General features: G+C 42.0%; 1 protein-coding gene across 2 annotated transcripts; it reads right to left on the bottom strand.

The window, feature by feature from the left end:
* Positions 1-23,072: 23,072 nt before the first annotated feature.
* On the bottom strand, positions 23,073-30,543 carry RGS4 (regulator of G protein signaling 4). 2 transcript variants are annotated; one of them, XM_038586239.1, is made up of 5 exons: positions 30,394-30,543; positions 27,175-27,279; positions 26,797-26,858; positions 26,024-26,190; positions 23,073-25,583 (listed from the first exon to the last, which is right to left on the bottom strand). In XM_038586239.1, exons 1-5 carry the CDS (start codon positions 30,435-30,437, stop codon positions 25,344-25,346), a joined length of 618 nt encoding a protein of 205 aa, XP_038442167.1. In that variant the 5' UTR covers positions 30,438-30,543; the 3' UTR covers positions 23,073-25,343. The 2 variants fall into 2 exon arrangements, with proteins under 2 accessions (XP_038442167.1, XP_038442168.1); XM_038586240.1 differs by lacking the exon at positions 26,024-26,190 and having other exon boundaries at positions 25,370-25,583.
* Positions 30,544-72,089: the final 41,546 nt, after the last annotated feature.

Below are 72,089 nucleotides of genomic sequence, written 5' to 3' on the forward strand. Positions count from 1 at the left end.
CACAAACAAAGCAATTCATCTGAAGGCAAGAAAAATGGTCTAATTTCAGACTAGATGAAAGAAATTCAATGAGTGACTGGTATGACTAATTAATCCATTATGTAGATTATCATTAAGATATCGTTTCTTACCTTAGAGTGGCCATGCTTTATTTTTCTTGATGGCACGTAAATAGTGGTGCCCCTTCCAACTATCATTTTAGATTTGATGAAATAAGATAATCAGTATTGATATCTGGTAGAGCAGATTCCCATTCTTCATTGTTTCCTTAGAACTGTATTGACCATTCTTGGCTGTTAATTCTTTGAAACACAGTTTAGAAACAGTCTATTGAGTTTCACTAAACAAAAACAAAACAATATAAAATCCTTGATTGATAAGAATTGCATTGAATCAATTACTTCATGAGATTGAGTTACACCATTTTAATATTATAGTCTATTACCCATGACTGGTATATTTCTTTGCTTTGAAGATCTTTCTTAATACATTTCAATAGACTGTTATAAAATTCTACATAAAGTCCATATGTACACAGATTATGGATTGAATTGCATACCCCAGTACCTGTGAATGTGACCTTATTGGTAATGGGATGTTTGCAGATCATAGTACTTTAAGATATGTCAAACTCAATTAGGATAGGCCCTAATCCAATACAGCTAGTGTCTTTATAAGAAGAGTAGAGAAACTCATAGGCAGAAGACAACAATGTAAAGATGCAGAGATCGGAGTTAAGTGCAACCAGACAGGAATGCCTAACGGCCACCAGAAGGTGAAAGAATGTACAACATGGTATGGTGAACCGTATATACGATGCTGTGCTTTAGATTTCTAGGAAGTGTTTATCTTACATAACAGAAATTCTCTACTCTTTGACTAACATTCCTCATTTCCTCCTCTCTCCAGCCCATGGCAGCCACATTCTATTGTCTGATTCTATTAGTTTGTGTATTTTAGATTCCTCAAATAAGTAGTATCATGCACTACTTGTGTTTCTATGTCTGGTTTATTTCATTTAGCCTGATGTTCTCAGGAATGGAAGGATCTCCTTCTTTGTCTGAAGCTGAATATGCCATTGTATGTATATATCATATTTTCTTTATCCTTTTATCTGCAGTGGACATTTAGATTGCTTCAATGTCTTGACTATTGTGGATAATGTTTCAGTGAACCTGAAATAATCTCTTTTCTGAGATACTGATTTCATTTCCTTTAGACATAGACCCATTAACTATATTTGATAACACTATGTAGTTTTCATAAAAATAATTTATTGAAATTTGTTGGGATTCACTTTATATCCTATCACATAATAAATTTTTGCAAGTTTTCCAAGATAGCTTAAAAAGACTGTGTACTCCTCCATTTTTGGCCTTGATATTCTAAGCTTTTAAGGGTTCCTATGTTTAAAGTGTGTTTTTTAAATCACCAAATCTTTATGTTTATTTGTTATTTTTATGATCTATTAATTAATTGGAGAAGGGTCATTTATACAGGAGAGCGTAATTTGTATCATACTAACCCTCCTTCTGAAAACAACTATAAAATGTGGGAGAAGTGAAAATACATATGAAATCATCAAAGAGCATCCAGAACAGTCAGAAATTGAAGGACAAAATTCTAGAGTCAAAGAAAATGTGTTGAGATAAGGCCCACCTTCATCCATTGCTTTCTACCTCCTCCTTGTTAGAATCTACTGGTTCCTGGCATGGCACATATATTCTGAGAAGAGAGTGGCAGCCTAGAGCTTTTAGCAGCATCACTGGGCTGAGAGATAAGAACTAGAGGCATGAGAGGAGAAAGAACTTCAAAAGATGAGCCTAAAATTCAGGATGCAATTTTCCCTGTGTCAGTGGTGGATTCTCATGCTGCATATGCATGAAATGGAGGCTAAAAAGCCCAGCTAAATGCACCTGCCAAAGCAGAGATTTTGGCAGTGTTGGGAATTTAAATAAAGTGCATCACGTTTAGACAGACTTTCTAACTTAAAATTATGATTTAATGGTCCAGCGGTATCTTCTCGATTACTTCATGAGATTACTTCATGAGTTCCATTCTCTACCATTAAAACTCTGATTCATTTGGATTTTATCCTGGCATAAGGTTCAAGATAGACTTTATTTTTTTGCCATATGGCTATCCATTTGTTCCCAAACCAATTATTTAATAATTGCTTCTCTTATACTGATTGGAGATGCCGCTTTTCCATATACGAAATTAATGTCTTAAAATAAATAAAACCAAAACCAGAGTCAGATATATTTTCTCAAATTCAACTCTCCTCTCACGTTTCCATTTTAGTCACTATCACTACTCACTCATTAACTTACACCAAAACCTTAGACTCATCTTTTGCTCCTTGTTTGTCTACATCTTGTAACCACTTCTTCTACTATCTCATTGTGTCACCTTCAAAAATATATACAGATTCTGGCCACTTTTCATCACTTCTATCCTTTTGGGTCCAGGCCATCAGAGTCTTCTTGTGAGCTCCTAAAATAGCATTTCAGTGACTCCTGTACTTTCATTCTGGCCTTGCTTTCTTCACTTATCCTCTTCTATTCTCCACACTGCACCCAAAGTGATCCTATAAAACACAAATCATCTCAGAGCCTTCTGGCGGCTTCCCATCACATCTGGGATGATATCCAAAGTCTTTATCATGACCTTATATGACCTAATGTCCACTCTCCAAACTCTCTTCCACCTCTTCTATTCATTCTTCACTAACCATCACACTCTTCCTCAAACTGCTCACAATATTTTCTCTAGGCTTTTGTACTTGCTATACCTTGCTTTGCTTGTTTGTTTATTTGATTTTTCCTTCCAGATACTCACTTGGCTCACATCCTCAAGTCAATCCATCAGCTATTTCTCAGATACTCTATCTAAAAGATTCCCATTGTCACTTTCTGTTCACTTACTCTGCTTTACTTTTCTTCACTACTATAGGAAGTTATATTATTATCAAAGTGTTTTGTCTTTCTGAGCCTTGGTTTCAATTTCTACAAAGCAGAGATAATAACAGCCTCATTAGCAGCAGTAATTAAATTATATTATACTTGCCAAAGTACTCAGCATTTCTGTAGGTAGGTAAGAAATGCTTCAAGTCATTCTCAGCTTATCTTATTACTTAAGAATTTTGATGAATTTAATCACCAACTAGTTCTTTCTCTCTTGGCTTCAGGGTAGCATTTTCCTCTGCAGTGGGATTGCTTTCAAGGCAAAGTGAGAAGTTACTAATCCTGCTGCTTCTCGTCAAATGACACTCCTCTGCCAATTTCTCCTCTGCCTTTATGATTCCTGGCTCAAATCACAGGTCGGTTCTCCACAAAAATCTCATCATTTATTAATTGCTTTAGTGGGAATTATAAGTATTCTACAGGGAAAAATTACATCCTCTCCATTTCACAATTTGTAAAGGATGAGGCTATGGAAAGTGATTGGCTGACATTCATACAAGGCAGCAGGTGGCAGCAATCCAGAGGGGCAAGAGAAAATAGAACCATTAGTTTTGGAGAAACATCTTCTTGATTTCTAGATATTACGAAGGGTTGAAGCTGTGTAATTATGCCAGATTTGCATTATAAATGCCACTGTATGGAGTATTTTAAAATTTAGTCATTCCTTCCTAAAAAAAACCTGTCATCTGTCCTATTATTAAACTTCCACATCACTGGCATTCAGTTGTTTTAGACCTTCCCTTTTCTTTTGAGTCATTTTCACTTTCAAAAGTTTGGGCCCTTTGACCATGCCTAGCTTTTCCTCCAGTCTTCCACAACCTGTTCTCTTAAAATCTAACTATGACCAGAGTTCCACTCTTGCCAGCTGACGCTGTGTGTAATACCACCGCATAAATAAAATCTGTTGCTAAAATAATAGAGGTCTGAAAACCGACACTTAAAGTCAGTGAAAAATTTAGATGCAAAATCATGCTCTATAATGCCTAAGTGCAGTGTTCTCGAAGAGGATTATACTACATGTTAGACAAATAATCTCTCTGAACCTGTTTTCTTTAAAAAAAAAAAAAAGTAGGATAATTACTATCTGACCTACTAACCTTCCAGAGAGAAGCCTACACAAATATGAGTTATATTACATTAGCAATCATCTGGCTCCCTTCAGACTCTTGGTTCGGGTTAGTTGAAATAAAGGGCAGAGCCGACAAAAACAACAAAATTTGAAAAAAAAAAAAAAAAAAGAAAAGAAAATCGTACTTCCGTGGAAATGATTTCCATTACATTTGCCAAAATATCAAATAATGAGATAAACCAGGACTCAATTTCTCAAAAGGCAAATCAGTTCCCTCAAATCAATGTTTTATTTGAATAAGGATAAGTTAAAAAAAAAAAAAAAAAAAAAACCTCCTGCTTCTCATGAAGAAAACAAGCAGATCTGCTCTTCATTTCCATCATAGCCTGAGGTCGGGCAGGGTGAATTAAGAATGTTAAGATTTTCCAAAGCAAATATTACTTCTTATTGAAAAGTTGATTCCTATCAAGAATTTTCTAAGACTTCAACGAGAATCTTATCATCACCAAAATGTCCATTTATATTTATAGTTTTCTGGGGATTTTATGTTTTTCTTAAATGTTACATATAGTCTGTCTTTTTCAAAAATGGCATCCAACAAAGGAAATAAAAATAATTTCCCCTTCCTGTCTTCCCTCCCTTTCTCTCCTTCCCTCCTTCCTTCCCTCTTTCCTTCCTTCCCTCCCTCCTTCCTTCCCTCTTTCCTTCCCTCCTTCCCTCCCTCTTTCCTCCCTCCTTCCGTTCCCTCCCTCCTTCCTTCCCTCCTTCCTTCCCTCCCTCCTTCCTTCCATCCTTCCTTCTCTCCTTCCTTTCCTCCTTCCTTCTTTCCTTCCTTCCCTCCCTCCCTCCTTCCTTCCTTCCTTCCTTCCTTCCTTCCTTCCTTCCTTCTCTCCTTCCTTCCCTCCTTCCTTCTCTCCTTCTTTCCCTCCTTCCTTCCCTCCTTCCTTCCCTCCCTCCTTCCTTCCCTCTTCCTTCCTTCCCTCCTTCCTTCCCTCCCTCCTTCCTTCCCTCCCTCCTTCCTTCCTTCCTTCCCTCCCTTCCTTCCCTCTTTCCTTCCCTCTTTCTGTCCCTCCCTCCTTCCTTCCCTCCCTCCCTCCTTCCTTCCCTACTTCCTTCCCTCCCTCCTTCTTTCCCTCTTTCCTTTCTTCCCTCCTTCCTTCCCTCCTTCCTTCCATCCCTCCCTCCTTCCTTCCCTCCTTCCTACCCTCCCTCCTTCCTTCCCTCCCTCCTTCTTTCTCTCCTTCCTTCCCTCCCTCCTTCCCTCTTTCCTTCCTCCCCTCCCTCCTTCCTTCCCTTCTTCCTTCCCTCCTTCCCTCCTTCCTTCCCTCCCTCCTTCCTTCCCTCCTTCCTTCCCTCCTTCCTTCCCTCCCTCCTTCTTTCTCTCCTTCCTTCCCTCTTTCCTTTCTCCCCTCCCTCCTTCCTTCCCTTCTTCCTTCCCTCCTTCCCTCCTTCCTTCCCTCCCTCCCTCCTTCCTTCCCTCTTCCCTTTCTTCCTTCTTTCCTTCCCTCCCTCCCTCCTTCCTTCCCTCCTTCCTCCCTCCCTCCTTCCTCCTCCTTCCTTCCCTCCCTCCTTCTTTCCTTCCTTCCTATCTTCCCTCCTTCCTCCCATTAACAAACACTTGTGTCAAGGCCTGGACTGAAAGACGAAGAAGTGCACAAGTATGAGACATGAACATATCATGAGGAGCTCACAGCCGAGGGTGAGAGACAGGAGAAACTATGAAGGGTTTCAATAAAGATATGAAGGAAATGCTGTCAAGACAGAAAGAAAAATTACCAACCCTTCCATGGGGAGTCCAAAGAGGCTTCACAGAGAAGGTGGCACTAAAGCTAGACCTTAATTATTTAAAAAATAAAATAAGATAAACTTTGCTAGGTCAAACGGGGCAGGGTAGATCCTGGTAGAAGGAGCACCGTGGGCAAAGAATGGTTTCAGAGGAAGGTCCAGCGGGAGAGGGAACACAAGGCAGCAGCTGAGTGTGCTGTGTGTCAGAGGCGTAGTGCAGAGAAGTCAGCTGACTTCGGTGGAGGGGCTGATAAACACTGTTGGCTGCAAACACTTGTCTAAGCTCTTCTCCTGTGAAGTGTCCGCCACTTGCTGTGAGCCTCGAGGTGGACATCAACTTCTTTTTTTTTTTTTTAATTTATTTTTATTTTTATTTTTTATTTTTTATTTTTTATTTTTTGGACATCAACTTCTTTTGTTGACTTTCTGCAGGGTTATTTCTTCTACTTTTATTTCTCTTTACGTGACCTCTTACTTATTGAGTTATTAAAGATTGGCGGATTCCAAAGACAGTGGATTGATGATGAAATGCAGATGAAATTTTGTCTACTTTTCTGGAGTGGAGAAAAATACAAATGCGGGGGGGAAAAAAACCTGCCAGCATACCTGGAAGCCCTGCTCCTTTGGCCTTACATCATAGAGATTAAACTTACTTTGTAGAAGGAAGAAAAGGGAACTCCTACATGCCAGGTTAGGAGAAGTACATATTATATCTGAAGTACATATTTAATCCTGGTAAAATATGAAGACTTTTCAGGGGCCTGGGAACCACAATTTGATCCTCTGCGACCCTCTTTCCTTCATTACCAGTCATTCATCGCATCCCTCTTTGCACTCCCATCATGCTGACCTTCTGGGCTGGTCCTTAAGTGTACAAAGCACACTTTCCCTCTGCCCAGAACTCTCTTACTTTAGGTAGTTGTGGATCTCTCTCCCTCACATGCTTCAGGTTTCCACACAAAGAGGCTTTCTGTGATCACACAATGTAAAACAAGACACCTGCTCCTTCCCCCCATATTCTAACCCTCTCCCTGACTTACGTTTCTTCTGTAAGTGCTTATTCCCACTTGGCATATCACATATATTTATTTGCCAGATTTCGTATTGCCTCTCTCCTCTCACTGGAGTTTAAGCACTGTGAGAGCAAGCATCAGTCTTATCTTGTGTCTAGAAATAAAGTGTCTGGAAGAATTAACACTTAGTCAATGGTTAATAAATATATCTTAAATAAATGGAAAATCCTTTATATTGATAGTATTAGCAACATTTTACAGATGTGTAAATTGAATTTCAGACAAGTGAAATAATTTGATGTTTTATGACTCATAGGGCATCTGGATTTGAATATATAATGTCTCCAAAAGCTATGATTTTTTTCCATTAGGCCAAACTTTATTTCCTAAAAAAAAAAAATGCTTTCTATGAGACATATCTTCAGATGAATCTAACACATTAATGTGTACTATATTCACCATGGTTCTGAAACGTAGAAACCAAATCCACTGTAGCAGGCTTAGGCAAAAAAAAAAAAATGGATTTATTAGTGGTTACAAGGAGTGCACAGACTCATGGGCAGAGCTTCCAGAAATGACTACCAAAACCACATCAAAGAACTGACCTGCCAGGAAGATACTGCTCCCTCTCCCACTTTAAAGGAACTGCGGAATCAGAAAAGTATTTGTCATGGCTTCTGGCTTCAGGGCAAGGCCAGGTACGCCATGAACAGGATGCTGCTGAATCAGGAAAGTCACCACTATGTTCTAGATCCAGAACCACCATTTGCCACCATCATACCAGCAACATGACTGCCCTATATCCTGGTTCTCTCTTCGTGGAACTCTATTCTGTATCGAAGACTCATACAAGACCATCTAATTCGTGGAGGTCAAATCACATTCGGAAATTTTGCTGCAAAAGGAAATGATAAATATAGTTCTTTAGCTTTCCAAGCTAGCAGGACTGGAGCAGGACCGAGTTATTAGGGGATCAGTGCTATTGTTGACTGAGCTAGTCCACTGTCCTACATTGGGCATCCTAGAGCATGAACTTACTCACATGTCGTCACAGCAACTCTGTAAGGCAGCCACCATTGTGTTCATGGAGCTGATGACGAGATGAAGGCTCAGAAAAGGATTTGCCTAGGGTCACTGATGAGGTCATCTAGTGAGAGATCCTTGTGCCTTCTTCCTGGAGTTTATCAGTGTCCCTTTTCAGTTGTGCAGAAAGCAGCAGCCATTGTTCTGTTCAGAGCTGAACACTTTAGGGTTAAGTATAGCCCAAGAATATTATTCTCCAAATGGAAGACCAGAGTAGGTACAAAAATGCAAATCAATGAAACTTCTCCATAAATGTCTTGCTGACTATTAGAAGTGTTTTTTACTGTATGGGAGGGGTGGTTTGGGTCTTTCCTCATGGAAAGGTAGCATCTTGGTACACTTGCATAATAGTGGCCTAGTTCCCAACTCTGCAGGTATAAAATTTTAATTTTTATAAATTCTCTTGGAGTGATGACTCAATGTTTTACTTGGGGGCATATTGGTTAACACTGAACCAAATTAATAAGAGATAGAGTTAAAACCAGATGAATAAATAATAGGCTGCCAAGTAATATTTATGGAGCATCAGTGTGTGACATGCACTGTAGATATTTACTTATGAATTTTTATTACTTCCCCCCAAAATCTAGCAACTAGGCTTCCATCATTGAAAAGAAGGGGTGCTAGAAAGCTTAACAACATGGTGCCACACCAGTGTGATGTCCCTAAAATGTGATGTATCATTAATTAAGTCTAGAAATGGGGCATATCTAAAAAGAAGTTGTGAGTGTGCTTTTGGCTCATGAAATTGACAAGAATCAAGTACATAAAAAACCCATAAAGTTTTGATCGAGTTGTATTGATAAAAGTGCTGTTCACTTTTATCAAGAGATGAAAAGTGGTTTGTGTAGACTAAAAAGTGGTTTGTATTGCTTAATATATAAAATAGTCCCCATGTTCCCAACTATCTACAGGCAGAAAGCAAGCACAGAAAGCTTCTCAGGGCAAGGAGGGCAGAATTATTGATGCCTTCTGCAAAAATGGCCAAGGAGTGTGATGGAAAAGGAAGAACCTTCCAGAAGCTGGACTCAACAGCTACTGGAAACAGTGAGCTAATATCTAATAATGGAACTATTCCACCCTCAACGGAGAGAGACTTGGTAACATTTGCTCGGCATGTTTTTGGAGTTTCTCTGGACCAGTGATTATTATGGGTATTCCATTTTTTCTTTTTCCAAATAATTGCAATTATTAAGTCCATATCCCATTGCAAATTGACTGTGTGAAGGGCAGATTTCGTATAAGTTTATCAATGTATGAAATAAGACAAACTTCACCTGAACACAAAGTACATCAAGGGATTCTGAACTTTGAGCTTGAGGCTGGGATTGGATAAGACTTTTGAGTGTCTTAGAATACAGCGAGTATATTTTATGTGGAAGAGATATTAAAATGTGAATGTGAGGTGGAATGTAATACTGTAGATTACTTTATAGCAAACATTCACTCCTTCCATTCTACTATAGGCAGAGTATACTTCCCAGAATGGCTTCCCAGCGTGGCTTTGGTTATGTGACTTTTTAGCCAATGCGATGTTAGTGGATGACTTGATGTTAGGAAAGACTTGAAATATATTTACACAATAGGTCTTGCTGTCTTGCACGTCTGCCATCTCCAAGTGAAGAACAGGATGTGGATTGCCTACTGGCCAAGAAAGATACGAGGTAGGTATGTGGAAAAGACCTAGATACAACCTGCTACCTGAGGACAAGCCCAGATGTGCCTGACTTAAGTCAATGGACCCTCAGTCATTCCACAAGTATCCAGAAGAGAAAAAAAGTAACTCTTGTCCTAAGTAACTGGGTTTCAAGTTTTGGAGTGATTTGTTATGCAGCAAAAGCTAACTGATACAGAAATAAATGGAAATTTTTAATGTCTTGGGAAGCTGTCTCCACGGGTCAAGAAACAAAACTGCATCATCAGAAAGGAGGCTTGAAGGACATATATGAAATCTAAATAAAGAGAGTTGGGAATTTTATATAATATTTCCACCTGCCAAAACACATTTCTGCCTGTGACAGTGTTATCAACAGTGACCTGTGGCTTTAAACAATGGAAATCAACTTTGGGAATTTAAGAAGACTCAAAAAGAATATATCAGAAATACTATACAGGTTAGAGAATTGCCAGAAGAGCTGAATAATCAAGCTTTGAGAAGTTCAGGACCAGGGAAGATCTCAGCAGTGCGAATTCATGGACATTTTTGTTCTTCAGATTCACACGATCAGAGTCTGATTAGCCTTGCTCATTTCACGTGTCCAGTTGCATGGAGGGAAGGAGGGGCCATGCTCTCCTGATGGGTAGCTCCCCCCACAGAGAATGAGGGGAAGGACAATTGATCATTAATAGTCCTCTTACACCCAAATGGCCTAGATAACTTCTTACTCTCAATATTTTCCATCAGTCAATTACCCAAAGATCTCAGTATTAAAATATTACATCATGTTCCAGCTTGCATCAAAGTTGCATCCAATCAGAAGATGTCTGATCTTTTTTTAGAAACTATCTCATAACCATAATGAAGGATGACCTATGACTATATAAAGTCATTGTGCACTGAAGGTTATTAGTGTCTCCTTTAGAAATAACACTTTGAGTTTTATACTTAGACTTCAAAATATTACCTGAAGTCACCCAGAGCTGTATTCATTCCTTATAGGACTATCTAACACCTTGCCCCAGTATATCACTTAGTGCTTTTTATGGATTTCACAGCCAATAAATACTTTCTCAGGGCACTTCATTAAGTTCCAGCTCACCTTCTGTGATTCCAGTATAGATGGCTACTTTTGAAAATTCCTTAAAATGCCTTTCCCACCCATCTCTAAATCTTTCTCTCAATAAATTGCGACCAGTCTCTGGGAAATAAGGATTATGTTATCTATTATTTGTTCTTGTTTTCTCAGGCTGCAAGTAAGGAGCTCTTTATATTTCGGGCAGTGGAGGTGAGGGAGGGGAAAGAATATAAATATCCATGTTGGGCCTTTATAATGTTGTCTTCACTTTAATTATTATTTTATGGATATGAACCTCAAGAACTCTCTGTTCCTATTTAAAGCACTGAAGGTGAAATTGAGAAATGTTGCTAACAAGAAAGGATAATTTTCTCATGGCTAAATGACCCGGGTGGCAGGCATTTTTCATAAGTATGACTCATTGGAGATTAAACAAGTTCTGCTTATCTTCATTCCATCACTGGCCTCATCCCTTTCCAAATTAAAACCGATGAACTATAAGCCATAAAAGGGATTTATTAGAGCATAGTTACAATTTTTAGCTTGTAAAGGTAATAAACTCCCTTTCCCTCCTCACTCTGTTTTTCTGGCTCTCATTTCCTCTTGAATGCTGATGGATGGAAAGGAAAGCTTCATTTTAATGCTTCAAGGTCTTAAAGAGAACAGTCTTGGATGACAGATATACCTAAGTCTTTGTGGTAACAATATTGGTTTCATCATTGTCATCTGCCATTGGGAGGATGAAAAGTCATGAGAGTGAATTTGGCAGTTTCTTTTGCAAATAAGGACAATGTTATTGAGTGGGTTTCTTTCCTCTTGGAGTCAGCAGACTGCATCGAGAAAAAGAACTGATTAAACAACAACCTGTCACCTGAAAGAATCAAGGTAACTGCCCAATGTTGCCTAAAATTTATCTGAAACAGTCCAGTTCCTGGCAGAAGCTAATCCAAGTAAAGAATGGCTAAACACAAGGGACCGAGGTACATCTGCTTTATTGGAACCACTAGAACAGCTTTCCCCCCAGTGATCTGTGAAAGAGAAATTCAGCTGACCAAGTTACCTTTTCCAGTAAAGCCGGCTATCGGACAACACCTCTTAATTGAACTGTGTCTAATGTTCACTGAACTGACTGGGCAATCAGTGTGTTCATCTGGTTGCCAAGCACGTTATGTTTCTGACTTAAATACACCCCCTCCTCATATATCCTTATTTTCTTATGCTGGCTTCCTTATTCCCTGATTTGCCAGTCTTTTCTCTGAAATTCTATTTTCACAAACCTATAAAGGATTAAATCAATGGATATTTCTGCCTTTGTTCCATCCCTCCTTCCTTTCCTCCTCTTTCTTTTTCTCTTCTATTTGTTTTTTCCTTTCTCTCTCATCCTCTTCTATTATTTTCTCTTTCTCTTTCTTTCTTTCTTTCTTTCTTTCTTTCTTTCTTTCTTTCTTTCTTTCTCTTCTTTCTTTCTTTCTCTTGGCATTCAATTCCCTTTATTCAGCAAGGAAACATTACTGGACATCTACTCTGATCATATGTTAGATATTCCAGCAAAGATTATGACAGAGCTCCATCCTGTAGTGGGACAGATAAGTCCCAGATGAGTTCCAGTATTTGCATGAGAAACACCCTAATTAATACTACACTTTCAACTTATCTATTTGTGAATAAATGACATATATAAAACGTGCTGATAGTCTCAGTGCCTACCACTGTTCTAGGGCAGGACTGTTTTAGGGCAGACCTCTATGCCTTCCATGTGAGGTCTGTCTTCAAAAGCCTTACTCCTTTTTTAGAGAAAATAAACAAGAATTTAAGAAAATATGGAAGAATGGCATAAGGCAGGAGAGAACTGATTTTTGTTGAAGTTGTGCATACTGGGGATAAAGAAGGGAATCATTGAGAACAGTTGGGGTCATTTATATTTTTCTAGAAGGGCAAGACTTCACTTGGACTAGAAAATGCAGATAGGGATTTGAAACAGGAAGGTGACAGAGGTGTAACCAGGTTAAGAAGCGGGAACAGAATGTCAAAGATAATAAGAAGAAAATGAGTTGACTTCCAGTTATTATCTCCTCCTACCTCTGGGTCTTTCTGTATGTGAAATTTTAGAGCAATTTTCCAACATCTTCACTGTAGTAAGTAGCATTCACTAATCTTCATTCAGACCAGAGATTCTTTTACATATTCCAGATGTATGGTCACAACTTTCCTCATTTGATAGGCTGAGCATATTCAACTGGTGTCACCCTGCTCACAGTCTACAGCCATCTTTAGCTCACTATTTGTTCTAATAGAATCAATTACATAAAGTTTGATTTTAAAAAAAGGCCTCAACCCTGCATTTCTACTGCACTAATGCTCTTTGCTGCAAATGCAGTTTGTTTTATGTCAGCTTTTAAAACTGTTTGCCTCATTCCCCCATAAGCCCACAAGCCCCTGTAAAAATCCACATGTGTAGTCTCCAGTGGTGGACCAGATACCCCAAATGAATCTGCCATAGGAACAAGATCAAGTACCAGATAACATATGAAATAAGCTTTACAAAATACATTAGTAGAGTTGGCATGAAAGAAAGGAATCTTCAAAAGCCAAGAAGTGTAGATGTGAATCCAGAGAAATATCAGCAAGTATTTAAACTGACTTTCTTCTCGAGAACATGTCTAAACTCTCGAGACCTTGTGGTTCCCTTTGGGCTATAAAGTGGATTGCAGAATGAGTAGGCTATTGTGGCTTCACTATATATTAAAATAATTTTTCTTTTTCCTGCAGAAATGAAATATAAACTCTATAAATTTTTTGTATAAATGAACTAGATATTGGGGTATAATTCAACATTTTGTGTTATGTTCTTTTGCTCTATTTTTACATTCTTAAAATTAGATTCATGTTTAATACTATGAATGCAGTCACATCATATCAGGTATTTGGTAGGACAAATCTGTTCTCACTGTTCTTGTGTTTCATACTTTTTCTTGGCTGCTTTTTTGACATTATTCCTTCCATATGACAGGAACATTTTTTTCAGTTCCAAAAACATTTTATGGGATTGTAATTTGGATTGCATTACATGTATAGATTAATTTAGGGAAAATTTATTTTCAAAATGGCATTGAGTCTTGGCTTGTTTTATAAGCTTATTAAGGTGTTCATGGTTTTATTCAGATATGAGTATTTTCATATTAAGAGTATTCTTATTAAGTATATTTTTAAATATGATATAGTAAACGGGATATTTTTTATTTCCATCTATAGGAATTCATTGGTAGAGGAAAGTAAAGTTTATCAATATTTGAAATATAAAGCAAGTTACTTGACCACATTTTATTAATTTTAATATGTTATTGCCTCTTTGGAATCATGGGCTTTCAGTTTAATCATAGATAAAAAATAAAAAACATCTTTTCCTTATTTTTCTTTCAATACACTATATACAAAAATAAATTTTGTTAAATGTAAATGCAAAAATATTAAAATAATAAAATTTTAAAGGAAAGTTGAACAAATTGGCTTAAACAGATTGTTGGACCATTCCAGAAACAGAAATAATTAGCAAACTGGAGGATAGGTCTAAAGAAATTATTTAAAATGCCAGAGGGAGAGATGAGACGTAGAAGATAATAAATAAAGATCAAGATGTCTAAGGAATGCCTGAAGAATATAAGAGGGATAATAAGGAAATCCTCAATGATCGAACACATTGTGTTTGAGCATTTTCCAAAACAAAGATTTTCATAGTTGAGCATGTCCAAGTAGTTTCTTATAAAATGAATAGATCTATAGCTAGGAAAAAATTGAAGACAAAGAGAAATCTAAAGGCAAATAGAAAAAAAAAGGCAGATTATCTACAAAGGAAAAAGTTCTTATACTTACAGCTGACTTTTAACCATAGCATTGGACTCAAAGGTAATGGAATATTACCTTTCATGGGTTAGGGTGAAATAAGTATCCAATTAAAATTATATTTCCAGTGAAATTTTCTCTGAAGAATGAGAGTAAAATAAACACAATTTTAGGCCAAAAAATTTTTTTTTGGTTAAAGTATAACTTTCAGAGATTTTCCCTAAAGGAAATCCAAGGGCTTTATACTAAGCAGAGGAAAATAAGCCTCAAAGAAAGGAGTGGTGAAGAAAAATCCTGGTATGCAATAAATATTGATTGTGCAGGAAAACAATAATATTCAATTTTGGGTATTTGAAAAAACAAAGTTAAAGTAATGGACAGCAACGCCATATAAGTTGAGATAGAGATCATCAAAGTCAAAGTAATCTAAGGTCTTTGAAATAATCAATTAAGGGGTAAAATATTGATTAATGTTTGACTTAGTTATGTATGCATGTTAAAGTATACAGAGTAGCCTCTAAAATAATAGGATAGAAAATTTGACTTATAAAATAATAAATGGGATTATAGGGGAAAGGAGAGATAATGAGTGGGAAAAATCAGAGAGGGTGACAAAACATGAGAGACTCCTAACTCTGGGAACCGAACAAGGGGTAGTGGAAGGGGAGGCGGGTGGAGGGATGGGGTGACTGGGTGACGGGCACTGAAGAGGGCACTTGATGGGATGAGCACTGGATGTTATACTGTATGTTGATAAATTGAACTCCAACAAAAAAATACACAAAAAATTGTTTGTAAATATAATAAGAATAAATGGGAAAGAATTTAAATGAGAAATAAATAGGGAGAAAATAGTGCAACAAAAAACTCTAAAAAAGTGGTAAAATGAATCCAAACATATCAGCAATAAATCAGTGCATATTCTGCTAAAATACTTATTAAACTAGATATAAAAATTCTATTTAAATTATATTTTAAAACAAATCTATTGTATATGGATAAGAAAAGGCAAATAAGAAAACATAAATATAGTTTAATATCTTAATATATATGCATTACATTTAACATACAAAAATTATTTTTGTATATAGTGAGAGAAAAAAACAAAAAAGATTTCAAATTTTTAAATTTTATAATGATATGTACCTCCCACGTAGTTATGAATGTCAAAGGAGCCAGCATGGTTTATGTTTAAAATGCTATGTTCGGTTGCCATTATCGGTGTAAAATCCTGAGTCCTTTGCCCTCATCGTTCAAGGACTCAATGCAAGTCACTCCGTCTGCATAGCCTCTGTGCCCAGGTCATATGATGGGGTTGTTAGTAAGTTTATTTTGCCAATGAAGAATTTAAGATACAGAGATTTGTAGGAACTGACCCCTTTGATCCACAACCTCAGATTCCTGGTCCTGGGCTGGGTCCCCTAGATCAATGGTTTCCAAACTGAGTATTTGTCAAGATTACTTGATCTTGGGGTTTCCTTCCCCCAAACACCAAATCTTTAGAGTTGGAGCCTGGAATCTGTCGTTTATATACAACTTCCTCAATTTCTGCTTCAGAGAAGAGTTTTCTTTTGTCCTAGATCAGTTATCTATAACTGAGTAAAAGTTCACATGCAATCACCCCCAAATGCTGGTATCCCTTTATGAGAGAGCCATTTTGAGGTGATTATTGAAAGCAGTACAGTTTGGGGGAATGGTCATTATGAGTCATTAAGACCCGAAGAGCTCCGGTTCAAAATGACCTTACCTTAGTCCCAAGTTTGTTGTTTATTGATGATGAGATCATGAGCGAATGAGTTGAGTGCATTCAACCCTGAATAGCTTTATTAACTGGCAAAGTGGAAATATTGGAAGAATTGAATGGGGTAACACATGCAAAGCACAAATCCCAGTGCCAGTTTAAGCATCAGCCCTCAATACGTGAAAACTGTAACTATTATTATTACTTAAAAATATAGATTTAAACATTTACCTTTACTTACTGTCCCATTTGCTTTGTATGGGTTTCTCTATCTCTACTTAAGATTATTCACTGGACTCAAATTTCCTATAGTATTTCATCCTGAAAAATAAATAGTGCTGGGAGCCTATTTTAAGTGCTTATTTTTAGTGTTGAAGTCATACAATTCTCAACTTCTCAATTATCAGTGTGCTGGAGAGCCAGAAATCAGGGAACAGCACGGGGGGCAGGTGTGCAGACCGTCCCACCTGCCATCTATAATTATTCCATGGACAGAGTCCAGACATCAACAGGGATATAGAAATTAAAGAGGCAGCTGAGCAAGCTAGGTGTGGATGCCAGTGCAGTATTGGTCTAGACTTAGTTTGACCTTGGAAGTCCTGACTATCACTCCAAGGACAAGATTATCTGGTGTAGGTCAGTGGAGAAGGGTCTGAAGGAAACATGGAGTGAAGTGTCAGAGGGTTGGAAGTGAGCTATTAACATTTTACAAGAGGGGCACCTGGATGGCTCAGTCGCTTAAGCATCTGCCTTCGGGTCAGGTCATTATCCCGGGTCCTGGGATTGAGTCCCGCATCAGGCTCCCTGCTCAGCCAGGAGCCTACTTCTCTCTCTCCCTCTGCTGCTCTTCCTGCTTGTGCTCTCTCCTCTCTCTCTCTCAAATAAATAAATAAATAAATAAAGCCTTTAAAAGTAAAATAAAATTTTATAAGAAATAGACTAGGCAAGCAGAAATAGGAGCTTACCAAGAAATAAGTGGGATTAGCAGAAGAAACTTCAGAGAAACATTTTTGTGAGGGAAGAGTGGTCAACTAATCTACTTTTTCTGAGTGAGCACCCAGTAGACAGAGTTCTAAGCTGGTGTGAGAAACAGTGTGGCATTGAAAGGGATTATAAGGGAAATGAGTGGAAAAAATTAGAGAGGGTGACAAACCATGAAAGACTCCTAACTCTGGGAAATGAACAAAGGGTTGCAGAAGGGGAGGTGGCGGGGGAATGGGATGATGGGCACTAAGGAGGGCACTTAAAGGGATGAGCCCTGGGTGTTGTACTATATGTTGGCAAGTTGAACTTCAATAAAAATAATAATAAAAAAAAAACAGAAAAAAAAAAGAGTGAAGCAAAGAGCATGGGTTCTGGGGTCCCATTGCCCTGGGACCAACTCCGGCGCTTCCGCTTATGAGCTGTGTGATCTTGGGCAAGACACTTGCCTTTCTGTGTCTTGGTTCATCACCTCTAAAAGGAAAGTGATAAATTTTAGTGCCCTTTCACCACAGGGTTGTTATATACAATAAGTCAGTTTATACACATAGAGAGGTAATATTAGCAGACAGTAAACAATAAGTGTTAGCTGTTTTCTGCTGTGGATATAAATGAGAATGTTATATAGGTCAAGGAGCATACAAATTTTAGGGGCACCTGGATGGCTCAGTGGTTGAGCCTCTGCCTTGGGCTCAGGTCATGACCCCGTGATCCTGGGATCAAATCCTGCGTCAGGCTCCCTGCATGGAGCCTGCTTCTTCCTCTATGTCTCTGCCTCTCTCTCTCATGAATAAATCAATAAAATATTTTTTTTTAAAAAGGAGCATACAAATTCTAATTGTATATAACCTCATATAAAATACATGTAAATTTTCACTATATGTATAGAATAGGTACAGAAACAACTGTTCACACTGTCTCAGCTTCTTTTTTAAAATCTTCTTTTCTCTGCAAGGTGGCTCCAACCAGCTCCTTCTTACTCTGGTTATTCCACTGCAAACCCTCACCTTTTTTTTTTTTTTTTTCTTTTCGGCCAAGGTTGGAAGAAACACCCCTGCATTTTCCAAGAGGGAAGTATCGAGATTACAGTCAAGCCCGAGAGGGTTGTGTGAACACTCAGTACAGTAAGTGTGCAGGACAAGGGAGGGGCCTGACGGATCATTCTCCTATTTGCATCCAGGAGGATGTAAAACTGTCACCCAGTCCACAGACAGTCCCCTTCCATGTGTTAGGCTCATTACTCATGCAGGGGCTGTAAAATCGAATGACACCTGGTCGGTAACCTGGAGGTCTTGGCCGTGTAGTTTGGGAGACACCCTCCTAAATCGGTGGTTCCAGGACACGGCGCTGGTAGCAATGAAAGCAAAACAGTATCAAGGGAAGCCTTGACATCAGAGGAATGTTGATGTCCTGGCAAAGGGGGAAGAGGGCTTCTCGCCCTGGACAGGTCTTGAGTCGAGTTAAAAATGAACAATAGGAGGTGGCTGGGTGGAGGGGAAGGATGGAAAACTGGCTTGAACACTGATAAGGAGCAATTAACAACCTGCGGGGTCAGGAGGCACAAATCATTCCAGCTGGATGGTGGGGGTGAGCCAGCAGAGAGGAGGCCAGCAGGCTAAAGAGTTCAAAGTCATAAAGGGTCTCGAAACTCGCCTGGAGAGCTGAGAGTATTGCGGATTTTCAGCAGGAGAGTGGGAGGTCAGGTGTGCCCCTCGGAATCAGAGGGTGTCAGAGACCAGAAGGAAGGCCGAGGCAATGGGCCTGCCCACGTGTGGTGGTGGCCCGGAGGAAGGGCCTGCCATGGTCATGAGGGTGGAGAGGCAGGAACAGACTCTGAGTGATTTTACCCAAGGGGAGACTACTAGGTATGAGAGAGGGATCGAGAAGGAACTGGCAGTGATTCTGTACTCTCCAGTTGGAAGGGCCCTGTGTCAGGGAAGGGGTCTCCAAGAGGGAAATTGGAAGAAGAATCCATCTAGGACTTGCAAAGTGCTCTAGCAGTTGTCCTTTCTGGCACCCCAAAGCATGGAATTATTAGCAGCAAGGCCCAAGGGTAGCAGAAGGTACCAAGTCCTACAGAGGAGAGTTGGGAAGAGAAGTGGGGAGGCAGAGGAGAAATGAGCGGGCCTTGTCTGTGACACGACTTAGCTGGAACTGGTTTCCATCACTGCCGTCGCTGTAGAGGGGACATCGTGGGGCTATATTTGCCCGGACAGGAGACGGCTACTCAAAAGCCCGATAGGTTGGTGGAATAATCTGGGAATGTGACAAATCATACTTCTGGAAGATCCACAAAACGGTTGCATTACTTTCTTCAAAAGCAATGCCTCCTCCCCCTCCCTCCCCAGTCAACCCTGGAGAGTCACTCTCAAGAGGCCACCACCCCCTAATTCCCACGATCTAACTCACGCTGATCTGCACATGCTGTGGCCTTGACCAGACTCAAGTAGGGGGCAAGTTCCTTTAGCCTAGACCCTGCGGTCATGGTCGCTGGCTTGCCTCCCAGTGGGGAGCAGGAGCAAGGCAACCCGGACCATGTGCCAAATGACGGCTTCCCTCTGGGATCCCATTGGTGTGTGACCCCTGCAAGTGGCTGAGTGACTTGCGCAATGTCCCTCGCAATGTCACTCCAAAGCAGTGGCGCGCTGGAACCAAGGGAAAGTTGACCTGTTCCTCTATCCTTTTTCATTCTTCCTTCAGGGTTTTTTCTCGGGGATGGGCGGGCATTGTTAAGACTTGCTCTGGATCTGGGAAATTTAGAGAGAGAAAGAGGAACCAGAAAAGTGATTCTTAGAGAGGACGCTGACCTGGTATTTATCTCCTGCTTCCCAAACTCCCTTTTCCCTAGACCCAGAGAACCTTCCACCTGCCCCAGCTCAGGCAAGCGGCTGGTAATCTGTCCTTCCTCATAACACGCATCTTATTTCCGTTTCTTCTGCTCCATCTTTCATGGTCCTTCCTTTCACATTTTCTAACCCATCTGGTCTTCTTTTCCTTCTTTTCATCTTTTTATCTCTTTTCTCCCTTCTACTTCCATTGCTTCCTTTTAGGCTCCTCTCACTTACCATGATTTTTTTCTTCCTTCTCTTCGCTCCCTTCCCCTTCTCCTTGCCTAGAGTAATTAAACGTGTTTAGTCTAGACGCAGATTTCTGGGTTCGCTCCATGCTCTGCCACTTCTTTGATGTTGGTCTTGGGGAAATTTCTGAACTTGCCTGGGTCACATTTCCTCTACCAGTAATGGAAAGCCACTGATCGCATCTACCTCAGAGTTCAGGCCTAACGGTTAGATGAGGTCATGGGAAGCACCCACCCTAGGCTGGTGATTAATAAGCATGCCATAGATGTAAGATGTGACCATCAAGTTTTAACTTTCCTTTGGAAACCCAGTTGTCTCTTCACGCATTGCCGACCTCCACCAATGTGCTTCAGAAATTCAGTCATCCTTGGCCTCGGCTCGGTCATTATCACTTTGCGTGCAAAATCTAAGACATTGGATGCTATTTCTCAGTGAACACTTCTTCAGTCACCTCACTCAACTCTGCCTCTATTCTATACCACAAAAAAAGTCAAAACCCAGTATTTTCCTTTCTCATGCCATATTTCTGTGTGACATCTAGAAAGCAATGCGTAGTAACACAATAGTTTTTTTTTTAATTTTTTTTAACACAATAGTTTTTAATGATGAGCAATTTAGTGGCTCGCATGCAGGCTAATGGCCTGAGAAAACTCACAGATTGAATTCAGTCTCTGAATTCAGTGAAAGGAGTCTTTTTGTTTTTATATTATGCTTTTGGGTCTTGGCAGTCATATGAGCCAATTTATCTGGATACCTTGCTACACTGAATTTTTTGTTTTGTTTTGTTTGTTGTTTTCTGTCCACGTGTTGGGCCTACGCTGATGGGTAGTGAATTTTCCTTGGAGGTAGATTTTTTGAATTTTTCTTTCTTCTTTTCCCCTTCTATCATCTCATTTCTAACTCTAAACATCTAAGCTCTGTTGACATGGTGTGCCGAGACACAGCTTGGGGCACCCTGGGTCATGGAGTTTCTCCAAAGTCAAGTTTTGTCTGCAACCTGCTATAACGTAAAGGAGTCCCCTGGTCCACACCCTTGTGTGCCCCCACACAATAAAATGGCAACCACATGGTGGAACAGTGAAGAGCGCAGTCTCTGATTTTCTCAGGATAAACAATGCTCTGCTGCAGTAACAAACAGCCTCATAAACAGATGATTCAAATCAATGATTTATTCCTTATCCACTTGATATTCTGAAGTGAATCAAGGGGTCCTTCATCTCACTGCTACACAATCTGAAACATATACTCTCCATGGTTGCCACAGAAGGAGAAGAGAGAGATGGAAATGCATTTGGCTCTAATCCCAAGCATATAGGTTTGAAAGTGACAGTCTGCTCCTTGTCTGTTGGCATGTGGGTATTTGGTGTTTCATGTCTCTGCCCTGCTCTCTGGGGCAAAGATGGCTCAGTTCATATCCCAGCTTTGCTCTTGAGGGCAGATTGACCTTGACAAGTTTAACTTCTCTGTGTCTCAGTTTCCTCAGCTGTAAAAATCGGCAGATGTTTTGCAGAGGCCGTGTTGACAACTGGCAATGTATCTCGGGGTTGCCGTGCGAATTAAGTTTATTATGTATATGAAATGCTTAGGACAATACCTGGCACATGATAAGCAATAATAATTGTTTTTCAACACATGGTCCTTGATCGAAGTCCAAACGAGTTTGCATATATGTGTTATTTATTTCATGGCCAACCATCAAGAAGAAAGGATGGGCAAGGTGGAGATTGGAGACAAGCACACTTGCTTATAGCAGTGATTTTAATTCCTCTGTGATACTTGGAAGATGGTACTACATGCAAAGAGCAGTGACTACACACTCCTGGGGACTCTGACACATCTACTTGGGAGAGGGGAAGGGCATCCCTGTGTGTTTGGGGAGGGGGTGGGGAGTTGCAAAACTTCCTTCTAAATATTTCTCTTTTTGTTTTAAGGTTTTATTTAGTTATTCATGAGAGACACAGAGAGAGAGAGGTAGAGTAGAGACACAGGCAGAGGGAGAAGCAGGCTCCATGCAAGGAGCCTGACGTGGGACTCGATCCTGCGTCTCTGGGATCACACCCTGGGCCAAAGGCAGATGCTCAACCACTGAGCCACCCAGGTGCCCCACCCCTTCTAAATTTTTCTGATGAATCTGGATCCCTTTGTGTATTTTTCTCAGAAGATGGTCCATGATTTTTGTCAGATCCCTGAAGGGGTCTCTTCCTCCAAATAGCCTGAATTCTGTGGTCCTGAACACCCTGTAAGCTGACTTCCACAATGGGGAAGTAGAATTCAGGAAATGGAGGTCTCACAGGTATAACAGACCTTGTATCCGTGACTGTGATTGGGAACATTCTATACCTCTTTTCTAGGGGAGAGAATCTGTAAGGGGGAGGGAGGGCTTTTGAGCAGTTGGGCCAGGAGTCTGTCCTGCAGGGATCTATGGCTCTCATCTACCTTCTGAGTCTCCTCTGTTCCCACCTTCTCATTGGACAGATAAGTGGAAGAGGAACGGCTCTGAAGGGTAAACTCTATCTCTTGAACAATTCTTGAGGACCTGCAAGTACACCCCAAGTCTGTTGAGCAAAGTCTTTGGAGCCCAGATTGCCTCGGCTCTGTGATGAGAGGTAGTCAGAGCAGTGGCAGGAACAGGAAAATATACAACATTTATTTTCTGCTGCTTTCTCCAGAGTTGGCATGGGACAGATCGAAGCCTGGACATGAGCCATTTTCTATCATCGTCCTACATCTTGCTGTTTCTCATCGCACATCCTTGTGGATCATTAATGTGTTTACAAGCAGATAGTTTCGTATGAAGCATTTATTTACCCTTATTATTAAGATGCATGTGTTTCCCTGGAAGCATCAGCTTTGAGGCCTTTAAAGCGCATGATAAAAGCAGGCATGCAAAGAGAAGAAGAGTTCTGCCCACAGGCCATGAGCAGGTTGGCTCAGCATCTCAAATGGTGGCAAAATAAGAGGTAAATACAATTGAAAAACACACTTGAAAATTGTATTACATAAAATAATTTACTTCTCATTCAGAATGACCTTCCAGATCTCTTTGTAAGACAGCAGCCCGTGAGCACAGGTACAATCTGAGAATAATGACAGTTATAATAGGGCAAGATCAACAGAGTTACACGTCTGGATCCTGGAGTCAACTAGAGACAAAACTGTGGAACCATGTATAATAAAAGGGACAGAGGGGAGGAATTCTGGGAACATGGAAAATAAGACTGCCAGAGACAAGAAGGGCATAACTGAAAGAACCTACATCTTTAATAGGGTGAGATTGGTCTATGCACACTCTGGTTTTCATTGTGCAACCCCATCTGTTGGTTTACAAGCCACAAGGTGCTCACGTATGCAATTTATGCTGGAGGAACTAGTGCAATGTGCATGCATATGTGTGTGTGTGTGTGTGTGTGTGTGCACTTCAAAGGCTGGAGTTTTAGAAGAATGAGAAGAAAATTACTTCCTGGCCATTCATTAATAATTCAGGTGATATCCTGCACCCTCCATTTAAAAAACAATACAATAATAAAAACATTGTAGAAAACAACATCATAAATAACATATATGAGAAATTTTCAAGTATTTCACGTGCCTTGAAAAGTTCCAAACAGTAGTTCTATCGACTGGTTTTTGTTTCTTGTTTTCTTTTTTCCTTTCCTCTCTCATTTAGTCTCAGAGGCTGGAAAGGTATACCTGCAGACTCTAGTAGCCCTGATGTTCAGGGTGGAATGAACAAGGTCCTCCTTTCAAAAGAGAAACTTAGGAGGGCTTTTCAGTTTGCGAAAACATGTTTCCCGCTTATAAAATACAATCCTTCCCTTGCTGCTGGTTTCTAACTGAAGGCATAGAGCCCGGAGCCATTATAGGGAACCAACCAACCAACCGAGTGAAGGGAGGAGCCTCATCTGATGTCTGAAGTCCTCGGGGCGGTGGGGCCGGGGGGGACAAGATGAGGAGAGCACCCTTGATCAGGAGAGAGAAAAAGAGTAGAGGATAAAACTATTAACCTTGAAGTTCCATGCCCTCGCTCAGCCAGTATCTTACAGCAGGTAGAGCTGGCGAGGCCCTCCCTGCGTGTCTTCATTCGGTTCGAGCATTTTCTCTCCCAATTCCATAGCAACCTGGCTTCTGACAATCATGGCCAAGCACCCAGGCTAAGAAGGGAAGGCCAGCAGCTGAGGGACTGCAAAATGCTGTAAGAAATAACCAGCTCAAGACAGAACTGTGTCAGCCGGGCTTAAGATTCTTTAGGATATCTGCTCCTTAGAATACTGTTCAACGTGGAAGCTATCAGTGGTTACGCTACGCATGGAGTCCCTCGGATGTGTGGCCGACAGGACCTATAGTGTTTTACAGAACCAACTTTCCACAGGTTAGTATTCCTTTCTTGGCCTGCATGGGAATGGGCTCTGCTTGCCTGTTTGATTGCAGGATGAAAGACCAGGGATCAGAACATGCATTAGGTATGTACGCACACTCTAGTTATGAGCACCTAGGGTCTTTCCTATCTATTCTTGCAGAAATATATATGTATATATACATATAGACACATATACATAGAATGTGTATATATATGTGTGTGTAAATATATGTATACACGTGTATACATATATTTACACACACACATATGTACACACGATAGATCAACCCCATCTAAACATGTAGAGTTTAGAGAAAGTGCCAACAGAATACATGTGCTTGTAGATGTCACATGAAATGTTACCAACCAACCAACCTGAGGTCAAGCCATTGGGAGGAGAAGACTGCAACAGTCTTTGAAAAGCCACCCCTACAAAACCATTATTTGGATACTTGCTCACATGGCACCCAAAAGGAAATCTGGGAAAGCTGGACTGGAATGAGGTCCTGCCCTGATGGACACCAAACATCAAAACTAAATCTATTTCTTACATGGGAGTGACTCACGCACGTCAGGCAGCATGAACACTAAGCTACGATGTGGATAAAGCCCTGGTGCTTAATACAGATCAATATTTGGCCTCAGGTTTTCCAGGCATAGAGTCTTGGCATTTCAGCCCTCCGGTGTGTGTGAGAATCAGGCATACTGGGGGACCAGGGAAGGACAGTCTGCAGAGCTCTTGGCCCCTTTCTGTTTCTCTGACCCGGCGATGGAAGAGTTGGCCAAGTCAAGATAGAATCGAGACTTGAGGAAGCGGCGGTAGGAATCCTTTTCCATGAGGTTGAAAATCCTCTTCTGGGCCTCATCAAAGCAGGTTATCGTGGGCTCTAGCATGTTCCGGCTTGTCTCCTCCCTGGTGCAAGAATCCAGGTTTACCTATATGGCAAAGACCAAGATGTATTGGACACATGGCCTTGTTGACAAGGGAAGACTGCATGCTTTGTGGGGAGGCATCACATGCACCCTTCATTCATACCCCAGAAACAAAAAAAAAAAAAAAAAAAGAAAGAATATTTAGCTCCACCCTGGCACATGTGAGAGAGGTTCATCTGCTTCTGGGTGGGCAGGACAATCTCTTCGTTCTTTCTCACAAATTGGGAAGATTTATCAAAAAACTCATTAAGGGAGATCATCTAAGTCATCTGGATGAAAGCTTTCTTCTTAACTGACTTATTTGGGGTGGTCAAGGTTTTAATAATCTCCTCCACTGTTACATCATTTCCTTTAACTCAGATGATCTAAAGATCCACACCACTAAATATCACTTGCAGGAAATTTCACTAAGACTCAGAGAGTTCTGTGCCGTGAAGACCTACCTCTTTGGTTGCCTGGACGGAGATGAATTCATTATAGATCTTTTTGGCCTTGGGACTTAGTTTAGAGGGTGATTTGATTTTCTTGTACTCTTCGCAGCTAATCCAGAAGTCAATGTTCTCCTCACTGTATTCAGACTTCAAGAAAGCTTTGAAAGCCGCCAGCCCACCTGTGATGGAGGAGAAAGAGCCACCCTTGTCACCACACTGGCAGACCTCTTGGACAGTGTATTTCAGGGAAATTCAACATGCTTGAGAGAATAAAGCGTGGGCTCAAACGCCTCACCCTTTCTTTCCTTTCTGAGGGTCACTTGGGGTCAGGTGACCCTAATCTGTTTGACATCTATTGGATCCCAGTTATATCTAGTGCTTCTTGCTCAAGGTTTGAAGTCTCAGTGTTTCTGAAATACCCATGAAGCCAAAAGTAAGTTTGGCTTACTTTTGGCTTCAAAGTCGATTGCCAAAGTAAGTTTGAGAAAGAGAAACTAAGGCTGGTTCTGCAAGAAGTCTCAATATTTTGAAGTTTTCCCCTCAACCTGTTTCCCATGTGGTGAGAGAGATGATTTTCCACATGGTTTTGTATGAACTTTCCATTGTCTATCACAAAGCCCAGGGCATGGTAAAATTTTAAATAGACTGATTCTCTTGAGTCTGGAAGCCAGAAGAAACCCAATTCTGTCTGCAATTCTTATTAGATCAAATATAATATGAGATAACTTGTCTATCTAGAGAGCTTTTGTCCTTCTCCTAGCAGGGAAGAAAGCCGTCAGACTTACATTCATGGCTAATCAGGTTTTCCAGTGATTCAGCCCATTTTTTGACTTCCTCTTGGCTCACCCTAGAGACGTGACAAAGAGAAAGAAAAACTTGAATGCCATGATACAAACTTAGGGCGAGAAATTTAAGATCCTGAAAAAAATGCAGACACTTATTTTCTATCCTCATGATGAGACCTATTCTTGATTAGGACAGTCTTTCCACAAAATGGGTGGAAATTTCAAATGCAAATATGGTCTTCATGAAAATGGCCACCATTTGGATCAAAATCCAAATCTAGCTTAGCTAGGAACACCACTTCCTTTCCTCCTCATAGAACATCTCTGACATTAAATAGTTAACACTCAATGGGTCCTCACCGAGGCCTTTTCTCTTACCTCTGACAAACCACCACTCTGTCCTTCTTGCTGTGGGAAGAATTGTGTTCGCAGGAATCAGACTTCTGCAGCAGGAAACCAAGCCGATGCTTCATATCCTTTGCACTGCACAGAAGAAGAAAAAGAATAATCCTAATTAGCCCTTTTAAAAGATACCCTGGTGGCAGAGCTCAAAGAGTCCATTACTAGTAAAGGGGCCGGGGCAGTTTATTTACAAAATGGGAGCTGAAGTTGGCGTGAACAGTCAGGAAAAGGAGATCCCACTTCTGTGTTTGCCTGTGACTCACTATGAAACCCGGGGCCAGAGTCACAGCACAGCCTGCTCTGTCTGCAACAGAATTCTTTAAAAAAAAAAAAAAAAAATTGTATTTATTTTATATGAGAGAAAGAGTATGAATGGAGAAGGGGCAGAGAGAAAAAGAGGGAGAAGCAGACTCTGCTGAGCAGGGAGCCCAATGTGGGGCTCAACCCCAGGACCCCGGGATCAAGACCTGAGCAGAAGGCAGACGCTTCACCGATTGAGCCCCCAGGGGCCCCAAACCTGCGACACAATGCTGGCCCTCAGTTGGCCTCAGGAGGCTCTTCTGTAAACCTATCATTTTGACCAATGGAATGCTTTGGGGTCTTTAACAGACACACATTGAAAAGGGGACCGCTCTTTGGGTAATTTGTAGGAATTGGAGGGCAAGCAGTAATTGAGAGGGAAATGTGGCACCTTTCCTGTTGCACGCCACCTTCTGGACAGACGGTGGTGGCTGTTTCCACCTGCCTCCCTGTTAGCAGAGGGACCTGCAGAAGCACCTAAGAGCAAGGGGAAGGGCTGGGTGGTCCCAGCGTCCCAGGAGGTGGGCCAGGCGATTGACCTTCGGGTATTTATGGAGGTGGGGATGCAGCTCCAGCAGAGGGAAGTGGAGGAGGCCACAAAGGCAAATGCTCTGGCCAAAAGCTGAGCAACTTCAGGCTTGCTTCTAGAGAAATCTGCTTCTGCTGTTGCTACTGCTCTCCTGTGTAATATCTACATTCTAAGGGCATTTGCACTATAAAGGGCATCTGAGCCTTAAAAACAATCGAGAAGCAAGCAAGAGTCATCACCGCAGCTAGTGACTGTTTAATTAGAGCAGAGCTTATTTGCACTGTTTAATGGATAGAGAGGGAGCAGCGGGGTGCGTGACTTAGAAAGAAGGACCTTTTAGTAAGCTTTTAAGCTCAACTTTCTCTCTGTTAATTCCTCTTTTGTTTGAATCTCTTTTATTATAAAAGCCAAGAAATCGTTTTTAAAAGAGAAATGTCACTTTAGAAGCAATGAATGGCTAGATGTTCCTACTGAAAGGGAGAGAAAGAAAGTCTCAAGGATAAAAAAAAAAAAAAAAAAGGCATTTTATGACAGCTCCTGATAGGTCACTGGCTTCTCCATTCAGGCATTTCTCCAGAAGCTTGAATTCCCTTACGTTCTTGGGCTGCCCCTAAAAATGGATTATCTCTTCCTCACAAGACTGATTTCCCTCTTCTGCTTCTCCGACTGCTCAGGGGATGCAAAATCCTCCTCAATGACAGCAAGATAGAATCCTAAAGGCTCAAGTGATTCTAAGACACAAACATATTATGATCTGGTCAAAATAGACCTCACTTCACCTTGCCATGTACCGGCTCAGGCTGAGATCTAAGTTACTGAGTAATGCAAGTCATTTCATAGAGAGTTGTTAGTATGCTTAGCAAGGATGCTACATTTGTCCTTAGGATGCCTTTCAACCATAAAAATAAAAGCCAGCATGACTTTAGAGGTCACTGGAGTCATGACACCGGATTTGATGTGCACTGGCCATCCACTGCCTATTTGACCTTGAGCAGTTCAGGGCTTCCTGCAGCCTCAGGCACTGATGCTAGGGGGGAACGTGCTAGACTAGTTGATTTGCAGTTGACCAGTGAAGAGGGAAGAGCCATTCACTTTGCTGATATACAGGTTACCTCCCCAGCTTAGCTTCTTAGCTCCTTGGGCAGATCTGTGCAATCATTCATCTGTCTCCTGCAATACTTACCAGAGCATAACGGTTTCCTGACACTCCTATATTTTGTATGGTTTATTTTATTTTATTTTATTTTATTTATTTTTGTATGGTTAATTTTATATATGAGTTAACTGAAGCTCAGACTAATTTGCTCCACTCAGCTCGGGATAGTCATGATGGAGCTCAGGGGCACTCCCTCCATGAGTACTTCCTACCAGACCCTCCTGCTTCACTTTAAGGCACCCATGAAAGCACATTTTAAAAAGAATATTTTTTCACACCCCTGAATGACTGAATATTTGGAAGGCAAACTTCTACAAAGTGCACGGAAGGCTGTGCTTTCTGGGATATTCCTAAATTGAAATTTAAGGTGATTTTTATTTGCAGGGAAACAAGGGGGTGCTACAGCTACAGACGGACTTTGTACCTTCAACTGTAAGATTAAATAATAATGATATGCACTAGTTTTGTATTTCTCTTTCAGCTGGCTAATATATAGCATTCTCTGAAAGCACTTATTTATCCTTTTTTTAAGGCAAAGGCATATGAGGAGCTATGAAGCAGCTTTACTATTTTTTTTTTTTTTTTAATCAAGGGACAGTAGACAAAACAATGTCTGCAGGAGGACTGAATTGTTAACTGAATTGTTAGGATCGGGACTTCTCAACCACCACTCACGTGAGACATTTCAGGAACTGGGGGAAGGTGGCAGAGAGAGAGAAAGGGGTCTAGCACTGGAACTCACACTGGATTGTCACACTTGCTTATAGGAGCATAGAGAGTGGAAGGTACTGCAACGCCTGTGATGCAGCCAGACCTCATTCTGGGGTGTCTTCCCCTAAACAGGACCTACCACCCGGTCCGAAAGCTCAGAGCCGTGAGTCCACAGACCCCCAGCGATGTGCAAATAACCGCAGCGATCGCAGAGCCCTGTGTGAGCCCCTAAGCCTCATGTCCCTTCTTACTCCGAATTAGCTCAGGGAGAGAGGGTCAGGACAGTCCTCAAAAGCCAGGTCACATGGGGGCCCACATTCGGGGGGTGGGGTGGGGGGCGCGCTTCTGCAGTGCCGACGTCCAGCTGGCCGTGGAGGAGAGCCAGCAGGTGGAGGCTCTGCTGCGCGCCCCGGAGAGCTGGGTGAGCAAGCGGCCAAGGGAAAGGGACCGAGAAAGTGTCCCAAAGTTTACCGCGGGGAGTGGCTGCAAATAATCTTACCTCCTCAAGCAAGAAGCCGGCAGGCCTGCAAGTCCTTTGCACATGGTGTGCGGCGTGGGGTTCGCGAGCTGGGGTTGGAAATGCAGCGGGAGGAGCTGCGCCTTCGGAGGGGAGCAAGATGCGGTCGGATTCCTGCGAGCTGCCGGCGAGCCCGCGGGGCTCCCCTTTATAGCCCGGCGGCGGCCGCCCGGCCAATCAGACGGCAGCTCCGAAGCCCCGCCCCGCAGTGCGGCCAATCAGGAGGCAGTTCCTGGCAGCACGGCCCGCGGCGGCCCGGCCAATCAGGGGGCAGCTCTGACGCCGCCGCCCGCAGCAGCCCCGCCCCGCCCCGGGGCAGCCGGGGTTCCGCCGGGAGGGTCTGACGCAGCCGCGCGCGCAGAGGGGAGCCTTTGCGGAGCCCGTGCACCGCGCAGGCAGATGCCGCGGGTCTCCAACCGATGTCGGTCCGGGGTTTGGGATTTCTAGCAAAGGGGGAGGAAAAAAAAAGAGAGAGTTTCAAACGCTACGAAACGCAGCTTTATCCAGTCTTTCTGCAAAAGCGATTGCAAGGAAAGGCGCCAGCGGGAGTTCCGGGCTGGGCTCATTTTGGGGACTGAGTCTCAGTGCGCTTTTATTTTTTTAATTTTAATTTTCATTTTTATTATTATTATTATTTTATTTATTTATTTTTTTTTTTGCATTAGAAATAGCATATCTCACACGGTGCAAGAGCTCATCCTCACTGTTTCCCCAGGGGATTTGGGCAGGATCACCATTTCCAGGCGGTGATTTGCAGAAGCTGCCTCCCCGGGTTGTCCCATTCGCGCGGGGGCGTGGAGGGGAGCCGGTTGGAGGCCTGGCGGCCCAGAAAATCCGCCCCGGGGCAAGTGGATTAGCCACATCTGTAATCAGCCTGAGTGTGGAACACTTTGCCAGAAATCTTACGAGGAAGAGCATTCAGCCGAGTGCACACCGGTGGGCTCCCGGACACACGCGGGCCTCCTGCTGAAAGCCGCAACGCAGCAGTTGGGGACCAGAGGAGGCAGTAAATGAACAACTATAGAGACCCCTTCATATTTGCAAATGGACTTATATCATTATGTCTTAGGGAATTCAGATCTCCAAACTGGTATATCGAGAAAGAGAGGGAGAGAGGGAGAGAGAGAGAGAGAAAGAGAGAGAGAGAGAGAGAAGAGACAAAAATACCTAATTTATGTGCATATTACCGGGCTTCAGGGTGAATCTAAGAATATTTGACCCTTCAGGTGCTTCTGAACACCTGGACAATTAGTATCTTTGGCACACAATATGACAGACTGCATGCCTCAAAGAACCATGCAGGTGTTTTACATCTTGTAGTTGCAGCTCCAGGACCCACACCAGAGTTACAGAGGGGTGTTGTCCATATATAGGAAAGCTATGCATGGAAGGAGGGAATGAACTATGTCAGACCTGAGCAGCTTTCTTTCTTTCTTTTTTTTTTTTTATTTTTTATTTTTTTAAGTAGATAGGCTCCCGATCATAGGATAGAGGGGGCTGTAACTTTACAGTTAAGGAGAGGCATCAAATGGTTTAGACGGAGAAGACAGAAAAAATAGATGGGTTCCAGTGAGATGCAATGGTACCCAAGAATATAGAAAGGGAAGTGATAAAGACCAATATGCCTACCATCTACATGACCCTCGACATACCACGCTGCCCATCCCCTTACCCCAGTCCATGGCCAGCAGAGCAAGGAGATGGTAGAGAAATATAAAAGGGCCGCAAGTCCTAGAAGATATATTTAAGTCATAGGAAAAATTCTCTGGCTTTCTCCAAGGCAGATAGGAAAAAATTAGATTAGCTACTGGACAACTTTTCCTTGAGGCTTAACATGGAACAAATGCATTCCTTTGTGAAACTGACAGGTGTCCTTGGTTGTGTTGTGGAAGGGGACATAGTGCAATGCAAAATGGCAGAGGCCAGCGGACCAAGAAAGGTAGACTTGGGAAGGAAGCTAGACCAGTCAGAATTGGCATCAAAGAGGAGAGAATAATTAAAAGGGATAGACCAAGGTCCTTCTTTGTTTACCTAGGCACCTAAGAGAATGATCATTCAGATAATTTTATTTTAGGAACATGAATTAAGACCCAATAAAAACCTTATACCTTGGACCTGGGTCAGAGAGAAGTCTCATTTGTCATAGATTAAATACAAATGGTGCAAATAGATAAGCTGAAAGGGATTCAAGATCATCTAGGGTAACACCTTCATTTTACCGAAAAGGAAAAGGAGAGGAAACGTGACTTGCCAAGGTCACGGCTTCTTACTGATACAGCTGGTTTCTTGAAACTTGGTTATGTGGATTTTCTACTGTGCTATTGTATTACTCAACTGTCTTATCAAATGAGATAGACTATGTAAACACAGGTATTTCTAAAATGTAAAGTGCTGGGCAAATATTGTTTATTGTTAGATTGTATAGAGTAGATAACAAAAATGCACTATTAATTTTAGGCACTTTATTCAAGGAGACTCTGCCTGTTTTTCTCTTGCTCCCAGGCGGCAGGAGCTTCTGTGGACCACATCATTCTGCTTCTCTATTAAAAAAACAGGTCTTTTTAACTTTATGATTACCCATTAATCTGTCAAGGCATTAGGAGGCGAAGACAGGTACATCATGATACCTTGACAATTTTCCACCCTTTTTCTCTGACATACACAAAAGATTTTTATTCTATTATTCTTGATTTGTCATTCCTGGATAATTCTCATGATGTGGAATAGCTTCATTCTCAAAAAGATCTACTTTTTATTTATTCGTTGATTTAAGACCTGTCTTTTGAGTACCTACTCTGTGACAGATTCTGTTTGAAAAACAGCAGTGAGTGAGAACAAGCAGGCAAGTCCCCACCCGAGCAGGGTTTCCACCCAAGTGGAAGGAGTCAGAAAATGAACACATACTTCCAGATTTTAACCCATGCCATGAAGAAAAGAAGCAAGTGATGTGACAGAGAGAAACCAGATGGCAAAGGCTCATTTAGCCTATGTGGTCAGAAAGGCTATTTTGAAGAGGTGGGAACTGAAATGAGATGTGATGGGTCAGAAGAAATAAGCAATGAGATATGCCTGGGAAACAGTTTTTCAAACAGAGTTAAGAGCGAGCGAGAATGCTCTGTACCTAAATTGGGAGAGAACAAGAGGCCAGAAACTTAAGAACAAGGGGAGAGTAGCACGATACAGAGGTGGAAGGGTAAAGGCCAGATCCTGAAGGACTCGGTCCAGAGGCTAAACTTTCTCCGCAGTGGAAACCCACTCAAGGTATTGAAGCAGATGATGGTCATGAGCTGGTCACTCAGGCTTTTGTGGAAGGATGGATTGAGGGAAGAACATGGGAGAAGGTAGACCAATTAGAAGAATGAGCACTTTGAATCCTAGCCCATGAGTTCAGAATGGATATTTACCTTACAAATATTTATTAGATATTATGTGCTAGACATCTCGCTAGGCTCTAGTAACCTAAATATAAATTTTGAAAAACGGACTGCGCTTTTCAGAAGCTCGTATTCTCACGGGGGAAGACCCAGGTATAAACTTGTTTATACAAAATTCAAGGAAAGCACAGAGGATACAGATAAATACAACCTTGGAAATTTGGAGTGGCTTAACAAGATGTTGAAGGAAGAATAGGGATTTAATAGGTGTATATATGGGACACCTGGGTAGCTCAGCAGTTGAGCCTTTGGCTCAGCATGATCCGGGGATCTGGGATCGAGTCCCACATAGGGCTCCTTGCATGGAGCCTGCTTCTCCCTCTGCTTAGGTCTCTGCCTCTCTCTCTCTCTCTCTTTCTGTGTGTCTCATGAATAAATAAATAAATAAAATCTTAAAAAAATAGGTGTATATATAGAAAAGAGAAGAGCATTACAATAGAGGACACAATGATAACAGCTAATTTTATTAGACACTAATTGTGCAGGGCATTTTTTTTAAACTGGCAAAAAACTTTTTTTAAATGACTTTATTAGTTACAATGAATTAGAATGACATGAAGACCCAGGTTTTAAGTCAAAGATATCTAATTTTATTATTTAGCTTATTCTTATTGATTTCTTTGCAATGCTCTGCTCTACATTTTTTTAAAGATTTTATTTATTTATTTAGTTAGTTAGTTAGTTAGTTAGTTAGTTAGTTAGTTAGTTAGTTATGAGAGAATGAGTAAGATACAGAGCACGAGCAGGGGCAGAGGGAGAGGGAGAAGCAGACTCCCTGCTGAACAGGGAGCCTGACATGGGGCTCGATCCCATGACCCTGGGATCATGACCTGAGCTGAAGGCAGATTCTTAACCGACTGAGCTGCCCAGGCACCTCGCAGGGCACCATATTAAGCACTGTATGTTAATAACTCACGTATTCCCCACAATTCAGTCCCAAAGAAGGTCCTGCAGTGGTCCCACTCTACAGATGAGACATAGAGAGTTTGAGTAACTTATCCCGAGGTTATACATCTACTAGGTGGCAGTGACAGGAGGCCAGCTCAGACAGTCTGGGGTCTCTGCTATTAACCTCTATGCTATCAAGGCCACGAAGGATGAAAGAAAGTACACCGTGTAGAGACCACAGAGATGTGGCATGTGACCATGGCTCTGGGACAGAGGGAGAGAGAAAGGAAGCCAGATCGGCACTCTGAGACCTGAAGTGTGTTTTATGTCACCCTGAAGACAGGTTTCACCCTGCAGTTGTTGAGGGGCTAGGCAAGGTCTTCAACCAGGTAATAATAGTGTTTTAGAAGCAGAACTTGAGGACTACTGTAGGGGAATAGAGAGAAAGTTTGAAGGCTAGGGCAATAGCCCACATGAGAGACGATGATGGTCATAAACACTACTGGCCAAGGTTGATGTGAGCATCAAAGGAGGTAATACAAGGAAGAATGTTCCTTAAACTGTAAATGCTTAGCATCTGGAAAGCATTGTTGGCCACAGGGCTATAAACGTTGTTTCCTACTGAGGGACATAAAACCACACAGGTTGTGAGCTGTGTGTGGTCCCCAGGTAGGTTTCTAATTTCTCCACCCTTGGTTCAGGGAGGACAAGAGCTCAAGCTCTTATGGGCTCTGAGACAAGGAAATAAGCTATTGTGGCAGGCACTGGATTCTTCTCCCAGGTATTAAGAAGGAGCCCCTCAAAAAAAAAAAAAAAAAAAAAAGAAGGAGCCCCTCTCCCAATGAGGGCAGGATGCAGGCTGGCTGAGGCTCAGCCTTAGGCAGCATTCGGACCATCTCAGATCAGCTGTTAACCACCCCCCCCACACACACACACACCTTAATAGTTTACTACAATGGCTGGGACATCAGTGAGAGTTCAAGTTATTGATTTCAGGCCCAAAAGAAAACAGGATGAACTAGAGAGGGTTGTACGCCAGGGAGATGTGCAGGGACTTTCCCAGTATCTCTCTTTTGGGAAATGTATCTTACTTTCTGCACTAAGCTCAGTGGTCACATGCTGGAAATCAGAGCCCTTCACCCTGACACTGGATTGCAACCAGGTGACATATGGCTCAACTTCCCTTAGATGGTGTCACCACTCAATGAGCTGGGGAAAAAAAACTTTCTTCCTAAGAAGTAAGGGAAGAACCAAAATATCCTTATCCCAAAGATTTCATCTTTCTTCTGCAGAGCTTAGCCCAATATAGAAACAGGAGTTTCATAAGACTTCATTTACAATGTGTTAGTGGAAAGAGATGACATGGTGTCCCGGAATGTGCTTGAACTTCACAGTCAGGCAGCCTTGGATTCTAATTCTAGCCTCTCCCCGTACTGACTGGGTGGTCTTGCAAGCTAGGGTAAACGTTCTGAATTCCAGCTTCTTCATGTGTAAAATGGAATAATAATACATTTATCTGGTAGAGGTGCTCAGTAGTATTTGCTGAGTGAATGTTGGTAGGATTATATGATCCAATGTATGCCAAAGTTATCAGGAATACTTGGGAATCTCAAAACATCACCATTATTATCAGAAATATATTATAAATTTTATGTTACTTAGCATTGTGATCATTATTCATCTCTTTCGAAAAAACAAGCATGGGCTCCCACTTGCCCTCAAGTGAAAATGTAAACGTCTTAGTATGACCCTCGAGAACTTGGATGACTGGACCACAGTATACCTTTCATTCCTGACCTGTACTCCATTCATCATGTTCATCCCACAGTGCTGAGGATTCCCCACACATGTGTGTATTTTCCCTACTTCATGCTGGGCTGATGCTGAGCCATCCACCTGGCATATCTGCGAATTCCCTGCCTGTCAAACTCCCTTCCTCTGCCCTCAATCCTAACCAATTGCTACCTCTTTAGTGCTCTGCCAGCATGGCGCTTGAACCTACCCTCTTTCTAACTCCTCTTTAACCCTGACTGTGTTACCTTTGCTTGTAATGTTCATGCAAACATTTATGTTCTACATCTTCTTTGTGTCTAAAAAGGTGCTCACTCTGGAGACATTAATCTAAAAAATACAAGAAGGACTGAGGGCACAGTTGGTTAAGTGTCCAACTCTTGATTTCAGCTCAGGTCATGATCTTATGCGTCATGAGACGGAGCCCCGCATCGGGCTCTGTGCTCAGAATGGAGTCTGCTTGAGATTCTCTCTCTACCTCTGCCCCACCCCTTCTCTCTCTCAAATAAATCTTTAAAAAAATATAACAAATACATACAGACACCTTTTGTGTACTCAGTACCATGTTAGGCAGTCAGGACAACTCCAGACTCTGCACTTTTGGATCCTACATTCTGGTGGAGAGGTAGACAGCAAAAATCAAGTATATAGGTGAATAAATAAAATAATTATGAATTGGGATAAATTTTTTTAAGGGGAATAAAAAACAGACCAAAGAATGCCTTAAGAAATAACAGGGTGAGGAGTCCTACTTCATATTGGATAAGGAAACAGGCTTCTCTAAGAAGATAATATTCAAAAAAAAAATATTCAAACTAAGACCTAAAATATGGGAAAGGTGATAGTATTGGGGTATCCCAGGTGGAAGAAAGCAGGTGTACCAGCCCTGAGGCCAGAAAAAGTCTGATGCATAGAAAACCACAGGGGCTAGGATGTAGTGAGCAGAAGCAAGAACAGCATAGATAAGGTTAGGTTAGGATAGAGAGATAGGACCCAAGGCGAGAGGCCTGACCTTTATTTCCCCTACAATGTGAGGGGGTGGCATGTGCATTTTATGACTCACATTTCCTGGCTCTTTGGCTGTTTTGTGGCAAACAGAATGCAGAGCATCAAAAGGTTGTGTAGTAAACTGTAGAAATTGTCTAGAGAAGGAATGGTAAGGGTCAGCACCAGGCAGGAGCGGGGAAGACTCCGTCCCCAACACTGAAGAGCTCGTATTCTGGTGGCGGAGAAAGTCATCAAACCATGAGTCTCAGGAAAATGCTAGACATTCACAAACAGGGATAATCACAGGTGCTAGGAGAGCAGGAGGGAAGAGCATGAGGCAGTCTTGGTTGTGAACTGAGTCTTACAAATGTGTGCAGTTTGGTGTAACTTACGTGGATGGTGTGCTAGGACTCCTCTGCTCCTGCTCTAATTAACCTCTGTCACTGCCCTGCTGTTGGTGTCTTGAGTAAGGCAGGATCCAAACACCAGGAAAATGCTGACGGAAGTTCCCAACCACAGCACCTGCCCAAAGATGACCCCAAGGTGGGGTGGAGAAGTTGGTACCGACAGCCGGGAAGCAGCCTGTGGATTCTGGATCCAGGGCATCAGACAGGGGAGGAACAGGGCAAGACAATGAAAAGAAGAGATGGAAACAGAATGCGGGCTGGAAGAAGGCAAACATCCCTGACTTTGGTGCTTCCCACCCCCACAAGCTCCGGAAGCACTGTGGCAGATCCATTACAGCCCGGCTTGAAACCTCCGTCTATAAGCCTACCCTGAACATTCCAGTTAAATGTCAGCTTTCCTTTCAGGCAATTGTCTTTTTTTTTTTTTTTTTTTTGAGTTCAATTTGCCAACATATGGCATAACACCCAGTGCTCATCCCATCAAATGCCCCCCTCAGTGCCCATCACCCAGTCACCCTCACCCCCAACCCACCTCCCCCCTTCCACCACTCCTTGTTCGTTTTCCAGAGTCAGGAGGGTCTCATGTCCTGTCTCCCTTTCTGATATTTCCCACTCATTTTTTCTCCTTTCCCCTTTATTCCCTTTCACTATTTTTTATATTCCCCAAATGAATGAGACCATATCATGTTTGTCCTTCTCCGATTGACTTATTTCACTCAGCATAATACCCTCCAGTTCCATCCATGTCGAAGCAAATGGTGGGTATTTGTCGTTTCTAATGGCTGAGGAATATTCCATTGTATACATAATTTTCATCTCTGCATATCCAGAGGATACACTGATTTGGTTTTTGTTTTTAGGCCTTACCATTCAAACCAACTCATGTGTTCTTTAAAGGTTTCATGCTGCTTTTGCATAGCGTTAAATTTCTAGTAGTTCTCCTGACTGATTGGCGTGGGGCACGTTAGCGATGGTGGCACCACCCAACAGTGTGCAACCTCCCCTGACAGCTCATTTGAGGTGTATCACCCTTTTCCTATAGCTGTCTCTAGAATGTGTTTTGAAACCAATTTAAATTTTTTTTTTTTTTAACCATCAGACCCATTGGGTTTCATGGTGCTTACAAATACAAGAAGGGTTTTTGGAAGTTCCAAGGGTCAATAAGAGCAAGAGCAACAATATCTGTAAAAAGGACAAATGGTGACACCTGACTGAAAAGCGGGAGCTCTGGCTGGCAATATGGAAGGACTAGATTATCTAAGCTCTTTTCCTCCTCAAAGTCCTTTTTTTCATTTTTGCTTCTTCTTTGAGCATGCATAGATGGCACGCTAAAATGTACGATCCAGAAGGGTTGATTAAGAGTACAGTTGCCGGGATCCCTGGGTGGCGCAACAGTTTGGCTCCTACCTTTGGCTCAGGGCGTGATCCTGGAGACCCGGGATCAAGTCCCACGTCGGGCTCCTGGTGCATGGAGCCTGCTTCTCCCTCTGCCTGTGTCTCTGCTTGTCTCTCTGTGTGACTATCATAAATAAATAAAAAATTTTTAAAAAAAGAGTACAGTTACCGTGACGAGCACCAAGTGAAGTATGGAAGTGTTGAATCACTATCTTGTACAGCCGCAACTAATGTGACACTGTATGTTAATTATACTGGAATGAATGAATGAAAAAATAAATGAAATGTAACAATCCAGCTCAACGAAGAGAACTAAGCTGATTTCAGAAGCCAGCCTTAAATGATCATGATTCCTTCCCCTCGAGATGAGGAAGCCCCTAAGAGGCAAGAGAGCTGGCCCTCCAAAGTACTGGCATGAAGAGATGTTATGCTGGACACACTCTGATACTTTCCATGTCTTCCTTATGGTGACTTCCTATGTACACTTTCTCAGTTTTGGTTTCTGCACTTCTTTGATTTATATTTTAGTGTTTCTCATACTAGATGCAATATCTGACACTGGACACATCCCTTGCTCTGCCCCTCCACATCACCGGCACTTTCTGGACCAATGCTCCTCCATTCTAGGCCTTGGACCAGCCTCTGGGTTTGTACTGCTCTGTTACTCTCAATAACTCATCACAACAGTGAATCCCTACGGAGCACTTGGGTTGTATGGAAACACTACCTCACTACCTCAAAGGGTAGGCATCATTATTTGTTCATTTCACACATGAGGGGCTTATGCACAAAGAAGCTAGGTAATGTGTTTCACGGTGGCACGGCTAGGAAATAATGGAACAAGATGGAAGCTCAGGCCACTTGGTTCCAGAGGCCATGCTCTCAACCCCTATGCAGCACTGCCTCTCATACTGGTTATGCCTCCCTACCTGGCCACGAGCTACTAGAAGCTTCTGATTTCATGTGTTTGCTTATTCCAATGTTATTTCCCGTGTACGCATTTTGATTTTTCTTCCAGGGAACCAGGATGATGAAGTCAACCTCTATCATGCCAGCGAATTGAACTTCCCATGTCTGTTTTAAATTTAATGACTTTATTTATTTAAAAATTTTTTAAAATTAAGGTATCGTTCACATACAATATTATATTAATTGCAGGCATATGACAGTGATCTAAGAATTACATACATTGTGAAATGCTCACTGCAATAAGTGTCGTCCCCATCCATCACCATACAATATTATTACCATATTATTGACTTTATTCCCCATGATGTACTTTACAACTCCATGATTTACTGATTTTAAAACTAGAAGTTTGATTCTCCTGATCCCCTTTGTCTAGTTTCTGTTTTTTTGTTTGTTTGCTCATTGGTTTTGTTTTTTAGATTCCACATGTAAGTGGAACCATATGGTATTTGCCTCTCTGCCTGATTTACTGAATTTCGTGACTTTAATCTTCACTTGTCGATCACACTGGTATAACAAACAAGCCTAAATGAAGACGAGGTAAGAAAGAAGCAACAGTTCTGGAAGTCTTGTAAATTCAGGTGATAATTCCTGCCAGGATAAATTCCTCTGAGAATATGACTTATCTTAAAAGGTTTTTACATTTGTAATCTTTTTAATATTTGTAATTAATCATTTGACTTGATGATTAAGGTGTAAAAAGGCATTGTATCTGTTTCTAGTCAAGTTTTAAGGAAACACTCCAAGAAAATCCTAAACGGAGAATCCACCCGAGAAGCACCCATCACGTTCTAGCCTTTGCTTCTGAGCCCAGTATCACCCCAATTGAAGGTCATCAGGGAAGCGGCTCTGCAACTCCTGTAGGAGTTCTGACTCAGGCTCGTGTGTGAACAAGTAAACATACTTACCCATATCAATCTACAGGAACAGCTACCCCTTGTCGCACAGGAAATAACAGTGATTGAAATAGTATCATCGTGCCAAGATGTTGACCCAGAAATATGGAAGGGCTGTCCCACAATATAGAGTTCATGTGCCTTGATTGTTTTTGAGGAGCGTTGATGGGTTTTCGTTGAGTCATAAAATGGCCTCAGCCATTTTCTCTTAAAATAACCCATGTCTATAACACTTCACAGTTTGTGAAGCACTTTTTTCTACATTATCTCATTTGCCTTTCACATCAAACTCAATATGTCCAAAATTGAAATAATTTTGCCCTCTGAAAGCCACTCTGCCTCCAGGGTTCTTTATTCCCGTCAATCCGCTCCTGTGATGTTTTTACTCTGCTCTTCCTCTCCAGGCCTTATTAGCTTGGTTCAGAACCTCTTATATGTCCGCTGGAACGGGTACCCTCATTGCTTTTATAAGTAAGAGTGTTCCTGCTTCAAATGAAGTCTTTAGCAGAGTTATGTGAAGCAGCTGGAAGGACAGAAGAGCTTTCCGCCCCTTCAGATCATCTTCTGAAACCTCTAAAGTTTTCTTGGAACATAGCCTCGCCCATTCGTTTATTTTATTTTATTTTATTTTAGTCTACGTCTGCTTCTATGGTCTAGTGGCAGGGCTGGGCAGTTGCAATACAGACTATTCGGCTCACAAAGGCTAAAATATTTACTATCTGGCCTTTTACAGAAAAAAAAAAAAAAAACCCCAACAACAAAAAGTTCTGGTCGTGGGTCTACAATATAGCAATAGTCTACTATGAGCTTCCATATGAACTCTTCTTCCTCTAATTCACTTATCCAGCACACTGCAGTCATACCCTGCCTCAACAAGTTTGTTCCACTAACTTTCTACAAAAGAAAGTTCTAATTTCTTAGCCAAAACTACCCAACACATGACTTCCAAGTACCTTTCTTACCTCAATTTCCAATGTCTTCACAAACACTCTGAAATATTGGCTTTTCTCTCTCAATGGTCCATGCTTTCTTATACTCAAGTCATTTTTATCTAGGAAAAGCTTTCTTGCTTTTAAATACCCAATCCCCAAACTTGATATTGCTTTAGAAGAGTTTCTTGAGCCCACAGTCAAGAGGGATCTTCTTTCAATTCGTCACTTTTATCACTACCTATCATGGCATTGAGCAATTTCTATCATAAATTCTACTTATGCACACACACATACTATGTTCTTTCTTTTATTGTCTTATAAACTCATCAATAAGAGGCTGACCATATCCCATCCCTGCAGAATCTACTGGTACCCAGTATTTAATAGCATTTAATAAGCTTTAGCTAAAGAGTTGCTAAGCAAAGAAACCTGTGATCCTGTGGAGTAAGAATTATTATAACATGCGTTTTACAAATGAATAAAGTGGGGGCATCTGGGTGGTTCAATCAGTTAAGCATCTGCCTTTGGCTCAGGTCATGATCCCAGAGTCCTGGGATTGAGCCCCATCTGGCTCTCTGCTCAGCGGGGAGTCTGCTTCTCCCTCCCCCTGCCTGTGTGCACATGCTCTCTCTGTCTTTCTCTCTCTCCCTCTCAATTACATAAATAAAATCTCTAAAAAAACAAAAAAACAAAAAACCCAAATGAGTAAACTAAGAAATAAGATGTGTGTCAATCAGGATGAATGAGATTCCACTACAGTAATACATGACCCCCCCCCATCCAAATCCAAATGCATTGAAAACAACAAAGACTTCTTTCTTGTTCATTCCATGTGTCCTTTTATATCTAGTGTGGCTGTGTTCACTGTTGTCTTGACTCTGAGACAAGAGCTCTGTCTGGAATATTGCTGGCCTTTTTTTTTTTTTTGAAAGCTTTTTCTTAAGAGTGATATACATTAGTTCTGTTTCTATGTCATCAGTCAAAGCAAATCACAGAGCCAAGCTTGATGTGAAAGGGGCAGGCAAGCATAACGTGTCCCCTAGGAGGGGCAGCAGATATTTCTGAATAATAACAAGGTCTATCACAAGGAGGTTAAATGACTCGTCCAATATCACACAACGAGCGAGTGACGGAAGAGGCACTTGAAAGGAAGTCATTTGACATAGAAGTCCAGTTTCTCTTTTCACTCCATCATAAAGCGAACCGACTACCAGACGGAATCAAGCAGCGCCCATAGGAGCAGCTCTGCTCTAGCCTCTCTAACTGACCCACCAGCACTTGAAGGGGGGAAAACAAATGAGATTGGCGATTTCTTTAGGTCAGTTCCTCTAGCGTATCACAATTGGAGCATCCACCATTGTGGCCACGGTTGGAAATACAGGAAGTGACAGCTTCTATTATTGTTGATTGCTTTAAGAGGCTGCTAGAAGTGGTGAGAAGGCAGTAAAATGGAATAAAGCTTCAGCTGCATTACCCAGGCTCTAAATACCATTACCAGCGCTTGGGAACAGAAAGGCCTGCGGAGGCTAGATGGCACAAGGACTACGGGGACATATATCAGGCTGTGGGTGACTTTGCTCATGTATGTCTCTTCGAATGTACCCATCTTTCTATTAATGGCAAAATTATTTGGATTTGGTTCATATAAGCAGAGCGGATTTCTGGCCATTTTTTTATGGAGAATTTGGCAAATAGTTAATTAGCTTCTACTTTGTTCTGGGCACTCTGCTGGGCCCTGGGGAAGAGAAGACAGGTAGACCTCACAGAGATTATAATCTGGGACAAAATGCAGACTTTAAGTAACACATCATTATGAGGGGGTTGAGAACGAAAAGAGAACAGGGTTGGAGCAGACACTCTTGGTGCTCTGACAAGATTCTCCTGAATCCCTTTTACTGTTTCTGTGGGCTTCTCCCCCAGCTTCTGAACGCCTTCACTTCTACTCGCCTGCACCTGACCCTCTCATCGGAGGACCACCTTCAGGATATCAGAGCAGCTTTGGCAGCAAGCTCAAAACATGAGAGTCAAAAGTTTAAGTGCCGTCTCCCAGTGATTGGCAGCAGAGTGCGAAAGCCAAGCTTGAGCTTGCTTTTCCAGAGAAACAAAGCCAGAGCCATAATTCACACTCCAGATTTCCCCTGAGGCTGGGCCTTTGATGCAATTGCACCCTTGCTAGGTGTCTCGGCCATGAGGATGCACCCCACAGACATCCAAGTGCAAGGAGTGTAATTGAGAGATGGCCCCAGCAACTGCCTCTGAAATCTATCACTGGGTTTGTACCAAGGCCACACTCCCCCCAGGCTGCTCCTAACCAGTGAGTGTGAAGGGACACAAGAGTGAGAGACACAGGACTCCTCTGACAGGTGCTTTGGTCTATTTAACAGTTTCAGCAGATTTTCCTTAGACTGGACAGTATTCTAGGGCTCTCTCTCACCAACTCTCCTTCTTTCTCTTCCAAACTTAGAATCAGACCTGTCTCAGCTGTAGGACTCTCCCAGCTCATCCTGACTCCCCCTACCCATTTCCTCCTATAGGCACCTCCCTAATAAAAATCTCAAATGCTTAATCCCATCTTGGTATCTGCTCCTCAGAGGCTTGGGACAAACACATTAGGCTTTCCTATCCTTCCCCCCGGCCCCCAATGTCTTCATCGTTTTTCCTGTGAGCACTTACACAGGACTCCTCATCCAGCATCTGCTTCTGGGGAATTCCAGGCAAGACAAGGACTCCGTGGGAACATATAATAAAGAGAACCTAACTAATAATATGATGGTTTTGTTGAGATTGGAGAGAATAGTCAAGGCAAACAGGCAAAGGGATAGGAGAGGCAGGATGTTCCAAGTAGAAGAAATACCACCTTCTAAGACCGGGAAGCAAGAGTGAGAATGTCAGAGTCAAGGAAGGGAGCAAGTAATGTGGTGAGAGATGGAGGAAGAAGTCAGCTACGGACAGTCTGCTTGGTCAGGCCAAGGATTTTCAGTATTCCCTGAGGGAAAGCAAAGATGCCATTGTAAGACTTTAGGCAGGGAAGGGAAAGAGTCAGATTTGTTTTCTTTTAAACATCCTTCTGGAGCATGAATTGCAGACTACACTAGAAGTGTAGACAGAAGGCAAGAATGCAACAGTCTGGGTGGAGTTAGGGATCTGCTGGCCACAGCCTGCAAGCTAGTTTCTGTAGGTCCAAGAACAGAGAACGTTTTCTTCATTTTTTAAAGGGTTGTAAAAACAAAAAGAAAGGAGAACATGCAACAGAGCCTGTGTATGCTCCTGAAAGCCTAAAATACTTACTCTATGGCCCTTTACAAAGAAAGTTGACTGGCCCTGGGCTAGAGTGAGGAAGAGAAGATGGGGGGAAAGTAGTTGGATCAAAGGAATATTTTGGAGGTAAAACGATTTAAAATTTTTTGATCTATTGGATCTAGGAGATGAGAGGAAAAACTCAGGCAGTTGGATGGATGGAGGTATTTACTGAGCATGGAAGGTGAGACTGGCTTGGGAGAACCCGCAAGACATTCACAGCATCGGTATTTACCTTTGCTCATTTTAACCACGTTCAATTCGGTAGTTTCGAAACACAGAGTATACACAGGAGAAGATTGCAACCTGTTCTCAGGCACTTTACAGTCTTCTAACAGGAAGAAATTAAAAGTGAAGTTAACACAATACAAAATAGTGTCAGATGAGTGTCATGAGAGAGGCACAAAAATGCTAAGGAGGTTCAGAGGAGGAGAGGGTTTGAGGTCATATCAACCTAGAAAAAAACAGGAAGGATTTCATAGAAGACATATCCTTCAGTAAGCCTTGAAGTTACGACTAGGATTTCGAGAAACATAGCACAGCCTGAGCCAATCCCAGCGTCCCTCTTGGTGCCATATACAAACATCTGCAGAACATCAAGCAAAACTGGTAGAAAATTGGGGCAACTGGGTACCTCATTCAGCTAAGTGTCAGACTCTTGATTTCAACTCGTCATGAACTCAGGGTTGTAGGATGGAGCCCTGGGTCAGGCTCCATGCTGGGCATGGAGACTGCTTAAGATTCTTTCTCTCCCTCTTCCCTTTCCCACTTTCTCATTAAATCATAACAATAATAATCGAAAATTGATTCCAATCTTACACACTACCAATTCATAAGCAGTGTTGCACTTAAAAATTCCTCCTTCCCCTTCTGTCCTATTGTCTGTCATCTCCAGCAGCTTCAGACTCTCCCTCTATCCAATTTATGAGGGGTCCTTGGCATCTGGTTTCATCTCCTGGAAGCCTGAGCACAACAGTGGCCACAACTCTTTTCAAAAGGTTGGACTTGGGAGAGGGAAAGGTGGGCTGGCTCATCCTATTAAAAAGTGTTGCCCTTGTCCCAAGAAAATAAAGTGGGCAGCACAGAGGCCTGTGTTCTAGGACAATGATGGGAAGCTGGATGAGTATGGGATGAACAGAAAAAGACAGACACCATGTCCCAGGGTCTGCTGTGTGGACTTGTCCTACAAGCTCTTAATAGGTGTTACGGTGTGAGGCCTGCACTAGTTGGATACAGGAGAAATGACCATAGTTGTTGAATTAGAGGGGAAAGGGGCCAAATAAAATTTACGTTTGGTGAACTCTACATACCTTAATTTTCTATTGTATCATTGAAACCGTATTCAATTTTTAAAAAGAAAAGTCAAGTTAAAGAGGAGACTATTTACCTTAAAGATCTATTTTCCAAAGCTTCCAGACTGGGATCTGAAATCAGCACACAGTTGGCCCACCTTCAGTCTCTGGGCCCCAGCCCCCATTTCCTGAGAACCCCGATGATAAATGGGAATTAGTGTTCATGCTCCTACGAGCCACTGAGTCACCAGAGATCCAATTATGCTCATCACACTTTCCCCCTTAAGGTAGAGAGGGGGCTAATGCATTTTAGAAAGATTTTTGGTATTAAGTCTTGAAGCAAAGATATTTTTCATTTTACATTTCAGGTAATTGGGAAATGAGGCCACAATTATTAACTACATTTTTTTGGCCTCACTGTAAGTGAAAAGTGGAGTGAGTGCTAAGTGTCGTGGCTGATGTGAAGACAAAGAAGAAGGGTCCTAGCTTTAAAAATAGACACACGCACACAGTGACCTGGGGGCAAGGGAGGGGGAAAGGCACATTCAGGGTGAGCTCTGATAACCTCCAGTGTTGCATCTCAAACAGTGGTGCTCCGGTCAGTTTTGATTTTAAATCCTATCATGATTTCAGCTTCAAAGTTCATATATTACCCAAAACTGGAGTTGGAGGTTATTGACTTTGGTTTTATTTTTTATTACTTTTGCTCCTTGTCTTTCTGATCTGTCATGCTGGTTTAAAAGGTGGGATCAAAGGGAAAGTGCTGACAGGGAAGGAGTTTTCTCTTGCTCTCTCTTTTTCACAGGCTCTACCTGTGTTCGGCCCTCTATTCCTCTAAGCTAACTGCCATCCATCCATGGACTAGGCATTTATTGAGCGGCCACCGTGTTCTGGCCCCTTAAACAACAGAACTTACCTTGTGCCAAGAGACCAGTGGCGGTGTCCTGTCCATAATGACAATGTTTTCTCAGTTTCTGAGATGATTTCATATTTTTAAAAATTATTTATTTATTTATTTATTTATTTATTTATTTATTTATTTATTTGAAAGCGCACAAGCAGGGAACCAGACAGAGGGCGAGGGAGAAGCAGACTCCCTGCTGAGCAGGAAGCCCAAAGCTGGGCTCAATCCCAAGACCCTAGGATCATGACCTGAGCCAAAGGCAAATGCTTAACAGACTGAGCCACCCAGGCGCCCCTGATTTCACATTTTGATCAAGGAATCGTGTCTTATTTTCTCCCCCTTTCAGAGAAAATGAAGATGAGTTTGCCATTGGAGATCTTTTGAAAGGAAGTTCATTTCCATTTGATTATCCATCCAAGAAAGCAACCTGGGGCTTATTCTTCTATGTGAACTTTCATTCTCTAGATCCGAAGTCTCTCTGGTTAAGAATCAGGAAAGGAAGGAATGGTTTCTATAAAGCTTACAACCAACTCAGTGTGAGAGATGGTCTTAGATCCCCAAGAAATCAGGAAACATGCATGGGTCATGTCTTAGAGGTTCTGAAAACTGGCTCAAACCCCAGAAAATTCACCTCTTCCCTCCTGACCCAGTGCAGTGCCCATGTGCTTCCATATGCACCTTCTTACACAGGCTTCACAGCAGGCTCTGCGCTGGGGGTGGGATGAGGGGAAGGAAAACAATCTTAAGCCTGTTTTTCAGATGAGGAAAATACAGTCCAGAGAGCCTAATTTAGGGAGTTATTGAAGATCAATAATTAGTAAGTAATTGCTAATAAGTAATTACTAGTAAGATTGGAGTCCAAATCTTCTGACTCCAATTTCCGTGTTCTCTGAAATAAGGTCTCTTCGAAGCCTGGTTAGAGACCCACATAGAAAAGGCAGGGCCTTTTTTGCCAATGGGCATCCAGTTTCCATTCTGCTTTATAGAAATCAAGTGGGAAAATGCACCAGGCTATTAGAAATTATGCCACTAGAGCACTGTTGATGGGAACTGTGGGCGATTTAATCTGTTTGGAGATGCCGAACAACATCCAACAGGAGGTTGCTATGGCAATGCTACTCTTATCTCAGTGGCTTTAAACAAAAATATCTCAAGAGCAAAGTAATTAGGTAAGTGGAGCAGTGAGTCTGCGTTGTTTCATGCAGTCATTTTCCAATGATTACTGTTTTATTGTTGTGCCTTGTGCTCACAGGTCCCACCTAATATAGCAGTTCTGCCCGGGGGAAGGAGACTGTGTGTGTGCGTGAACACACATGCGTGTGTATGCAGCGCGTGGGTGTGATGGGGGCAGTATCTTGGATAGCACCTGCCTCCGAAACTCCTTTTGCAAGTGGCACCATATGGCAGGCTCCCACTCAAGTGCAAATGTGACTGAAGAAGTTATATGTGGGACTACGGGATACACAGAACCTCAGGTTGGGCTTGTCAGAGGGTTCCGAGTGCATGTCATGGGAGCAATGTTCATCTGTGCCTTCCTTTTCTCCCTTTAAATTTAAGTGCCTCTCCGTGTTGCTTCTTCTAACTCCCTGTGACTCAGAATGTCATTTCTCAAAGCTCCCAAAACATCTTCTGCTTCTGTTTCTAATGCCTGGCATCCGGACCTGCCCAAGCAGGCATCACCGCTACCATCCTCACCCTACCCACTTCTCTGCCCTGGAAATACAGAACTCTCACCTTGAGTTGCTAACTCATCCCAGGCAAGTGTTGCCAGGGAGAGAGTATCAAGGTCCCTGGGCTTCCTTTTGCATCCACTCCCAATGCAACGGAAAAGATGCAAAGAAATGACTTTTCTTTTTTTTTTGTTTGGTTTTTTTTGGTTTTTTTTTTATTTTTTTTTTATTTTTTTTTAATTTATTTTTTATTGGTGTTCAATTTACTAACATACAGAATAACCCCCAGTGCCCGTCACCCATTCACTCCCACCCCCCGCCCTCCTCCCCTTCCACCACCCCTAGTTCGTTTCCCAGTATTTGGGGAATATAAATAATAGTGAAAGGGAATAAAGGGGAAAGGAGAAAAAATGGGTGGGAAATATCAGAAAGGGAGACAGAACATGGAAGACTCCTAACTCGGGGAAACGAACTAGGGGTGCTGGAAGGGGAGGAGGGCGGGGGGTGGGGGTGACTGGGTGGCGGGCACTGAGGGGGGCACTTGACGGGATGAGCACTGGGTGTTATTCTGTATGTTGGCAAATTGAACACCAATAAAAGATAAATTTACTATTTAAAAAAAAAGAAATGACTTTTTTTTTTTTTTTTTTAAAGAAATGACTTTTGTTGAGAACCCAGTATGTGCTAGGCCTTTTGTCAGATACTTCAGATGTTTTCTCAGTTGGTGCGTCCTGTCAACAACCCAGAGGCAATACCAGGACTCATACAGGTAAACAACAGATCCCAGAATCACCCAACTATTGAGCGATGGAGCTGGGATATAAACTCAGGACTGGATGAGCCCCTGTGGCCTTACTTAAGGATGGGTTATATATTAAAATGTGGAAGGGTCAATAGCTCATCCTCTGCCCTGCTTTGGTCTACTGTCTGGCTTTTAAATCACTGTCTCTTTTACTCATATTAGCGACTCTCAACCAGAGTGACTTTGCCCTCTGGGGGACATTTGGTCATGTCTGGAGACATTTTTGGTGGGGGGATGTTACTGGCATCTAGGGGGTAGAGACCAGGGATACTGCTAATCACCCTGTGATGCACATAAATATCCCCTACCCTACAACAAAGAGTGATCCCACAAAGAGTGATCCCATCCAATCCAGGTCAGTTGTGTCCTGGTTGAGGATCCTAACTTAGAGAAGCCATACAGATTCTCAGGAGCTGGGTAATATTGTGTGTAACTTTTACGTGTTCACTGATTTCTACCCAGCCTTCAGTCAGGTGGGGAAGTCTAGAGCACAGGCCCATTTCTGGGAAGACCCTGACCATCTGTCTTTCATAGGAGTCTTTGAAGGTGTTAACACAAAAGTTAAGAAACCCTAGTATAGTGGCTAGACCAGTAGGAAATGTTACAACTGATAGGATAACTTTTCAGGGGACACATGGGTAATGCAGTATTTGTGTAGGAAGTCAGGGGAAGCTGCCTTCACGGAGGGGGTGACGCTTGAGACAAACGGAGTAGGTGAAATCACTTAAAAGCATAAAATTGAACAAAAATCAAAATGGCAGCACTAAGGCTTCAGCAAAGCTCGATTTTATTTTATTTATTTAGAAGGTTTTACTTATTTATTCATGAGAGACACACAGAGAGAGAGGCAGAGACACAGGCAGAGGAAGAAGCAGGCTCCATGCAGGGAGCCCGATGTGGGACTCGATCCTGGGACCCCAGGATCACACCCTGGGCGGAAGGCAGGTGCTAAACCGCTGAACCACCCAGGGATTCCCTAAAGCTTGATTTTAAAGTAACCTTTCCCTCTCTTCTGCAAACCTCCCCTCCGCCCTTCTTAGCCTTTTGTTTCAGGAACCCGGTACCACTCTACAGACAGGACAAAGGAGGCCGGCAGCAAGGACACAATTCTTGTCAAAACCAGCTAGATCCTGTGTTTGCCTTTAAAATCCTCCAGCCCCTTCCTCCAGGCAGGCTTGAAGGCCATACCCTACTGCTGCTTCCTTTGCCTGGTAAAGCAATAAAGCTCTTTACCCCAAATTCTCTTCCAGTTATAGTTTGCCTCTGAAGCACAGGGGTTGATTTTCAACAACACAAAGAAACATTCTTCTGGAAGACAAGTGGAGAAGTGGGCATTCTGAGAAGAGTGGACAGTGGTAGCTTTGTCTTGAGGTTTGAAAGAGTGTGGCCTGTTTGGGGAACATGGGTTTTTCAGTGTGCCTAGTACGTGAGGGAGCAGCAATATTAGCTGGATAGGTAGCTAGGAGCTGGATTTTTTTTTTTTTAAGATTTTATTTACTTATTCATGAGAGACACAGAGAGAGGCAGAGACACGGACAGAGGGAGAAGCAGGCTTCCTGTGGGGAGCCCGATGGGGGACTCGATTCCTGGACCCTGGGATCATGACCTGAGCCAAAGGCAGACGCTCAACCACTGAGCAACCCAGGCATCCCAGGAGCTGGATCTTAAAGGATCTCATGGAACTTCAATTTTGTCCTCTAGGTGACAGGAAGCTTACTCTACTAGTTAGTAGAGCATGATATCCCAACTGAAGAACCAGCTGCCATTCCCCATCCAATTAACATCTCTTAAGAATATACTGATGTATTAGTTTCCTGTGGCCACCATAACAAAATACAAACTCGAGAGCTTACAACAGAAATTTATTTTCTCACAGTTCTGGACATGAGAAATCTGAAAGTGTCAGCTGGGCCATACTCTCCTTCTGAAGCCTCTAGGGAGGATCCTTCCTTATCTCTTCTAGCTTCTGATGATTGCTGACAATTTTTGGCGCTCCTTGGCTTTGAGACACATCTCTCCAGATTCTGTGTCCAACATCTCATGACATTGTCCCTGTGTGTCTGTGTCTAAATTCCCCTCTTCTTATAAGGACACCAGTCACATTAGATTAGGGACCACCCTAATCCAGGATGACCTCATTTTAACTTGATTACATCTATGAAGACCCCATTTCCAAATCAAGCCACATTTACAGGTTCCGGGAGTAAGGACACAATTCAACCCACAACATCTGACTGGGTCATATTTCCCTCCTTACAGAGGTCAAGCCCCTTTGAACTGGGACTAACAGTGTCTGTTGGGACCTCAACTGAAAGGACACATTATCTCCATGTCCTTATGTTACTTTCTGAAATGGGATGAATACAATCTACCATGTAAGGTTTTTTGGAAGAATTAAAAGAAATTATGTCTGAGACAGCTGGACTGAGGCAACACTTCACAAAGCTGAACCTGCCAAGGTAAACTGTGGTCTTGTCTTTGCAAGATTCTCTGCCTGGCTTTTTTAGCCACATGAAATGCACCATGGAGCATTTTATCTGGAAGAAGAGGTCTCACAGGGAAACTGAGGCACAGAACCCATTGTCCTCATCACCTGAGATGATGTAGCTACATTGCCATGAGGTGGGTGCCCTTAGACTTTACCCATTGTTCTGTTCCATTGGTTTTATGCTTTGGTTCCCAAGGGTGTCATCTAAACACAAATGTCACCCTCAGCAGCATCCCGCGAGTCAGTTTCATGCCTCCTGGGCTCCAGCAAGGCACACTTGAAGGGACTCAGTAAAAAGTAGAGCTGTCTTCTTGGAGCTGCCACGAATTGGTTGTGTGGCTTTCAAAGCCTCAGTTTCCCTATTTAAAAACTGTGATAAGACTTTGCTCTGTCTAACACTTAAGATCAGCATACAGAACTGATTCATTCCCGTTCTAACCTGGTAGGTGGTAGTTGGCAACATTTGTGTTTCTGTCTCATTCTCCACCTAAATACATTCCCACCTCATTTATTCCATAAAATTAACCATTAATTCTTCCTCGAATCACCTATTCACTCTGTTAAGGGAAAGCAGACACTTCCCTTTACAAAAACAGTCTGGATCATCAGGCATTTATCCCATTCACCTCCATGTACACTGGGCACCCACTGGCCCTCTCAGGTTCTCCTCAATCCCCATCCCCAGCAGAATGCCTCAATGCCAAGTCTTCTCTAAGCAAAGTCACTCAACTTTAAAAAACAAAGTAATACCAAATTTGTCATTTATGTAGATTGTTGACATATACCACAGGCTCAAGGCCATGCCCCACATAACTTAAACACCTCCAGGCTGCATGATGAAATCTCTAACTGCCTGTGTAAAGAGAGAGGTACATACATGGGGAAATCTGGCAACATTAAAGAGTAGTTCAAGTTTTTCACCAATTTCCTTCTCTATGTCATTTAGATATTCTTTCTTCTCTTTAGCCTAAAGCTCCATAAAAATCAGAAAAGTACTTGACACTATTTATTTAAAACCATTTTGCTAAAAAACAAACAAACAAACAAAAAAAAACCATTTTGCTGTATACTTAACAGGTGCTAGTACAAGGATTACAAAAAAAAAAAAATATCCTGTGCAAATCAAGGATCCCACAATCTAGTTAGGACAGGATCAACCAGACTAATAAGGATCCACAGGGATGCATAAAGCAGTTGGAGACCAGTACAGTCAAGATGATGGCCAGTTGTTCATGCCAACGATCTGTCTCCATTCTCAGTACTTCTAACACCAAATGGGTGAGGTTTTTTCTCCCCACATCAACCAATTCTCCAACTCTCCAGTCAACTGGGTGTCCTTCAAGTCGATTCAGTTCTGACATTAACTCCTGAAAGTTAGTACAGACCCTACAGGCTAAAGGTTCAGTCCCATAAAACGTCCCCCACTTCATATGCCAGTTTTGAGTCCCACACTGCCACGAGCACTTCTAACTGAATGACTATAAGCCACACGGGATCCCCCACAACCCCCTCCTCAGGTTTGATAGTTTGCTAGAACATCTCACAGAAGTCAATGAAGTGCTTTACTTTCTTTATTTACTTTATCAATTTATTACTGAGGATACAAGTGAACAGCCAGATGAAGAGACATAGAGCAAGGTCCAGAAGCATCCTGAGCTCAGGAGCCTCTATCCCCCTGGAGCTGGGATGCACCACCCTTCCGGCATGTGGATACGATCCCAAACCCAGAGGCTCCCTGAACTCCATCATTTAGGGATTTAATGGAGATTCCAGCCTATTAGACATCACTGATTATTGACTCTGTTTCTATCCTGTCTCTCCTTCCCTGGAGGTAGGGGAGGTGAGGTTGAACATTCTAAGCTTCTAATCATGGCGTGGTCTTTCTGGTGACCTGAAGCTATCCAGAGACTTGCAAAAAGTCCCCTCATTAGAACAAAAGATGCTCTTATCCTTTGGGAAACTCCAAGGGATTTAGGAGCTCCATGTCAGGAAGCAGGGGCAAAGACCAAATAAATATTTCTTATTATGTCACAATATCACAGCCTACAAGGATGTGACTCTCGCACTGAGTTCTGAAAAAATGGATGTTTTCAAATGTGTCATCTGAGTAGAAAAATATTCCTAGACAGGAAACATCCTACGGAAAGGCAGAGGACATTGGACCACCCGTGCATTCGGGAAAGAGCAAGCACACTGTTAGACCACGAGGTAAGGCGGCATAGAGCACTGGGTGTTATTCTATACGTTGGCAAATTGAATACCAATAAAAAATAAATTTATAAAAAATAAATAAAAATAAAAACAAAAATAATAAAAATTTAAAATACACGCCTACAAAAAAGAGCAGCGGTTTCTTCTCTGGTCCCAAGCAATGATCAGAAACCGCAGCTAAGGAACGCAGGCTGGTCCCTGCAGTGTGCAGGGCTGCTGTAGCTTGTGAACCTGGGGAGTGACATGATCAGATCTGTGTAAAAAGATGCTCCTGGGAGAGCCAGAGTCAGAGTCAAACCCAGGAGGCAAGTAAGGGATGGTGTATATCTGAACAAAGGTTTTAGCAGTAAGGAATTGAAAGAAGACAGAGAGGAGAGGGGAAGGGACACCAGTGACGAAGCTGTGGGTGCAGGGAGGATCATGGGTAGGAACACAGGGCAGCAGGTTGGTCTGGGGAGAGCTCTGTAGCTGGGGCAGGGTAACATGCGCCTGGACGAGGGCTGCTAGGAGCACTGTGCCTTACTCCTGTTTTCAGAATTCCACCAAATTTGATTTAGAAATGTCAGCCTTACAGTATCCTAAGGGGCCTGTGAAGGATGACAAGAGCGTGGCTCCCTCTGGAGTGTGGTTACCATGGGCACGGCTCTCCCCGTGGCTTGAGCCCCCTCCACCCCCTCTTCCAGGAACTCCCTTGAAGCCCAATCTCCCGGACAATGACTTCACTTTGGGCCACATGGAGACCAAGGTATCTCATCATCATCTGATAAAGACATCCACAGGGGGTCGGAATCTGTAAACACACATACAAACCAAATATTAATACGTACACTATATAGTAAATATATGTCCACTTAATTATATTGTATATTGTCTGATTTTTTTTTTTTGTAAATAATCATTGGCAATGGAACAGATACAACCCTTAACATGTATTTTCATGACTTAAGGCAAAAAAAAAAAAAAAAAAAAAAAAAAAAAAGATCAAATGGCAGTCATTTTTTCAGGTAAAAAGCATGTTTCATGGAAAAAGGCCAGGGTTCACCCTCTGCCTCACACAATGGTAAAATGCTGTCCCCCAGGGGCCACCCCTGCATTTCGGTGTGCGGCAGAGAGTTTTTCACTTCTCACAGCATATTTAAAAGGGATCAATGGAAGGGTTAAAATTCAAGAAAATTCATAATTTTACTGCCTCCTGTTTTTATCAGGAACATTTTAAAGAGAAATTGGCTTTTTATTTTCTGTGGGTGAAGAATGTAGTGACCACAAGGCCAGTTTGGAACTTCGATTCACCCTTAGGTGCTAGAAGATTTGCCCAGGATTTCTCTCTCAGCATCAATCCCGAAGTCAACATTTTCTCTTTTCATCTGAAGAAATGACTGACACCCAAACTACAGCACTGCAGACATAGGTATTCGATGGGCATTTTCTCAAATAATGAACGAGCTGAGCCCAACTCATGAAAAACAACTGACAATACCTGTTACCAAAGGTAAAATTGGAGCTTCCCACTGAAAATTAAAATTTTAGAAAACTTGTATCATCCATGTGCTTATCGATTTTTCCAATACATCATGACTTTTTGATGACATGACTGATGATACTCATAGATTTTTAAAATATTATATAAGGACATATGTCAATGTTTGGAAGATCCACACAACTCAGCGTGCTATTATTTTCCAAAAGACCAAAATTATGCATGGGGAGAAAAAAAACCTCAAGAATGACTGGATTTTCATGTTAACAAACTACTAAAATTTCCTTGATACAGTTTCAGATTTACACCCAAAACTCAAGAATGACTGGTGGATTTTAATGTAACAAACTACTAAAATGTCCTTGATACTGTTTCAGATTTACACGCAAAAACCCTTTAGGAAGTTACCACTTACCAAGTTTGGGTGTAAAAGCAAAGAAGAGCAACGATTAAATAGAAGGGTTTTTAAATATTGCTCCTTTTATCCAACTAATGTGAGGCCATAGTCTTTGCAGATGCCTTGATCAAGACTACTTATTACCACACATTGAATACTGAAACAGGAGAATCCAGCTGCCTTCTTTTAAATCCAGCAATCAGGAGATTTGTAAAAATGTAAAATAATACCATCCTTCTCCCCCCCTTTTTTTTTTTTGAAAAATATGGTATTTTTCATTTAAAAATGTTATCTTCACAGGGATGGGTTTCTAATTGTTATTTTATTTTATTTTATTTTTTTAATTGTTATTTTAAATAAATAAACATTTTAAGATCTAGAATTGTGTTTTAAATACCATTTTTAGTTTTAATTTCTGAAGTGATAAATATAAATAGATATTATCCACATTAGATAAAAGCTTCTGTGGGGGGAGGGCTCTTCACAAATTTTTAAGACTGTAAAGGGGTCCTGAGGCCCACAACTTTGAGAACCGCTGGCCTACATATTTACTGTAAGTCAAACTTACACACTGTAAAATCAAATGTGTTCTGTCCTTGGACCTTGACCTTGACAATTCAGGATTGAATTGGAATGGGAGAGTGTGGGGAGCGGCAGTCCCCAAGCCTCACTCTGAAGCCCGGCCCCCCTTTCCTCTCCTGGCACCATCAAGGGCCTCAAGATGTGTAGGTGAACACCCAGGTCACACATCCCAAGCGGATACCCTCCTGCGGTAAACAGCTCCCCTTTAGGCCTAGTGGCAAGCGCACCTGCAGCACGACTACTGTCAGAAGGATGGACACTTCAGGACCCCCACAGGCCCTGGAGCCAGGCTTTGGCCCATTTGGGAGAAAGTGTGGGGCTCTGGGGACTCATGGGTTGGCTTAGCCACAAGGCCATGGGGCACAGGTTCCAGGTGAGCACTTGCCCTCTGCCCATGGACTCCTCTGCTCACCTCTAGGAGGTGGATGGCCAAGGAAGAGTCACAGGAGGCCCCTCAAACACAGCCCCTCTTCCCACCCCCCACACCCCTGCCCTCAGTCTACACACAAGACTGGCAAATCACTTTTCTCTCCAAACCTCAGTTTTGTCTCTGTAAACGAAGATAGTGAGACTGGATTCCATGCGGCGCAAACTCCCCGGGACTGTTTCGTGTTCCTAACCCAGAAGACACTGCACAAAGGAAGGGGACAATACTTTTTTTCCTGAGTAATCAAAGCTAATTTGAAAAGCATAAAACACTCCAAAAATTTCAGGGCACAGTAAATGAGATTGACTGAACCCTTTTCCCTCCTATCAGTAAACTGAAACAGAGACTCTAACACAACTCTGTCTAATAATCTTCCTCTTTACTGGTCTTCAATTCCAAATACTGATGAAAAGGCCTTTTTGTTTCCTATATCTCTTCCCCTGTGAATTCCGTCGATGAAGTCTTGGTGAAAGAAAGTAAAGGGGTACAAATGTGTCATCCGAAGGATAATAACATATGATTACTCTCGCCCAGCCCTCATTCATGCCACTTTCACCACCAGTCTGGAGTGAGAAAGATAATGGAATCCCATCGACCTCCACCACGGGAAGTCATCATCCCTAGATCCTTCCCCTAACTCACTCAACTAAAGAAAAGTCAAAATCTCTCTCCTCTGTGCTTTTCTATGGCACCTTATACTTCTAATACATACATAAAACTTGTTTTCTTTGTGAATTTTTATATCTTTCTCATCGTTGGATTATCAACTGCTCTAAGACGGTCACCGTGTTTTCATGATTTCTGTTCGTCCCCATGACTGGAATGCAATCCATGTTCATTGGATTAAATCTGCCATAAAATCTCCACTGATTGTAAGTGAAATTTCTCTGAGGATGATGTCATTACACATTAAATTATCTCAAACAAATACTAGAGATGGTCCACTTGGCAAATATCTATCGACTCATCCTTCAAGACACCTCCTGAGTCTCTTCTTCCCCTGGTACATGAACCACATTGTCCTTGGCACAAGTAGCTTTGAATCATCAAAAACATTACCCCTCTCTTATAAAACTTTTAGAAGGAATATTTGAGTTGCTACAATTTGAAGCAAAATCTTCCCAGGAAGATTCTTTATAATAGCATTTTGTAGCCTGTGTTCTATATAACATAGTCCTTTGTAGTGTTCCATGGAAAAGGCATCTATAACCGGAGTAAAATTCGGAGAGGCTGCATATTATAGCCCTCTCTTACAGATTTTCCACATAGAGCAGTACTGTGAGAAGTCTATTTAAAGAGAAATAAGGAAACTATTTAAATTTATTTTTTGGCAAGGTTTTTTTAAAGATTTTATTTATTGATTCGAGAGAGAGAGAGAGAGAGAGAGAGACCACAAGCATGGAGGAGAGGCAGAGGGAGAGGGAGAAGAAGACCCCCTGCTAAGCAGAGACCCCTAATGTGGGGCCCGACCCCAGGACTCTGGGATCATGACCTGAACCGAAGGCAGACACTCAACTGACTGAGCCACTCAGATACCCCTTTGCCTAGTTTTGTGTTTTTGTTGTTGTTGTTGTTGTTTTTATAAACTCTTTGGGCCAAGGGTTTTTGTTTTTTGTTTTTCTCCCTTCATTTTGTGCCTATTAACATACCAGGGAATTCCAGTTCTATGGGAAACACTCTGGGAAATTGATAGGAGAAAAACCAATATTTTTTTTATTAATCATGGCACCTCCTCTTTGTGCATCGTAGCCCAATCAATAGTAATGAGAAGATTGAATGTGATTTCTTTTCAAATAATTGAAGTAAGAATCTGATCCAGTTTCCTTCTGGACGGTTGGTTTGTTTTCCACTTTTTGTTTTTTCACAATCTCATTAAGCCCTGACTCATTCCTGTTCCCAACAATTTGTGAAATAGGTAGTAAAGCATTATCTTTGTTTTATAGAAAGGAAAAAGGTTCACTAGGGTTAAGTGACTTCCCCATCCCCCAGCTGGCAGGTCGCAGAACCAGGGTTATAGCGTTGGCCTTCTGACTCATGAGGGGCTGCTTCTCATATGGGGCATGTTAGTTTGGGGGATGTGAATTTTTTGAGCTCTCTTCCTTTTACTGCCACATTTCATGTCTATTGACTCAAATGGAAAATTCTAGTACCGGCTCTAGAGTCAGACAAATTTGGAATCTCAGCTCTTCCACTGGCATTTGGTGTGTGATGTCTCCACACCTTGTCACCTGTCAGAGATGGCTCCCTCATCTGGAAATGGAGCACATGGTTTACCTGCAGGGACGGTTGTGACGTTTCAGATCATCTTCATGAGCGCTGTGTTCATTCCTGGTCACAGCCTCTTCCCGGGAACTATCTGTCCCCGAGCAGTCCTGCACAGTGGGGGTGGAAAGCCTCTTTCACTGCATGCAAATATTTGTCATGAAAGCATCTTCCAACCAAGAAGCCTACTTCTAAACTTCCACCCTCTGAAATACTCTAGAGGTGTTGAATTCCAATGGCTGGGATATCCTTCTGGTAGATAAAACAAGTTGAGTGTGTATGAGGCAGGAATCAGAGGGGCTTCATGTGACCTGAATCCCCCACAGCCTGATGACAATGGAGTCACACAGCCTAGGTCTCCAACTGAGACGGGAACGGATTGGATTTCCTGAGACTTTTCCTAGCTGTCATTTACTGAGCACTGGCTATGCTCGGGCACCCTCCCAGGACACTCAAGGGCTCTGTCTCCAACCCACAACAACTGGCTTTGTAAGCATTATTAGTGTTATTATTATTCCCCTCTAACAGATGTGATGATGACAATTCAGATTTCACAGATAGCTCTCCCAATCATAAACTGCAATATGCATCATTGGATATACATTTCTGCCCACCTGAGCAAGAGCACCTAAGACTGGAATTGGAGGCCCAAAACTACGGCCAATTAAAATTTTGGTAGATTTGGCCAGGTTATCCTCCAAAAAGGGTTGCACAAAATTAATACTCCTCGATAATGAATGAATGTACCTTTCCTCCCACAGCATTAATTATATATTGCAATTTATTTTCCAACTTGATGAGGAAAAAGGATATCCCATCAAGAGTGCTTTAATTTACAGAGGTTTAGTGACTCATAAAAATGTCAGTTGGACCCATGGTGTCCTTTTTCTTTTGACTTTGTGTTATATCCTTTTCTTTTGGGTTGTTTGTCTTTTTCTTTGGTTGTTTGTCAAAGACAACTCGACTTTGTCAAGTGCATGGCAAATATCTTTGTTAATTTAAAACAAACTGAAAGGCACCTGGTGGCTCAGTCGGTTGAGCGTCTGACTCTTATTTTCAGCTCAGGGTGGTGAGATGGCATCCCCCGTAGGGCTCTGAGCTAGGCGTGGAACCCGCTTAACATTCTCTCTGTGCTTCTCCCTCTGTCCCTCCTCCCTCAGCTTGCACACATGCATTCTCTCTCTCTCTAAAGAAACAATAAAATAAGATAAAAAATTTAAGAATAAAACAAACTGAAAAAAATCCAATTTTCCATCATTGGGAAATAAGTTCATAATTTATGGTATATCCATACAATGGGATACCATTAAGTTACTAAAAGGGAAAGGTAAATTATCTGCACTGATTTGGAAGGATGCCTAAGACGTATTGTTAAATAGGCCAGAAAATAGCAGAATTATATGTATAATAGACCCCTCACTGAGGCACTAATGTACACATTTATATATTTGCAAATTCACGAATAGTAAAAAGACCTAGAAGTGTATGTTTCTAGTAAGTACAAATAGCCTTGGGGGAAAAAGTAGCTTTTATTTTTCATATTATTGTACAATGAGCATGTATTACTCCTATAATACTTTTTAAATGATATTTTAAATATTTAAATCTATAATATTATATAATAAATAATATTTAATATTTAAAATATCATACATTAAATAATATATACTATTGTAACTAATATTTTTATATATTATTATGTTAATTTATATATAATGTATTTTAAATGTAAATATATATTATAACTTAAAATTTTATATTTTTAATTACAGTATTTAAATATTATTTTATAAATATATAAATATAAAATATAAATATTATAATTTTAAATATTATACACACACACACATATACATATACTTTGTAAGATTGGTTTTACAAAATCATTTCCTTTTAGGTGACACAATCAATAACAGAAGAGCCAGACTCTGTGTCCTACTCCATGCTGCCCCTGAGCAGAAACAAGATTTGTCTGCAGCATAGTAAAGTTTCCAGTTCAGGCTTTGATGGCCTTCCCGCTGTCCAGGAGGGAAGGTGGGGGATGAGAAGACGCTAGAAGATTGCAGCATCATTAGTGACGAGGTGCACAGTGTTTTCTATTACTCATGATGATAACATCAGCTCTTGTTATCTTGTAAAACAGAGGCTTTTGAGAAAAGGCATTTCCAAGGTTGAATTCAAGGTACTTCAACTGCGAGTAAGAATGAATGGACAGGAGGGGACAAATTCTTCAGGAAGGAGAAAAGAGGATAGATGATTCTATAAGCAGAGGTTAAGTGAATCATGGCTGATGAACATAGTGGCAAATTACATGTGGGGATCGTCTCGCCTACCACCGCTTTGCAAAGGACCTTGGAGAGCAAGAGAACCACCTGTTTCTCAGGAGGCAATAAGATAAATTCCCTTGTTTTTCAAACTCGTTGAAAGTGACTTAAATAAGATGAGCTAAGGGATACCTGGGTGGCTCAACGGTTGAGCGTCTGCCTTCAGCTCAGGGCATGATCCCGGGATCCGGGATCCAGGATCCGGGATCAAGTCCCACATTGGGCTCCTTGCATGAAGCCTGCTTCTCCTCTGCCTTTGTCTCCACCTCTCTCTCTCTCTGTGTCTCCCATGAATAAAAAAATAAAATCTTACAAAAAAAAGAGTTAAAATTTGCTCTCATGTAAGAGAACTTTGGAGATGGTGGCCCAAAGCTGAAGCCAAGAGACTCAAGTTCCTTCTGTAGTTTTGACCTGCCTTCGTTTGTCCATGGCCTTTGCGCTCAGGGTTGCCTTGAGGTGCCTCAGGCTGGTGGCTTCAACCACGGCCACTGTATTTAAATTACAGGCAGAATGAAAGAGGAAAAGGCAAGGTCCAAAAAACATCCTCCCTTGAAGAGTGTTCCTGAAGTTCTCCTAAAAGATGACATACTTTCAAAGAAACTGAGGGCACAATGTTTTATTTAGTTATAGGGCTGCCCCAAATAAAAATGTGATTCTGTGAATAAGGACAAAGGAAAGAACTGCTATTGGGTGGGCAATCAGCAGTCTCTGCCACCAATAACTATAATGATGTACCAATAGCTAACACAGAGTTAACATCACTAACAGTCCATAGCTGGTGCACACCCATAGTGTCTACAATTAAAGTAAGCATTTGGGGCTGGTGGTGTAACTACTTTGTCCTTTATTTTATTTTATTATTTAATTTAATTTAATTTTATTATTTTATTTTATTTTTGAGAAAGAGAGCACATGTATGAGTGGGGGCAGGGAAAAGGAGAGGGAAAGGGAGAGAGAATCCAAAGCAGGCTCCACACCCAGGGCAGATCCCATAACCCTGAGATCATGACCTGAGTCAAAATCAAGAGTCCCATGCTCAGCAGAGTGAGCCACCCAGGTGCCCTGTCCTTCATTTTAGGTATGAAATAACACAGACTTATGGAAATTAATAAGTAGCAAGACCAGGATTTGAGCCAAGCAGGGTCAGAACAGCTTATATACATGAACTTCCTTCCAGTGCCGGGACTGAAGACTCTCACATATAATTTTACTGAATTTTCAAAATACCAATAGGACGTCTTGAACTTTAAAAATGAGGTGGTCCATTATTCGATAGAATTGCTGATGGCATCAGTTGTATATTTGGAGATAGACGTTTTACTAAAGGGACCAGATTGTTAGTTGGCATTTTATTCACTAAAATCTCATCAAATACAGCCTCAAGCCTTTATTTCATTGATATTTTGCTCTTAACGGAGAAACTTCCTTCTGGTGTAAAGGAGATTGTGTATATTCATTGACTTGTCCTTCATTCATTCATCGCATGTTAAAATTTTGGATTGCTCACCATGTGCTAAGATGAGGTTCCAGTCAAGGATCTGGGAGTACAAAGGTAAATAAGATAGAGTCCCTACCCTCAAAACTCAGAGTTAGAGGGGTGGGTTTTAAGCACCAAAGTAAGAATTACATTTTGTATCCAACCCTGTACCCCACACAGATAAGAATGCACATACAACACAGTCAAATTTCATCAAACAACACTTAATCTATAGTAAGTGGGCAGTGTACTCTCTGGTATTATCTGTTCTCCACACGACTATATTCCTGTTCTAGTCTATTCTATCTCAATTGTTTGCTTGCTTTTCACACATTGAATGCTCCAACTAACATTATTTCAAGACACTAATGGGTTGTGACCTGTAATTTGAAAACCACTGGTCGATGGCAAGAGAAACACAACTGAATAGATAAATTCAGTGCAATACGGGAATACTCTAAAAGCCATAGAGATCACGAATTCTTAGACCTTAAAGAAAGAGGCTAATTCTTCCTGGGAGATGTTAGGGCAGGGAACATGAGGGTGAACTCTGAACTGAGCCTTGAGAGACGAGAAGGAAACTTCCAGGTGGAAAATTGGAGAAAGGATGCTTCAAGTGAAGGAAGCAGCATGAGTAGGTGTGAGGGTACAGTAGAAAGCAGCTGGGCCCCACGCATCACAGGTGGTCAGGGGAGAACGCTAGCTCGGACTCATCAGGCCAAGGACAAGCAAGCCTATGTCAGCTGGAGACCACTGAGGGCTCAGATGCAGCTAATTCACTCATCAACCTGGTCTTTACATCTGGCAGCCACGTGCACTGCCCATCTGCCCGGCTCCAGGGACCTGTTACTGGTGCTAAAGTCATGGAGGAGAGCAAGGCTCAACCTTAATCTTGACAGAGCGATTTAAAGAAGATGGGGGCACCTGGGTGGTTCAGTGGTTGAGCGTCTGCCTTTGGCTCAGGGTAGGATCCTGGGGTTCTGGGATCGAGTCCCGCATGGGGCTCCCCGCATGGAGCCTGCTTCTCCATCTGCCTGTGTCCCTGCCTTTCTCTCTCTCTGTGCCTCTCATGAATAAATACATAAAATCTCAAAAAAATTTTTTAAAAAGAAGATGGACACATACACAGTCATTCTTGTGCCCTGTGATTAGCTCTTGAATAGTGGGATGCCCAGAGTACAGTGGATGTGCAAGGCTAAAAGACACAGGGTCCTGTTCATGACAGCAGGGACAGCTCCTTGGGACTGAGTGTAGAAACATAAGTAATAGGAGTTTCAGCTTCTTGCAAGGTCCTGGTTGTGTGATGGTCATTCCCACACCCTGCTGGTGGAAGTCTAAATTGACATTACATTTCTGGAAAGGAACCTGGCAACATGTTTCCATACGTTTAAAAATATGCATGGCCTTTGGCCACACAGCATCACTCGTACGAGGTCTTCTGACACGTAATTCAGAGACCTAGGCCTCATGTGGCCACTTCATCTCACCTTGGTGTTGTGTTCAGAAAATACAATCTGGCAACCAAATGGATTTGAAATCGGTCCCAATCTGAATCCTATCTCTGGAGGAAGCACTAAGAGATCCAGCGTAGCCTCCTTTAGATCTGCTATGACACATCAGAAAAGCGCGATGGGGTTTATCGTGTCTGCTCCGTGCCAGGGTGAAAGCTTGGGGTGGGGCAGGCACGCAGAGGGAGGAGAGGACAAAGCTATCCAGAAATTAAACTCACTTGGTATAAGTCAGAGCAGAGAGCCAAAGCTAGCCAGCCGCGAGGATGTGATCTCCTTGGAAACTTATCTGACACTAGGGCTTTGCACTTCCATGGGGTGTGAGGACAGGGAGAGAAAGTTAAGAAAAATCTTATTTAAATTCCCTCAGCTAACATTTGGATTTCACTTATAAAGATGAAAAACTGATCCAAATGTGCCAAGTAATGATTAATTAAATGGTCTGTTCTTATGGTACGATATTTGCATCCATTGACTGTCGTACTGTAGGAAAAAATTGTTAAGGAAATGGGAAAAGCAGTATATAAGAATATAAAAAAAGAATAGTTAAGAAAAAAATAGTAAAAAGCATGTCAAAATATTAACGTGAAATATTTTTATCGTATTCTTTTCTCACTTTAACTTTTTTCCTGCATTTCCTTGTCTTTAAGCTTTATTTATTGATTTATTTATTTTGAAGATTTTATTTATTTATTCATGAGAGACACACAGAGAGAGGCAGGGACATAGGCAGAGGGAGAAGCAGGCTCCTCACAGGGAGCCCGATGTGGGACTCGATCCCAAGACCAGGATCACGACCTGAGCCAAAGGCAGATGTTCAACCACTGAGCCACCCAGGTGTCCCAGCCACCCCGGTGAGTTTTATTTATTTAAGTAATCTCTACATCCCACATGGGGCTTGAATTCACCACCCAGAGGTCAAGAATCATAAGCTCTTTCGACTGAGCCAGCCAAACACCTCTACTTTTTTATATTTCTACATTGCCTATAATGAACATGTATTCCTTCCTGTATGCAGAAATTTGTTTTTTATTTTATTTTTGTTTTTTTAGAAATTTGTTTTTTAAAGCCATTGCCTGGACAAGAGAAATTACCAAAATTTGGAATTAGGAAATAATTATAAGGACTGGTTTTAACCTTTTAGAAGCCTCTTAGGCTTTATAATTGCATTTGACTGTTGTAGAAAGTGGGGCCCAGGAAGCTGGCACGATAATAGTTATATTATATAATATTTGAGCAAGAGACATTGGTTGTTGAACGGTGATATTTTAAAAGGGTCCTCTGGGGGCACCTGGGTGGCTCAGTTTGCTAAATGTCTGCTTTTGGCTCAGGTCATGGTTGCAGGGTCCTGGGATCGAGCCTCTCTGCTTGGGCAGGAGTCTGCTTCTCCCTCGTGCTCTCTCTCTGTCTCTCTCAAATAAATAAGGAAAATCTTTAAAAAATACATACGTACATAAAGTGTCCTCTAGTCAAGTGCTTATTTTGCATCAGTTACTTAAAAGCAGGACTGCGTGGAGCCTCTCGCAGTAATAGTCACAATATCCACAAGAGAACCTTTTATGTTTTTAGTCTTCGCAGCAATCTTATGAGTTGAATATCATCCACATGTGCCAGATAAGGAAAGTTAGTTTTGTGGTGATTAAGACATTTACGCAGATCCGCAGATAATGGACGGAGCCAGGATGCAAGCCCACACTTGTCCCTTCGGCTACGCTAAGTAGCTGCACTGGCAGGAAGCATCAGGTCATCTGCAATAGGAGAAAAGCAAAAGCTTAGGGATAAGCAGATATAATATGGGCTGAAAATTCACAGAAAAGCAATCCTCTACTTCTTTCTTTTCCATGGAGCAGCGAGGAGTATGAAGCAGAAAGTTCTAAATTTTTAACACAATCCTTGAGAGTTTTGTTTGTTTTGTTTTTTCATGGAAAATTTTCTATTGATACCACAGGAGTTGCAGGCAGCTCCTAGAAGACAGCTTAAAACTGGATAGGTTGAAATTTAAGCTGATAATGTACCTTGGAAAGAGCTGGACTTGATCACGCCTACCAGTCCCTTCCCCGGTGGCTTCCAGCTGTAATCATTGAGGACTGTCACGTGAAATCCTGTCCCGCTCAGTCATTAAGCCCATATTGGCCGGCCTGACAGATGTGAATTGGGAGCATGACCACCAAATCCACCGCCCCTCCTTCCCAATGATACGGGTTCAGCCCCGTTTCTACGGATCTGACTTGCTTTTCCTTTCCAAACTCACCTTCTTTACTAGGGCAGCCCTCCACTCCAGCTTGGTGGAGACTTGATCTGTTCTCCCAGACCCCTCAAGATGTCCCTGTCCACCTTGACCATGCCATATTGCTCCGTCAACATCCACCTTTCCTCTCCTTGCCCTTGAGACCAGCCATTGCTCTGATGGCCTCACCCAATGATGAGCCCTGTCCTTAGCACCCCTCCCCAGAAATCAGCTCAGCCTGTTCCAAGCACTCCCAACAGGAACTAGGGCTAATCTCCATTCATTATTCCTTCTCCTTCTCATACTTCTTTAATGTGGGTGTCATGCAACAGAGTCAGTTGGAATTAAGGAATAGCCCTCAATTTCAATAAATATCTTCCAACTTTCCACTGTGATCTAGACATTGTGTTAAGTCCCGTGGGTTATGGGAATGCCCCAAGGACACTCTCATCCTTATCGTGAGGGAGTTCACTGACTTTTCAGTAAAGAAAAAGAAAAATGGGTAAAAGTAATTCTAAGACATGTTAAAATGAGAGCAATGTGGTTTGGAAATGAAGAACAAGGAATAATCGTTTTGTCCGGGGCCATCAAGAAAGGTTTTTGGAGAAGGAAAGATTTGAGCTAAGCTTTGAAGAAGGGGTAAACTAGATACAGATGGAGAAAAAAAATCTAGGCTCTGGTAAGGAAAAAGTGAACATGCAAGATGGTGTATGGTCTTGAGAATTTTCTGTATGATTGGGAGCAAAGGAGGGGAGCTACAAGACAATCTGGAAAGCTAGCCTTGTGCTTGATCTTGTAGAAACCTAAACATCATGGTAAGGACTCTGGGTTTTGTGATTTAGGGGAGTTACTGTGGGGTTGTGAGCACAGGGCGTGTGTGATGCTCCCTAACCATTCTTGAGGGCTTTTCCACTCACACAGGGGGTCTATGAGTATAAGCAAACGACTTGGGATAGCAGACAGGATGGACGGGAGGGAGGAAGACTAGAGACAGGGAACCGTGAGCAAAGAGGGAGGATATGAGTCCCGACGGAGCAGAGGCAGTGGGAACTAACAGCATCACCACCCTGGGCAGAGAATCTCCACAACCTGCAGCCTGATTTAGAGGACCAGGTGGCAGGCTGCTGCAGTCGAGGTCGCCAAACATTTCCCATTAAGGTCCTCACTCTGGACACTCATATTTACTCATCCTGGTCCCAGTTTCTGAGAGGTAATCTCAGATCCAAGGCAGTTTTTAGGAAATAGTTTTTTTTTTTCAGTTTCATTTGCATGATGTCAAAAAGAATCAAAGCCACATTTCTATTGGGAGGGGGAAAAAAGAAAAGAGGAAAAAAAAAGTTACTCTTTGTTTAAATATCCAAAATATGTGAAAGGCCTATTTTAATATGTCACACTCACACTGCCTTAGCTGGGGACCAAATAAGAAGTAAGATTTGGTGGATTTCACTCCAACTAATAGTTGAGAACAAACAGCAGTTTAATCCTTGGGAGTTTTTTGCTTTGTTTTTTGTTTTTTGTTTTTGTCTATTTGTTTGTTTGTTTGAAGAACATTGAAACCTGTCCCCTAAATGAACTTGTGAAATGATAATTTGATGTAAATAGGACTCCTTCCTTCCCAGAGGAGGCTGGAGCCAGTTTGGAGGCTTGGGCCCCCCGGACAAGGAACATCCTCCTTTCAGGTGGAACCACCACAAGTCTTAGATCCAGAAGGCTGCTTGGAGAGGTGGTTAAGAGACTAACAGCAGAAACAAGGACACTTCAATCTGGAGGGAACGCCAGACATCGCTGGCTCCAACCTCTTCATTCCAGAGCGAAGGAAGCTGAGTTCCAAGAGATGAAACCATTTGCCCCAAGCTCAATGTTAGTTTCTTACAAAACCAGAACCAGAACTAGAATGCGGGGTCTCTTTATTTTCAGATCATATCAGTATTCTTTTCAAAACTATTCATCACTCCACACCCTGCCTGAAGTTCCTCAGAGCCCAAAGCATCAGGATGCTGGAGAAAGGACTCTCTAGACCTGGTGGCTGGACGGTGGCAGGAGGCTGGGGGCAAAGAGGCAGAGCCTGGAGATGAGGTGAGGAGTGCTAAACTGCCTGTCTCCTTCCCCACCAGCATGTCCCCTCCCCCAAGCTACTTCTCAGGCCTTTCAGCACCTCTCAGAGTGGCCCTCCGTGCTCATTTCCATTTTAAGGTGATTTCACCTTCCTTTCTCTAATCTCTGATCCACTCCTTTCATGCCCAAATCCCACCCAAACCAGGCCAATATCTGCATTCTTCCAATGCAAGAGTGACTGCTTTCCTGGAAAGTTCTAGAGCTCTCCTTACACTGATGGAAAGCCAAGGTTGTAAGCCCTTAGGGAAATTTCTAGGCTTTAGTGTTTTTTTTTTTGTTTTGTTTTTTTTAAATAGTTTGGAGAATGGCTTCTTAGACCATGGAAGCAGCAAAAAAAAAAAAAAAAAAAGAATGACGAATAGGCTTAAATCAATCTTGTGTGGCTGCACCATGAATTCCCTCTGCCACAAATTGTTGAACACAGAAGCACCTTAGAGAATATAAATGAGAAAATATAATATCACATTTATTCCTCCTTGTTGAGGCAGGAAAATAATATATCTATCGATATCATTGCTGTAAGTGGACAAGACAAGGAAATTCATTACCACAATTGTCATTTTGTTCCTAAATATCAGAACTGCATGGCGAATAAGCAAAGAAACAATAGCAGGTCTCAGGAATATGAAGCCCTGCAGCACACCAGGTTCTGTTGGGCACATCCATATGCTTTATGTCATTTACTATTCACATTAAAACTTCGTGAGAGGTTCTTAATTATTGACCCCCACTTTTACAATTTTTAAGAAAAAAAAATCAGGAAGGGTAAGAATTATTCCTCAACGAGTAAATGTCAAAGAGGAGATTCAACATGAAGTTTATTTGATGGAAACGTCCACATTCTTTCTACTATACTCTGCTGCTTCTGAGATCAAGACCTTAAGAAGAGATGATAAGAGTTAGAGGTTATTGAGACATTACAGTCCAGGTACTCTTCTAAGTGCTCGGCACATTCAGTTCTTTTCATCCTCATAATCCTCCTATGAAGGAAGTATTATTATTTTTTTCGTTTTACAGATGAGAAAACTAAACTACAGGGGAGTGAAATAATGTGCCATGATCACAAAGCTATTACATGACCACCACACCATATTTAAACCCAGCTACTCTGGCTCCAGAGCACAAATTCTTGACCATCAGACTGTAATATCTCAATTTCCTTCCATTTTGTTCTATTTCGTTTTATTCCATTTGTCCTTCTCCTTTCCTCCCTGTCTTCCCCCTTGCTTTCCTTCCCTCTCTCTTACTTTTCTCTTGCATTCACTGAACATTTTTGTGCATAAGATGAAGGACCTATAGTTAAAGAACTCAGAGGGAAAGAGACGCGTAAACATATTTTAATGGGTGTGGCAAACATGAATGCAGAGATATGTATCCATTTTTATATCATATACACACACACATGCGTGCACACATGTGCACAGAGGAGCTATCATCAGATTTCCTGCTTTTCTGGCCACCATCCCACGCCATGGTCTACTGCCTGAATTCCAGCAAAAGTGATTCTGTTCAAATGCTAAGTCAGATCATGTCACTCCTCTCTGCAAAATTGTCCAAAGCCTTCAGATATCACTCAGAGTAGAAGCCAAAGTTCTTCAGGGGCTAAACAGTACTCCAAGATCTGGACCCCAGGACTGCATCTCCTACATCTCTCACTACTTGAGCCAAACTAGTTACCTCCCTCTTCCCTGGACTTGTGAGACCTTACTGTTCCCTGGAACCCCTCTTCTCTCAAATGTATCTCTATGGTTTATTACGTTGTCCCTTTTAGGTCTTTGCTCAAATATCGACTTCTCAGTGAGGCCCTTTCTCAACACCCTATCCCAGTCCTCTATTCCCCATTGCTGCTCTCTTATCCCATAGAGCACTTACCACCATACAACTCATTATTTTGCTTTTCTCAGCATCCATCCCACTCCGTTCCCCATAGAATATAAGCTTCAATAGCAAATAGATTTGTTTCTGCTTTGTGTACTTATGATCCCTAGCACCCAAAATAGTGTTTGCCAGAGGGGTGCTCAATAAATATTTATTGAATTCATGAGGAAAGCATTTAATAGTGGAGGGGAAGAAGCTTCAGAGATGGGAAATTCTTCACAGAGATGGAGATATTTAAACTGATTGTTGGATGAGCAGTGTCTCTGCTGAATAGACACGGGTAAGGAGGAAGCATTTATCTAGAGATGTGGAGATAAGCAGCAGCACGGCCACCAGGGTTCTGCAGACAGTTTGGCAGGACTGGATTTGAGCACAAGCAGTAGGGGTGAGAGGGAGAGATGAAGAACAGATGAGGGAAGGCCTCCCGCACGAAGGACAGCAGCATTATCGCTCTCTCAAGGGGTTTAGAGTGACGTAATGTAATTTACATATTATGTCACAAGGTAGGGCCTGTGTTTTTTCCAAATATACTTTTCTAAAATATCATAGCAAATGAAGAAATAATAACATAGCTTAGATAATAAAACCAACCAACCACTGTCATTGCCCTACTTTAGCATTCCCGAAGGGAACTATGGCAA

Source organism: Canis lupus, chromosome 38, assembly GCF_011100685.1.
Source record: "Canis lupus familiaris isolate Mischka breed German Shepherd chromosome 38, alternate assembly UU_Cfam_GSD_1.0, whole genome shotgun sequence".
Classification (NCBI taxonomy): domain Eukaryota; kingdom Metazoa; phylum Chordata; class Mammalia; order Carnivora; family Canidae; genus Canis; species Canis lupus.

Bases quoted from the DNA above. Each gene is read 5' to 3' on its own strand.
- RGS4 (XM_038586239.1), bottom strand. From the start codon at position 30,437: ATGTGCAAAGGACTTGCAGGCCTGCCGGCTTCTTGCTTGAGGAG. The intron at 27,280-30,393 runs GTAAGATTATTT...TCTTCTGTGCAG, and splicing joins CCGGCTTCTTGCTTGAGGAG to TGCAAAGGATATGAAGCATC. The intron at 25,584-26,023 runs GTAGGTCTTCAC...TTTGCCATATAG, and splicing joins CCGTCCAGGCAACCAAAGAG to GTAAACCTGGATTCTTGCAC.